General features: G+C 35.1%; 3 protein-coding genes and 1 non-coding gene across 7 annotated transcripts; all 4 read left to right on the top strand.

The window, feature by feature from the left end:
* Positions 1–29,435: 29,435 nt before the first annotated feature.
* On the top strand, positions 29,436–29,543 carry LOC112724318 (small nucleolar RNA R71). Its single transcript, XR_003163486.1, has one exon. It is a non-coding gene; the product is annotated as a small nucleolar RNA R71 (small nucleolar RNA).
* An 8,784-nt stretch (positions 29,544–38,327) lies between these two features.
* LOC112724048 (uncharacterized) lies at positions 38,328–41,443 on the top strand. Its single transcript, XM_025775347.3, has 4 exons — positions 38,328–38,905; positions 40,342–40,391; positions 40,472–40,739; positions 40,844–41,443. The coding sequence occupies exons 2-4, from the start codon at positions 40,350–40,352 to the stop codon at positions 41,035–41,037; spliced, it is 504 nt and encodes a 167-aa protein (XP_025631132.1). The 5' UTR covers positions 38,328–38,905; positions 40,342–40,349; the 3' UTR covers positions 41,038–41,443.
* A 1,297-nt stretch (positions 41,444–42,740) lies between these two features.
* LOC112722569 (uncharacterized) lies at positions 42,741–44,768 on the top strand. The gene has a single exon (XM_025773636.3). It carries the CDS (start codon positions 43,096–43,098, stop codon positions 44,581–44,583), a length of 1,488 nt encoding a protein of 495 aa, XP_025629421.1. The 5' UTR covers positions 42,741–43,095; the 3' UTR covers positions 44,584–44,768.
* A 16,740-nt stretch (positions 44,769–61,508) lies between these two features.
* LOC112722567 (uncharacterized) lies at positions 61,509–65,692 on the top strand. Of its 4 annotated transcripts, none has more exons than XM_025773635.3 (9): positions 61,509–61,695; positions 61,946–62,074; positions 62,331–62,390; positions 62,901–63,003; positions 63,329–63,926; positions 64,267–64,399; positions 64,548–64,711; positions 64,824–64,932; positions 65,156–65,692. In XM_025773635.3, the coding sequence occupies exons 2-7, from the start codon at positions 61,994–61,996 to the stop codon at positions 64,566–64,568; spliced, it is 996 nt and encodes a 331-aa protein (XP_025629420.1). In that variant the 5' UTR covers positions 61,509–61,695; positions 61,946–61,993; the 3' UTR covers positions 64,569–64,711; positions 64,824–64,932; positions 65,156–65,692. The 4 variants fall into 4 exon arrangements, with proteins under 4 accessions (XP_025629420.1, XP_025629417.1, XP_025629419.1 ...); XM_025773632.3 differs by having other exon boundaries at positions 61,559–61,695; positions 64,544–64,711; XM_025773634.3 differs by lacking the exon at positions 61,946–62,074 and having other exon boundaries at positions 61,562–61,695; positions 64,544–64,711.
* The last annotated feature ends 6,397 nt before the right edge of the window (positions 65,693–72,089 follow it).

Genomic DNA, 72,089 nt, shown 5'->3' with positions numbered 1-72,089 from the left:
AACTGATTCCATGTCGTTATCAAATTTGGTCTAAAATTCGAAAACCAAGTAAATGCATTCTTCATTAATGAAGAAGGAAAAAACTTCATTTTCAAATTCTCATCATTAGCCAAATTCCCAATCTCGACCAAATATCGAGTGACATGTTCAATGGTAGATTCTCTTTCCCTGCAAATTTTGTGATTATCTTTGGATTCTTCACCCTTCTTGGCACTTCGGCCATTTGAACTACTTGAGGGAAAGCAGATATAAAATGGGGTCAATTCATAAAACCAACATTCAACCCAACTCGATTGAGAACTTCTTCCATAATTCTTGTGACTTGATAACGTTCACCACCATGATTAGCACGTAATCTGGCTAGAACATCATCTGCATTTTGACCTCGGGAAACTATCTGAGGATTCTCTCTATTTAAAATATTGTTTTCATTTTGAAATATATTTTCAAACCCTTCATTGTTCCCTCTGGCATCATGCCTTTAACCTTCGTCATCATCAACGATTCGAGCAACTCGTTTGACTTGCCTCGCAAGACGCTCGAATTTCGATTCATGATCAGCCATCATGAGATTTAGAATTGTGGTCATTTGTTGAGTCAACAAGTTGACTAAATCATGATGACTTTCCTCTACATGCTGTCGAAATACCGCCATAGAATTAGAGGCATTCGATGTAGAGCTCACATTATAATCACGTGAGTATTCAGAATACTGTTGTGGATTTTGAGAATTATTTCCTCCATTCACACTCCCGAAACAAACAGAAGGAACAAAACTACTCACCGGTGGGGTATAACCGGGAGGAAAACCATAAGGAGGCCAACCAGTAGTTATTGGAGGCTAGATTGGTGGTAAGGTACCACGTGGACGAATATTACGTCCAGTATTTCCAGTTTGTACACTAGTAACCACTATACAACCACTATACTTTCACTTAGAACCACACCTTCTGAACGTGAAGTAACGTCCGAAGATTGCACAGTTACTGGTATGCTATCGTTGGTGGACGAACCACCATTCACATTTGATGCTTCATCAGCCATGTGAATAATCTTTCCACTTCTTAATTGCATACACTAAATGACACCATGAAATAAGTTTTTTCGACACACTTTAGTTTAAAAATGTCCCACCGGGCGTGCCAATTTATTTTGTTAATTTTTAGCAAATCAATGGTGGTTCGATTCTAATGGTCTGGGAGTGAAACCTACTCCTCTTTTGCAAGTACCAGTTCTATAAGTGCATCAAAGGTTTTCGAATTAGACGAGTTTTACAACAAGAAATAAATTCAAAAAATGCCAAAAAAGATAAAAGAAGTGTAAAAGAAAATATTCGAAAAGTAAATTAACTGAAATCGAAATATTTTGCATTGAATTGAAATAAAGCAGTAAAATGCCTTCGATTAAATCAAAGGGCTTTTGACATCAAAATTAAAGGTGCTGGAATGTAAATCTAACAAGGAAATTAAATGGTGCTTGAAAGATAAATTTTCAAGAAAAATAAAGTTTTGCAAAAAATGTAAATGGAATTTTAAAGACAATGGAAAGAACCCTACAGAAATTAAACTCGAATGCAGACTCAGGAATTTGCTGGGGATGTGAGTGTGCTTGAGTGTATTTCTGAAGAAAAGTTCCAATCCTTTTTTCCCTAAAACTTGCTAATATTTATAATCTGCTTCTATAACCGACCATTAACTGCCTGGTACTGCCTTCCATGCACACTTCCAGGTAACCATTCCCGCTCTTTTGCTGATAAACATTACTCATAAACTCCTCACTTAGAAACAGCCTTTGTAAGGTCCCACATTGATTGCGAAGGGGAATGAAGCATGCCTTATAAGGGTGTGGATACCTCTTCCTAACATGACGCATTTTGATGAGTGAGTGTGGGGGCTTCGGCTATCATCCCTATCGTCAAAGGCAAAACCGTGAGGCCTTGTGTGCCAAAGCGGACAACATCGTACTAACGGGTGGTTGATGCGTGAGCATCTTCCCTATCTTTTTCTAGTGAATTTGCATCTAATTTGTTGAGTTTAATAAAGAATTAATTATCTTTTAGCCAATATGGATGCTACTTTGAGTCTTTTGCAATTTTGTTTATTTTAGGTAGCATTTGGCTGGATTTGATGGAGTTTCTGCAGCACAAGAACCAAAGGAGATGGCAGCGAGGAGCGATGTGTGCACGTGACAGACGCGTGCGCATGATTTGGAGCTTTCCATGGCGACGCATGCGCGTGACTGACGCGTACGCGTGATTTGAAGATTTGCACAACGCCGCGTGTGCGTGACCGACGCGTCCGCGTGACTCGCGAAAAAGACCATCGACGTGAGCGACTGACGCATACGCGTGACATGCGCCACGTGCAGAAAATGCAGAAAATGCTGGAGGCAATTTCTGGGGTGTTTCGACTCAATTTTCAGCCCAGAAAACACAGATTAGAAGCTGCAGAATGGACAAAACAAGTGGTCCCCACCCATCAACTGAAGACTTGTTAATCAATTCAAATTTAAATTCAAATATTAGTTTTAGGAAAAGATATTATGTTAGTTTTAGAAATTAGATTTTAAATTAATTAGGATTAGATATAAAAAGGGATGCCAACGGGGTGGTTCCAAGACAACATTATTCCATTCCAATTTACAATCCTTATTTTTCTCTGAATCATGAGCAACTAAATCTCCACTGTTAAGGTTAGGAGCTCTGTCTATTTGTATGGATTGATTTTATTGCTTTTTCTATCTTAATTCATGTATGGATTTATAATTTAAGAATTATTTTCGCTCTTTATCTTATGAATTTGGGTGGAACGGAAGTATGACCCTCTTTCTATTTGAGTTCTTGTATAACTTGGAAAAGCTCTTTACTTGAACAATAGCTTGAAAATATATTCTCCTAAATTTTAATTATCTGGATTTAACGGGATACGTTACATATAATCCTTTTATTTTTTGGGTAATTAGAGTTTTTGTGGCATATAAACTGAAATTTGATCATCACCCTCTAATTGGAATTAATTGACCAAGGAATTGGCTGTTGATGAATTTTAGAGGAGACTAGAAAGGTCTAAGGAATTAGGGTCTAGTCACATATAGTTTGCCATAAATTAAATCCTACATGATTAGAATAGTTAGTGAGAAAAGTTAATCCGAAAAATTAGATAACTCTGAAACCTTAACTGTTTTCTCCATATTTTCTTCCCAACTCATTTACTTGCCTTGCTTCAATATTCTTTATATTGTTTAATGTCTTTTATATTGCCCAAACATTACTTTATGTTTGCCTGACTAAGCTTATCACTCAATTATTGTTGCTTGATCCATTAATCCTCGTGGGATCGTCCCTCACTCACCTGAGGTATTACTTGGTACGACCCGGTGCACTTGCCGTTAGTTTGTGGCTTATAAATACCGCACCAAGTTTTTGGCGCCGTTGCCGGGGATTGACTGTGACTAACAACTATCAGTTGTTTAATTGCTTAGATTAGGCGTTTTAATTTTAATTTTATTTAAATTTTGCCTTATTATTTTCGAAATTTTCTCTAATAATAGTATTAATATTTTACCTTAATTTCTGAAATTAAGTTTGGTGTCACCTAGTTAATTTTTATTTTTCCTATTTATTTTTCCTGTTAATTTTTGAAATTTTTTTTATTAAATTCAGTAATTAGTTTTGATTTTTTTTACTTATTCATTTAGTATTTTTATTTTATTATTTTACACATAATATCTCACTGGGACTTCTCTGCATTTTGACGTAGAGATTTCCATCTTTTCTTGTATTCTGTTTGTTTATGCACAGGAACAGAGACAAAGAACATCTCTTAGACTTTGATCCTGAACCTGAAAGAACTTTCAGGTGACGTTTACAACAAGCAAGACTTTGCAAGGCTATAGAATCCACTATGGATCATAATATTGCTGTTAATGCCAATGTGGCAAATCCGAATGGGGATGATCAACAAAGGAGAGTGCTTGGCTCTTACTCTGCCCCTACTGCGGATCTTTATGGAAAAAGTATTGTGGTACCCCCTATAGCTACAAACAACTTTGAGTTGAAGCCACAACTGGTCACCCTGGTGCAACAAAACTACCAGTATCATGGGCTTCCTCATGAAGATCTAAATCAGTTTATATTTGATTTTCTGCAGATTTGTGATACTGTGAAGACAAATGGAGTGAACCCAGAGGTGTACAGGCTCATGCTCTTCCCGTTTGCTCTGAGGGATAAAGCAAAGCTATGGCTAGATTCCCAACCAAAGGAGAGTTTGAATACTTGGGAAAAGGTTGTTACTGAGTTTCTCACTAAATTTTTCCCACCAAAGAAGCTGACTAAGCTTAGGTTGGAGGTTCAGACTTTCAGGCAAAAGGAGGGTGAAACTCTTTATGAAGCTTGGGAGAGATACAAGCTACTGACTAGGTCATGCCCTCCGGACATGTTCTCCAAATGGACCCAACTAGATATCTTTTATGAAAGCTTGGGTGAGATGTCCAAGATGAGCTTAGATACCTCTGTAGGGGGTTCACTACACAAGAAAAAGACACCATAGGAGACTATTGAGCTTATTGAATTGGTTGCTAGCAACCAATATTTATACTCATCTAACAGGAATCCTGTGAACTCTGAGACCTTTCAGAAGAGAGGCGTGTTAGAAGTAGAAGCTGTTAATGCTATTCTTGCTCAGAACAAGCTTATGTCTCAGCAAATAAATTTACTTACTCAACAGATGGGTGGCATGAAAGTCTCAGCTATCAACACCCAAAATCCACCACAGGAAGTCTCTTATGACATGGCAGGTAATTTTGTGCAAAATGATAATTATGATTATGCTCAACCCACTTCTGAACAGGTAAATTACATGGGGAGTGGTCCTAGGAATCCCAAAAATGATCCATATTCGAAGACATACAATTAGGGATGGAGAAATTATCCAAATTTTTGGTGGAGAGCCAACCTCAGAGACCTCAGAACTTCAACAATAATTCCCAGGGCGGCTTTCAACAGAACAATTACAATAACTGCCAATTTCAATATCAGCAACAACAACCACCTCAGCAGACAAACTCTAAACCCCAAGAAGATTCTAATTGGGAGATGATGAGGAGTTTTATGCAAGAAACCAGAGCCTCCATTAGAAACTTGGAAGTGCAAATGGGCCAACTGAGCAAGCAAATACCTGAGAGGTCTGCAAGTACATTTCCAAGTGATACAGTGGTGAACCCAAGAGAAAATTGCAAGGCTATTCAATTGAGAAGTGGTAAAGTAGCTGGCTCTGAGACCAAGGCCAATGAAGAGCTAGATGAAAAGGAAGCTCCAGAGGGGAAAAAGGGAGATGTGGAGCACGTCTCTCCTAAACGTGCAGACAACCCGTTTCCTGACTCCCTTGACACTTATCCCACCTTGCCAAAGGCTCCTGAATACAAGCCAAAAATGCCATATCCTCAGAGGCTTCAGAAGGCATCCAAAGAAAAGTAATTCTCTAAATTTTTAGATGTCTTCAAGAAGCTGCAGATTAACATTCCTTTTGCAGAGGCTCTAGAGCAAATGCCTCTCTATGCTAAATTTATGAAAGAATTATTGACCCACAAGAGGAATTGGAAGGAACAAGAGACAGTGGTGTTAACTAAGGAATGTAGTGCCATAATTTAACACAACCTTCATGAGAAGATGCCAGACCCAGGGAGTTTTGTTATTCCTTGCACCATTGGAGATGTCGGCATTCAGAGAGTTTTATGTGATCTTAGAGCTAGCATCAACCTCATGCCACTTTCAGTAATGAAAAAGCTTCAAATTGAGGAGGTAAAACCCACTTATATTTCTCTTCAACTTGCTGATCTTTCTATTAAATTACCTGTGGGTGTGGTTGAGGATTTACTTGTTAAAGTAGGACCATTTATTTTTCCTGTTGATTTTGTTATATTAGACATGGAAGAGGAGGTAAAACCCTCTATTAAACTTGGTAGACCCTTTTTAGCTACAGGTAGAGCTCTGATTGATGTGCAAAAGGGTGAATTAACCCTGAGGGTCAATGAAGAACAGGTGGTCTTAAATGTTTTTGATGCCCTCAAGCACCCTAATGATTCTGAGGGGTGTATGAAAATAGATGTTATTGAACCACTTGTTCAAGAAGTACTGGAAGCTGAGGTACTTGAAGATGTTCTAGATCCTATTTCTGAATATGAATTAGTTGAAGTTGATGATTCATCACCCCAAAAGGAGTTGATGAACACGCCAATAAAAGAGGAGGAAGTCCCCAAGCTTGAGCTCAAACCTTTACCTCCTTCTTTGAAATATGTGTTCTTGGGTGGAAATGATTTATATCCAGTGATTATTAGTTCTTCTCTGAAGCTTGAAGAAGAAGAGGCGCTTATTTCGGTGCTCAGGAGCCATAAAATAGCTCTTGGGTAGACCATTAGTGACTTGAAGGGGATTAGTCCAACCAAGTGCATGCACAAGATCCGTCTTGAAGATGATGCTAAACCAGTTGTGAAACCACAAAAGAGACTCAATCCAACTATGAAAGAGGTGGTCCAAAAAGAGGTAATGAAACTATGGGAAGCAGGTATTATTTACCCTATTTTTGACAGTCCTTGGGTAAGTCCTGTGCAGGTAGTTCCCAAGAAAGGAGGGATGACAGTGATCAAGAATGAAGAGAATGAGCTTATTCCTACAAGAACAATCACAGGATGGAGAATGTGTATAGACTACAGGAGGCTCAACACTGCTACAAGGAAGGATCACTTTCCCCTGCCTTTCATTGATCAGATGCTTGAGAGGTTAGCTGGTCATGCATTTTATTGCTTTCTAGATGGCTATTCTGAATATAACCAAATTGCAGTGGACCCTCAAGATCAAGAGAAGACAGAATAAACATGTCCCTTTGGAGTATTTGCCTATAGAAGAATGCCTTTTGGACTTTGCAATGCTCCAGCAACTTTTCAGAGGGATATGCTTTCAATTTTTTCTGATATGGTTGAAAATTTTATTGAGGTATTTATGGATGACTTTTCTGTCTTTGGTAATTCTTTCGAATCCTGCCTTAAGAATTTATCTCTTGTTCTAAAATGGTGTCAAGAATCAAACCTTGTTTTAAATTGGGAAAAATGCCATTTTATGGTTACAGAAGGTATTGTTCTTGGACACCGAATTTCAAGTTTGGGAATTGAAGTTGATAGATCAAAGGTGGAGGTAATTGAAAAATTACCACCACCAACTAATGTTAAGGCAGTCAGGAGTTTCTTGGGTCATGCAGGATTTTATAGAAGATTTATAAAGGATTTTTCTAAAATTGCTAAACCTTTAAGCAACCTGTTGGTTGCTGATGTTTCTTTTATCTTTGATTCTGATTGTCTGCATGCTTTTGAAACTCTGAAAGCAAACCTTACCTCTGCTCCCATTATAGCTCCCCCTGACTGGGATTTACCATTTGAATTAATGTGTGATGCTAGTGATTTTGCTATAGGAGCTGTTTTAGGACAGAGGCATGGTAAGCTTGTACATGTCATTTATTATGCCAGTCGTGTGCTAAATGATGCCCAAAAGAATTACACAACTACAGAAAAGGAATTATTAGCTGTTGTGGATGCTGTTGATAAGTTTAGGTTCTATTTACTTGGTTCTAAGGTTATTGTTTATACTGACCATGCTGCTTTAAAGTACCTTCTAACCAAACAGGATTCTAAACCAAGATTAATCAGATGGGTGTTGCTCCTTCAGGAGTTTGATATTGAGATAAAAGACAGAAAAGGGTCAGAGAATCAAGTAGCTGACCATCTCTCCAGAATTGAGCCTGAAGCTGGAGTACAACCACCCACAGCTGTGACTGAGACGTTTCCGAATGAGCAATTGTTCCTCATTCAGTAGGCTCCATGGTTTGCAGACATTGCAAATTATAAGGCCATGAATTTTATCCCAAGGGAGTACATCAGAAAACAAGTAAAGAAGCTATTGACTGATGCCAAGTACTACATTTGAGAGGAACCATACCTCTTTAAAAGGTGTTCAGATGGCATCATCCGAAGATGTATCCCAGATGAAGAAACACAACAGATTCTTTGGCACTGTCATGGTTCTGATTATGAAGGCCACTTTGGTAGTGAAAGGACAGCTACAAAGGTCCTTCAGAGCGGGATTTACTGGCCATCCCTCTTTAGAGATTCAAGAGAATTCGTGAAGTACTGTGATAGATGTGCAAAGGCCACGAATCTCCCTGCCAACCATGAAATGCCACAGCAGGGGATTCTTGAGGTTGAGTTGTTTGATGTGTGGGGTATTGATTTCATGGGACCTTTCCCACCCTCACATTCAAACAACTATATTCTAGTGGCGGTTGACTATGTGTCCAAGTGGGTGGAAGCGGTGGCTTTACCCACCAATGATGCCAAGGTGGTAATGAGCTTTCTTCAGAGGTATATCTTTAGCCGGTTTGGTGTCCCAAGGACACTCATTAGTGATGGAGGAAGTCACTTCTGTAACAGACAGCTGGATTCTCTTCTGTAAAGATATGGAGTCCATCATAAGGTGGAAACCCCCTATCACCCTCAGACAAGTGGACAGGTTGAAGTTTCCAACAGGGAACTTAAGAGGATTTTAGAGAAGACCATCAGTGTTTCAAGAAAGGACTGGTCTAGGAAGCTTGATTATGCTCTCTGGGCATATCGGACAGCTTACAAGACTCCCATTGGCATGTCCCCATATCAGTTGGTCTATGGCAAAGCCTGTCACTTGCCAGTTGAGCTGGAGCACAAGGCTTACTGGGCAATCAGGTACCTGAATCTTGATTCAGAAGCTGCAGGAATTAAGCGAATGTTTCAGTTGAATGAGCTTGATGAATTCAGATATTCAGCTTATGAGAATGCCAAGCTTTATAAGGAGAGAACCAAGCTACTGCATGACAAGAAGATTGCCATCAGAGTCTTTGAGCCAGGATAGAAAGTGCTTCTGTATAATTCAAGGCTCAAACTCTTTCCCGGGAAGCTGAAATCCTAGTGGTCATTACCGTTTGTAGTTACCAGAGCTTCACCATATGGTTAAGTAGAAATACAGGAAGAGAATTCTGACAGGAAATTTACAGTGAATAGCCAGAGGCTGAAGCACTATCTTGGAGGCAAGATCGATCGCCAGAGCTCCACTCATCTGCTGACCTAGCAGGACTGACCGTCAAGCCAGTGACGTTAAAGAAGCGCTTGTCGGGAGGCAAACCGATAAATTCGTATCCTTAGCTATTTTTCGTAGTAGTAGTTTTCTTCCTTATTTTATTTTTACTAAGTTTTTACTGTTTTTCAGATCATGCAGCTATTTAGAACAGGAACCGGATATTTAAAAAAAAAAAAGAGCATCTGACGCGCAAGCGTCGCTGACGCGTACGCGTCAAATGGGTGTGCGTGAAAAATAAATATGAACAGAGAGTTGCGCGGGAGTGGCACAGGAATGATGCCTTTCGCACAAACAAGCCCACGCGTATGCGTACCCCACGCGTGTGCGCCATTCGTGATTTTGGCACTCCACGCGTACGCGTCAACGCGTGACCTTAAAAATCGACGTAAATAAGTGTTTGGGCAGAGAGTTGTGCTGGCTTGGGGCTAGAAGTATGCTAGAAGCACAAAACTTGTTCACGCGTACGCGTCCCTGATGCGTACGCGTCATCTGCATAAATGTCCATCCACGCGTGCGCGTGCATGACGCGCACGCGTTGCATGAAATTATTGGTTCCCAAGCTACGTAAGCAGAGAGTTGTGCGTGCGCGCGGCTGGCTTCTCGCGAATCGTACAAATCATGGGCATGCGGATGCATGCCTGACGCTCACGCGTCATTATGGAAAATTCGCGACCCACGCGTACGCGTGCGGTACGCGTGCTGTACGCGTACACGTCGCCTTCGCTGCACAACTACACTAGTTCGCCGCCCAGTTTTAATTCTCTTTCTCTCTCTCCCAATCCTAATTCTCTCTTGTTCTTTTATCCTTTTATTCTTCTGTCATCATAATAGTTGTTTCTTTCTGTTTTCAGTTCTTCTTTGCTTGAGGACAAACAAACCTTTAAGTTTGGTGTTGACGCTTCGCTTAGAATTTTTCTGTTTATTCTTATGGCACCAAAGGGAGGGGAATCATCTTCACAGGAGGAGCACAACCTGAAGAATAAAATGACCGCTAGGATAACTAAGGTGGTTGAGTTCCTTTCATTCTATATTCCTTCCCGCTTTTTACTATATTATGTTCCGGTTTTCTGCTATTTTGCTTTGTTTGTTGCATGATCCTTTATTAGTTAGAATCCTAGGTCTAGTTTAGTTTTCTCTTAATTGCTTTAATTTCAAAAAGATGTCTCATGTATTACTCACTGAGCTTGAATTCAAATAAAAAAAAATACAGAAGTGATGTATTACATGAGAAAGTGAGTTTATGTTGAAGAATAGTCTTATTTACTTAGATGTAGTGGTATTCTCTGTGATTCTGAATGCATGATATGAACAATGCATATTTAAATTTGAATCAAAGAATGTTAATGTACAAGGAACAAGGATTTAGAGAATTATTATGATTTCTCTGAAATAAACAAAAATTTAATCCTTGAAGCAAAAGAAACAGCATTGAAAAAAAAACGGGGGGCAAGGTCCAAGGCTCTGAGCATCAATGACTAGGGAGGTCAGACATGATTAAAAACTCAAAGAGTTGTTTCCCTAGTTATATGCTTGTGGTGTTCTTGTGTTAAGTAATCCTTGAGACAAAATATTTAGAGTCAAGATCAATTGCAATTAGAAGAGTATGCCAAAGGCTTTGAGCACCACTGTCTGGGAGTAGCTGAAAGAAAAATCAAAACTTCCAAAAGAGTTCCCCAATTAAGTGCTTATGGTATTTCTGTGTCAAGTAAAGCTTGAGACAAAACATTTAAAGTCACGGCTAGGCTCATGGTGCAAAGCACCAAAGAAAAGAAAAAATTGTTGTGTTCAAGGGTTAAATTAAGTTACAAAAGATCAGAGGATTCATAATATTATCCAGATTCTAATTCCGAATGACACTGACATCCTTTTGATTCAAAGGAGAGTGAGATGCCAAAACTATTCAGGATTGCAGTTATAAACCCCACTATAAGAAGACACATGAGCTTAATTGAACACTCACTCTCATGCAAATTCACATCCTAAGGTTATATTATTTTGGTTGCTTGAGGACAAGTGATAAACCCCTATTTTATGATTCATCTTGTGCTCAATTGAGTGTTTTTATCAATTCTACACCCACTTATTCATAAGATTTGCATGGTTTTACAATTCCTTCCTTATTTTATGATATATGTGAAAACATGTTTCCTATGCCTTAAAAAATAATTATTTTAATTATCCTTTATTACCATTCGATGCCGTGATCTGTGTGTTAAGTAATTTCAGGCTTCATAGAGCAAGAATGTCTTAGAGGACAGAAAGGAAGCATAAAAAATGGAAGGAAAACACAAAAATGGAGTTTTGAAGAAAAAAGGCAGCGACGCACACGCATGGACGACGCAGACGCGTTCATAGCGCAGAGCACAAACGACGCGAACGCGTGACCCACGCGCACGCGTGACGGACGCCACGTGTAGAAAACTGAAGAAGTCACCCCCTGCAATTTCTGGACCCTTTTTCGGCCCAAATCCAAGTCCAGAAATATAGAATAGAAGCCAGAGAGTGGGAGAATCAATCCATTCATGGGAGACAATTCATACAACATTCATAATTCATAATTTTAGGTTTTAGATGTAGTTTTAGAGAGAGAGTTCTCTCCTCTCTCTTAGGTTTTAGGATTAGGATTTCTCTTAGTTTATGGTTATTTCTCCAATTCCATGTTCAATATTCCTTTAATCTATGTTTCTCTTTTACTTTTAGTTACTCTAATGCTTTTACTTGTTAATTACTTATGTTGCCAAATTGGCTTATGAATCTTTCCATGTTAGATTTGAATATTCTATTTAATATAATTTGAGATATTTCAGATTTATGATTGCTTTCTTTTATTTATGATATAAATAATTTGGATTTTTTCCTTTTTGGCTCTGGTTGAGTAATTGGTGACACTTGAGTTGTCAAACTCAGCTGTTGATTGAAAATTGGAATTTGATGATTAATTTGGATCCCTCTAAAGCTAGTCTTTCCATAGGAGTTGACTAGGACTTGAGGAATCAAATTGATTAGCCCACTTGACTTTCGTTTATTCAGTAAGGGTTAACTAAGTGGGAGCAATAAACAATTCTCATCACACCTGATAAGGATAACTAGGATGGAATTTCCAGTTCTCATACCTCACTAAGAGTCTTTATAATTACTAATTTATTTTTTCTTGCTATTTAAATTACTTGTTCCTTATTTCAAAAACCCAAAAATATACAATTTCATAACCAATAATAAATCATACCTCCCTACAATTCCTTGAGAAGACGACCAGAGGTTTCAATACTTCGGTTATCAATTTTATTGGGTTTGCTTAAGTGACAAACAAGTTTTTGTATGAAAGGATTATTGCTTGGTTTAGAAACTATACTTGCAACGAGAATTTATTGTGAATTCTAAACCATCAATCTTCAGTTCATCAAAATGGCGCCGTTGCCGGGGAATTGCAATTGTGTGCCTTATTATTGGTTATTGTAAATATTTTCTTTTACCTGTTTATTTATTTTTATTTTTGTTTTTTTAATTTCTTTTATTAGCTACCATGAGTTCTCACCCCTTTGGCTTTAAGTTTGGTTCCAATGTTGCTGTAAGGAATTGAAATTATAACAGGAACATGCATCAAGGTCAAAACAATAAAAGATGGAAGGAGTCACGAGGATCTGATCAACCCTTTCAGCAACAGCACCTTCCGAAGTACCATGGACAACGACCATCCTACAATGCATGCCCAGACAATAGATATGGTGGACCCCTTCGTGACAACCAACACCCACCAAATTACTATGGTCAAGAGCCATTTCGAGGTACGTACCAAGATAATAGATATGGTGGACCCCCTTGTAGTTACCAACAAGCCCCATCATATACCTATGAACCACCTCCTCAACATAGCTATGAACCACCACACTCACAAGTCACCCACCACCATTCACCTCCATATGACCCTAACCCTTACCCACCCCAACTCCAATCTAATTATCCCCAAGAACCACCATTTCCATATGCACCATGTCCATATCCATCAACCCGAGAATCACAGGAACGTCTCAAGGATACAGTGAATAAATTTCATGCAACCCTTCACCAATTAGATCAAGCAATCAATCGATTAGCTTCCCGACGTTCGGACACTCAAGGAACCCCCATGGCTTCATGTGGACAATCTAATGAAGAACGTATCATGAAGGAGATACTAGAAACTCCAATGGACAGTACGGAGCATGACTTTGTACTGGAACAAGTGGAGGAAGCCGTAATTATCAAAGAAGAAGAATTGGTTGAAGACTTAGGAGATGCTGAACCTCCATGGAAATCAAGAATTGTGGAGAATTCCGCCGAGCAGTTTTTAATTGATGCTAAGGAGGATAGTGCACAACCCCAGAAGCATGTATCTTATGAAGAACTGGATGGAAAAGCTCAAGAAGCAAGTTTCCTTGGTAATGATCATCATGAATTAAGCTCTCCTAGTAATGAACTTGCATCCGCAAGTGAATTCCTTGAGATTGAAGAATCTTCCCCAAGTGAATACGAAGATGATGCGGAGGTAGACTTTTCTTAACCCCCAATTTATGACTTGAGTGATGAGGAAGATATCGAAGACTTTGATCAAGACGTGGTTGCAGTTGAAGAAGTTTACAAAGAAGTGGAGGAATTCACAGAAGAATACAAGGGAGTAGAGCTTGCAAAACCACTGGAAACACCTATCCCAAGGCCATTACCACCCAATACAAACTTCAAGTGGGTAAAATCCTTAGCCTTTATCTTTACTTTTCCACTTGAATATGGTTTGTTTGAAACAGATGGCCAGCTTAGAGCTCTTTGCGGCTTTAAGAGTAAGAGAGAAATGGCTCGCACTCAGAGCTGGTATGCAAGATTCAATAAAGCTCCACGCTTCAATTTGAGGTACAAGGATTGGTTTTGATTTCGATTGAATGGGTCTCGGAAGATGTTTGGTCATCTTAGTAAGAGTTCAAATTCCATACTACCCGACTGGAAAAATGTAGATCAAGACAAGGATGGGTACAGAAGCAAGGTTTGGGATCCTGGAATTTATCCTGATAGTCAATACTCCTGGAGTCTGAAAACCTGCTTTAACTTGCTCAAAGGCTTTACTTGCCTAGTATGGAACCCCGGAGGCTATTGGAATGGCAAACGTTGCTGGAGATTTTTGGATGAGTTTAAGCACAAGCCACCATAGCAGGAAACTCATCAAATGTCCAACTTAAAGACTTTAACTAAAAGTGCTAGGTGGGTGATAACCCACCATGGTATGATCGTTCCTTTTTCAATTTTAATTTTATTTCGTTTTGTTTGTTTTTCGTTTTATTTTATTGTACCTGGATTTATTCATAACATCCGCATCTGCATTTTACATTCTGCATACTGCATAAAAAAACCCACGCGTGCACATGGACAACACGTGGGCGTCAACTCAAAATCAACGTCACAATCCAACGCCCAGAAAGTTGGGCTGGAATCGTGCGGCTGTTATGCGTTAGGCACAATTTGGGCCACGCGTTCGCGTCACTTTCACTTCATACACACCACGCGAAAGCGTGGGCGACGCGTACGCGTCGCGTGGAAATTCTTGCCCCCTCAATTGAAACAGAGATTTGCGCCAAAACGACGCTGGAATTGTGCGTTTAGCACAATTCTGAGCGACGCGTACGCGTGCCCCACGCGTACGCGTCACTTTCATTATCCCTCACTCGCGCGATCGCGTCAATGACGCGACCGCGCCACTGCGGTTCTGCTTCATCCACGCGAAACCCTAACCACCCCCCCCGTGTCAACATTTCCCCCCTTCCCCTCTCCACTCTCTCTTCCCCTTTTCAACCACCACCGCCCTTGCCGACCACCCACACCGCCCCACCGCGCCGCGCCCCCGCCACCGCGTCGCCCTCGCCGAACCACCCCCTCCCTTCTCTTCTTCTCTTCCTTTTCTTCCCCTCCCACCCTTCTCCCTCCACTGCTCCCACCCCATCACCGAGCCACCACCACGCCGCCTCACCCAGAACTGTCGACCCCCACAACCCTCACCCTCCTCGCCCCCTTCTTCTCTTCTCCCCTCCATAACCCTCTTTCTTCCCCAACCACCGAACCGCCGCCCTACCTCCACCAAGGACCGTTGCCGTGACGCCTTTCAGCACCGCCGCGTCACCACCACCACTACCACACCACCACCATCTCTCTGAGTCCAATTTCTGTTCCTCTGCCCATCAGGTTCCGCCGAACACCGATTCCTTTCCCAGTTAGTTAGTTATTTGCATATTTTTTCAAATTTATTCAAATTAGGATAGTTAGAGATGCATGATCGTAGTGGATTTTAGGCGGTTAGGTAGCTAGGATGTGGTTAGTGGATTTAGGTCTGATAATTGCGCCGTTCTTGCTGCTTGTTTTATCTGTTTCGCAATTTTGAATTTGCTGTGATGATGATGCTGTTCATATGCTGTTCTTTAATGCTTAATGCTGTTGTTACACTATTCAACCTGAATCGCATTCTTTACTCCAGATTGAGTTTGTTTATTCATGTGACTTGCTATTTGTTACTCTTTTCTGCACTACTTTATTAACATATGCACTGTTTCTGCTGCTGTTTATTACCCGGGAGCGTTCAATTTTTAGCCAAAATGCTGCCCATGTTTTTTCAACAAATTGTTTCACTCAACTCCCATTTATGAATTGGTTTTGGCAATTTCAAGTTTTTCTCTAATTGGTTTCAACCAAGCCAATTCATGGATGAATGGGCTAGCATTCTTCTTCTTTCTGGTTCCCTTATTCATTAAATCGCATTATTGATGATTTCACTTTCATTTTGCAATTCTTTTATATGATTTATCATCATTAATCTACAATATCTACTTGAATGTGAGTTGCTTATTATTCGAGTTTGTGCAATTTTAGTTAATTAGGAACCACAATACCATGACACTTACTTTGACTTCACTTTTTAACTCTTAACTGCATTAACTTTCTAACTTTTCTTTTAGTTTTCAACTAGCCACTTTAAAACCATTTCAAGGCATGATTACTGTTGTTCCTGATAAACAAAAATTCCGCATATCATAGATTTTGGATTGTGATTTTTATTCTCTGCCTTTTAACTTGCATACAGTCCAATATTTTACATATATTTAACTCACTTCATGCTTTTATTGCTCTTTTATTACTCTTTTGCCCCGCTATGCTGATATTGATAAATTCTTATTTGCTTACCTGTTTTCCTGCTTTAGTTTCTTAAACTGTATCTTGGAACTTCTGCTTTTCAGGATGTCTGACCCCAAAAGTAAAAGAAAGGGCAAGGCAACCATAGGCAAAAGGAAAAGAGGAGAATCCTCTACCTCTATCTTAGATATCCTCCATGATGATTCCTGGCGGGAAAAGAATTTTACCCCGCAGGAAAAGGCTGATCAGTTGGTGCCTGCCACAGACCCAGTCAAGTTTGCCAACAGATACCGTGAACTCAAGTATCCGATCTTCGCAACTTCAAGGAACCTATACCTGGAAAAGACCCTCAAAATTCCAGAAGAACTACAACAATACACTACATAACAGATAAAACAGAGAGGCTGGTTCTTTCTGGAGAGGAACTTGACTGAGGTCAATTCATCTTGGGTCAGAGAATTCTACTGTAACTATTTCAAAATGACCCTGGATGCAGTACAGCTCAGAGGGAAGCAGATTCTGGTTATTGAGGAAGCAATAGAAGATATCCTCCAGCTCCTACCTAAATCAGATAAACTGGATGGTTATCAGCAGGCTGAGGAGGATATGAGATTTATGAGGTTTGATTGGGATGCCATAAAGCGAACCATAGCTCTTGATCCTACTGTCCCATGGGTCATGGGCAAGTCCACAGTGGCCCCAAAGGGAATCAAGCTTATCTATTTGAATGATAAAGCTCGGCTTTGGCAGCAGATTCTGAGTAACTATGTGATACCGAGCACTCATGAGACTGAGGTGCCAGCTGCCATGATTACCCTCATTTGGTGTGTGATGGAGGGAAAAGACCTATATCTTCCCCGCTTTATCCGATACTACATGTCCAGGGTCCATGTCCGAGGCACTCTGCCCCTTCCATATTTGATTACTCAGATGGGACGCCGAACTGAGGTGTCCTGGGAGCTTGCGGATGAGAAGCCACCTGCCGTCGAATGCAAGAAGATTATCCCACACAGCAGGAAGTTCCAGGCTTTGGGCTACAGACCACCCTCTCTCACTGCTTCCGCTGAGGCAGCTACATCTTCTGCTGCTCCTTCAGCCCCTGTTGCACCAGCCACCACCACAGCACCTCCACCTACTTCAGAGCCCATCTACCACCTCGTGCACCGCCTATTTGACCGGTTGGATCAGATGGAGCGTCGCAACCAGCGGCGATATGAGAGGACTGAGCGTCGCAGCAAGCGACACTATGAGCATTTCAAGTTGATGATCCGATCGGGCCACCATGACATCCCCTCTGAGCCTGACACACCATCAGAGCCATCTGAGGAGGAGGCGGATGACCAGGAGGAGTAGGCACGAGCCGAGGCTGAGCAGGCAGCATCCTAGCAGGCAGAGCCCCAGCATGAGGAGCCTCCGCAGACACAGCCATCAGACTCACGGGCACTGATACAGGCAGAGCCTCAGGCACTATCACTATCAGAGCCCACAGAGACACCAGCAGCACATCCTTCCGGAGATGCCACTTCTTCACACCCAGCTGATTAAGCATCGGGGACAATGCTATTATTTAAGTGTGGGGAGGTCGCCATCTCCGGCAAACTTTATTTTTGGTGAACTACTTTCAGACCCTTTTTATCCTATTTTGTTTATTTTCTGTATTTTTATTTTATTTTATTTTATCTTATCTGTCTTTCAGTACTTGTGCATTTTCTTTTGCTGTATTTCTATTTATTTCTACTTTATTTCTACATTTTGCACTTTAGTTTATATATATATCCTAGATATTTAGTTTAATTTTCACTTTTAGCTTATTAGTTGTGATATAAAAAATATGGATTAATTAGTTTAGTTTACCCTTTTAGCATTTAATAATATGGTTTAATTAAAAATGAAAAGAGTAAACTAAAAATTTTTAGTTTTTCAGAATCACAACAATCCATATACTATGTATATATATAGCAATAAATGTTGGTTAATTGACAATATTTTTCAAGAAAAATACTTATTTTTATAAGAGCCATTCAAAGATTCACATCGAGTTGAATGGAAACTCTTAATTTCTATTTGCATGATATACATAACTGATATATGGTTTTTGAACAAAAAAATACACAACCCGTGAGTTTTTGAGCTTAATTGCATGGTTACTGATGAGCGGATAATTTATACGCTTTTTGGCATTATTTTTACATAGTTTTTAGTATGATTTAGTTAGTTTTTAGTATATTTTTATTAGTTTTTAAATAAAAATCACATTTCTGGACTTTACTATGAGTTTGTGTGTTTTTATGTGATTTCAGGTAATTTTTTGCTGAAATTGAGGGACTTGAGCAAAAATCAGATTCAGAGGTTGAAGAAGGACTGCAGATGCTGTTGGATTCTGACCTCCCTGCACTCAAATTAGATTTTCTGGAGCTAAAGAAGTCCGAATGGCACTCTCTCAATTGCGTTGGAATGTAGACATCCAGAGCTTTCCAGAAATATATAATAGTTCATACTTTGCCCGAGTTTAGACGACGCAAACTGGCGTTCAACACCAGCTCTCTGTCCTATTCTGGAGTTAAACGCCAGAAACAGGTTGCAAAGCAGAGTTAAACGCCAGAAACAGGTTACAAACTGGCGTTTAACTCCAAGGAAGACCTCTACACGTAAAAGCTTCAATGCTCAGCCCAAGCACACACCAAGTGGGCCCGAAAGTAGATTTCTGCATCATTTACTTATCTCTGTAAACCCTAGTAACTAGTTTAGTATAAATAAGATTTTTTACTATTGTATTTACATCATCTTTTTGTTCATCTTTGGATCATTTTTAGATCTTTGGAACGTTTTTCCTTAGACTTGGGGGCTGGCCATTCGGCCATGCCTGGACCTTGTTCTTATGTATTTTCAACGGTAGAGTTTCTACACACCATAGATTAAGGTGTGGAGCTTTGCTGTTCCTCATGAATTAATGCAAAGTACTATTATTTTTCTATTCAACTCAAGCCTATTTCTTCTCTAAGATATTCATTCGCACACAAAAACATGATGAATGTGATGATTATGTGACGCTCATCATCATTCTCACCTATGAACGCGTGCCTGACAAACACTTCCATTCTACATGCAAACAAGCTTGAATGTGTATCTCTTAGCCTTCTGATCGTGAGATCAGAGTCTTCGTGGTATAGGCTAGAACTATTGGCGGCCATTCTTGAGATCCGGAAAGTCTAAACCTTGTCTGTGGTATTCCGAGTAGGATCTGGGAAGGGATGGCTGTGACGAGCTTCAAACTCGCGAGTGCTGGGCATAGTGACAGACGCAAAAGGATTACTGAATCCTATTCCAGTACGATCGAGAACCGATAGATGAATAGCCGTGCGGTGACAGCACATCTTGGACCATTTTCACTGAGAGGATGGGAAGTAGCCATTGACAACGGTGATGCCCTACACAAAGCTTGCCATAGAAAGGAGTGGGAATGATTGGATGAAGACAGCAGGAAAGCAGAGGTTCAGGAGGAACGAAAGCATCTCTATACGCTTATCTGAAATTCTCACCAATGACTTACATAAGTATCTCTATCCCATTTTACGTTTTATTTATCTTTTAATTATTAAAACTCTATAACCATTTGAATCCGCCTGACTGAGATTTACAAGGTGACCATAGCTTGCTTCAAACCGACAATCTCCGTGGGATCGACCCTTACTCACGTAAGGTTTATTACTTGGACGACCCAGTGCACTTGCTGGTTAGTTGTGCGAAGTTGTGACAAAGTGTGTGAATTACGTTCTGAGCACCAAGTTTTTGGCGCCGTTGTTAAAAATCACAATTTCGTGCACCAGTTACATTTAACCATAATTTTCATTCCTGTGTGTTTCGCCCTTCTTTTCTATGCTTGCAATCTTTACTTTGTTTCAGTATATATGTCCAATATAGAATGTATTTACATACTTGCATGTGATTGAGGCCATTACTTGTTTTTGCTCACTCATCCCAAATAAGCCTACCCTTTTATGTCACCCTTGTTAGCCCCCTTGAGCCTTTTAATCCCCTTCTGTTCTATAACCACATTACTAGCTTTAAGCAAAAAAATAATTTAAAAATTCCAAATTGAATCTTTGGTTAGCTTAAGGTAGAGATTGTGAATCAAACTAAGTGTGGGGAAACTGTGGGAACTTGGGTTGATAGGAAGGTATTAACTCTATAAATCATTTGAAATTTGGGAGCATGCTCATGTGAAACCAAAATAATTAAAATACCATGTGCATTGATATGTTGAGTTTATTTAAAAAAAAATTCCCTTTTTAATTAAATAAATAAGGGGACAAAATTACCCCCATTATTAAGTTTAATAAAGAAATCAATGCACATGGGATAAAAATCGAAAAATAAGTTTGGTGCATGAGTATGTGATACAAAAGTGGGAAAATTATGGGAAGCTAGGCATAATTTCAAAAATTGTATAGAGTATGTATATGTTAGGTGAGATCTTAGACTAATTAAAGATTCAATTTATAGCTCACTTAGCCTTATATATACCCTCACCTTTACCTTAGTCCCATTACAACCTTGAAAAAGACCCCATGATGTTTGCATGTATACATTATATATTTGTTGATTGGTTAGATGAAGAACAAAGTTTTAGAAATCATGACTAGAAAAGAATAGAGTGATTAACCCCAAACACTGAGTGATTAGAGAGTAAACACAAATCCAGTGAGGGTTCAATAGCTCATTTCCATATATCCATGTTTAATTATTAATTGTCTTGCAAGTTTGTAAATTCTTTTAACTCAACTCAATTGTGAATGTGTTTTAATATGGTTTGGCCTTAGTTGTACATATATGATTCCTTGAAAATATGAATCAATTTAACCACATGTAAACTTTATATATATAAGTGAATAGTAGGTAGAAATTGCATGATTCATTTAGGTAGCCTGCATTTAGAATAGATTACATTGCATAAGATTCCACCATTCTACCTTCATTATTTTCTCTTTGATTTAGCATGAGGACATGTTAATGTTTAAGTGTGGGGAGGTTGATAAACCTCTATTTTATGATTCATCTTGTGCTCAATTGAATGTTTTTATCAATTCTACACCCACTTATTCATAAGATTTGCATGGTTTTACAATTCCTTCCTTATTTTATGATATATGTGAAAACATGTTTCATATGCCTTAAAAAATAATTATTTTAATTATCCTTTATTACCATTCGATGTCGTGATCTGTGTGTCAAGTAATTTCAGGCTTCATAGGGCAGGAATGGCTTAGAGGACAGAAAGGAAACATACAAAAATAGAAGGAAAGCACAAAAATGGAGTTCTGAAGAAAAAAGGCAGCGACGCGCACGCATGGACGACGCGGACGCGTTCCTAGCGCAGAGCACAAACAACGCGAATGCGTGACTGACGCGTACGCGTGACAAGAAAAAACTCCAAATGACGCGAACGCGTGACCCACGCACACGCGTGACGGACGCCACGTGCAGAAAACTGCAGAAGTCGCCCCCAGCGATTTCTGGACCCTTTTTCGGCCCAAATCCAAGTCCAGAAACACAAAATAGAAGCCAGAGAATGGGGGAATCAATCCATTCATCGGAGACAATTCATACAACATTCATAATTCATAATTTTAGGTTTTATATGTAGTTTTAGAGAGAGAGAGTTGTTCTCTCCTCTCTCTTAGGTTTTAGGATTAGGATTTCTCTTAGTTTATGGTTATTTCTCCAATTCCAGGTTCAATATTCCTTTAATCTATGTTTCTCTTTTACTTTTAGTTACTTTAATGCTTTTACTTGTCAATTACTTATGTTGTCAAATTGGCTTATGAAACTTTTCATGTTAGATTTGAATATTCTATTTAATATAATTTGAGGTATTTCAGATTTATGATTGCTTTCTTTTATTTATGATATAAATAATTTAGATTTTTTCCTTTTTGGCTCTGGTTGAGTAATTGGTGACACTTGAGTTGTCAAACTCAACTGTTGATTGAAAATTGGAATTTGCTGATTAATTTGGATCCCTCTAAAGCTAGTTTTTCCATAGGAGTTGACTAGGACTTGAGGAATCAAATTGATTAGTCCACTTGACTTTCCTTTATTTAGTAAGGGTTAACTAAGTGGGAGCAATAAACAATTCTCATCACACCTGATAAGGATAACTAGGATGGGATTTTCAGTTCTCATACCTCACCAAGAGTCTTTATAATTACTAATTTATTTTTGTTTCTATTTAAATTACTTGTTCCTTATTTCAAAAACCAAAAAATATACAATTTCATAACCAATAATAAATCATACCTCCCTGCAATTCCTTGAGAAGACGACCCGAGGTTTCAATACTTCGGTTATCAATTTTATTGGGTTTGCTTAAGTGACAAACAAGTTTTTGTATGAAAGGATTATTACTTGGTTTAGAAACTATACTTGCAACGAGAATTTATTGTGAATTCTAAACCATCAATCTTCAGTTCATCAACAAGCAACAATTCAAGTTTGGTGTTGTGATGCGTGAGCATCTTCCCTATCTTTTCCTAGCGAATTTGCATCTAATTTGTTGAGTGGTGCACGAAATTGTGATCTCTGGTAATGGCTCCAAAAACTTGGTGCTCTAATCTCAATTCATAATTTGTCACAACTTCGGTACAACTAACCAGCAAGTGCACTGGGTCGTCCAAGTAATAAACCTTACGTGAGTAAGGGTCGATCCCACGGAGATTGTTGGTATGAAGCAAGCTATGGTCACCTTGTAAATCTCAGTCAGGCGGATATAGAATAGTTATGGAGTTTTCGAAAATAAATAATAAACTAAGGATAGAAACACTTATGTAATTCATTGGTGAGAATTTCAGATAAGCGTGTAGAGATGCTTCCGTTCCTCTGAATCTCTGCTTTCCTGCTGTCTTCATCCAATCAGTCTTACTCCTTTCCATGGCTGGCTTTATGCAAGGGCATCACTGTTGTCAATGGTTACATCCCCTCCTCTTGTGAAAATGGTCCAAATGCTCTGTCATAGCACGGCTAATCATCTGAGGTTCCCGATCATGCTGGAATAGGATTCACCCTCCTTTTGCGTCTGTCACTACGCCCAGCACTCGCGAGTTTGAAGCTCATCACAGTCATTCAATCCCTGAATCCTACTCGGAATACCACAGACAAGGTTTAGACTTTCCGGATTCTCATGAATGCCGCCATCAATCTAGCTTACACCACGAAGATTCTAATTAAGAGATCTAAGAGATACTCATTCAATCTAAGGTAGAACGGAAGTGGTTGTCAGGCACGCGTTCATAAGGAATGATGATGATTGTCACGTTCATCACATTCAGGTTGAAGTGCGAATGAATATCTTAGAAGCGGAACAAGTTGAATTGAATAGAAAAACAGTAGTACTTTGCATTAATCTTTGAGGAACAGCAGAGCTCCACACCTTAATCTACGGAGTGTAGAAACTCTACCGTTGAAAATACATAAGTGATAATGGAGTTCATTGGTCTCGGCCCCAGAGGGGAACCGGAGTAACCAAGACTTCTATGATCCGAAGATAAAACTCAGGATGTCTAATACAATAGTAAAAAGTCCTATTTATACTAAACTAGTCACTAGGGTTTACAGAAGTAAGTAATTGATGCATAAATCCACTTCCGGGGCCCACTTGGTGTGTGCTTGGGCTGAGCTTGAAGTCTACACGTGGAGAGGTCATTCTTGGAGTTGAACGCCAGCTTTTGTGCCATTTTGGGCGTTGAACTCCACTTTGCAACTTGTTTCTGGCGCTGGACGCCAGAATTGGGCAGAGAGCTGGCGTTGAACGCCAGTTTGCGTCGTCTAAAATTGGGCAAAGTATAGACTATTATATATTGATGGAAAGCCCTGGATGTCTAATTTCCAACGCAATTGGAAGTGCGCCATTTTGAGTTCTGTAGCTCCAGAAAATCCATTTTGAGTGCAGGAAGGTCAGAATCCAACAACACCAGCAGTCCTTCTTCAACCTCTGAATCTGATTTTTGCTCAAGTCCCTCAATTTCAGCCAGAAAATACCTGAAATCATAGAAAAACACACAAACTCATAGTAAAGTCCAGAAATGTGAATTTAACATAAAAACTAATGAAAACATCCCTAAAAGTAACCAGATTCTATTAAAAACATACTAAAAACAATGCCAAAAAGCGTATAAATTATCCGCTCATCACAACACCAAACTTAAATTGTTGCTTGTCCCCAAGCAACTGAAAATCAAATAGGATAAAAAGAAGAGAATATACTATAAATTCCAAACTATCAATGAAACATAGCTCCAATCAGATGAGCGGGACTTGTAGCTTTTTGCCTCTTGAATAGTTTTGGCATCTCACTTTATCCATTGAGGTTCAGAATGATTGGCATCTATAGGAACTCAGAGTTTAGATAGTGTTATTGATTCTCCTAGTTTAGTATGATGATTCTTGAACACAGCTATTTTATGAGTCTTGGCCGTGGCCCTAAGCACTTTGTTTTCCAGTATTACCACCGGATACATAAATGCCACAGACACATAACTGGGTGAACCTTTTTAGATTATGACTCAGCTTTGCTAAAGTCCCCAATTAGAGGTGTTCAGGGTTCTTAAGCACACTCCTTTTTTTTTTGCTTTGGACCTTGACTTTAACCGCTCAGTCTCAAGTTTTCACTTGACACCTACACGCCACAAGCACATGGTTAGGGACATCTTGGTTTAGCCGCTTAGACCAGGATTTTATTCCTTTAGGCCCTCCTATCCACTGATGCTCAAAGCCTTGGGATCCTTTTTATTTGCCCTTGCCTTTTGGTTTTAAGGGTTATTGGCTTTTTGCTCTTGCCTCTTAGTTTTAAGAGCTTTTGGCTTTTTCTGCTTGCTTTTTCTTTTTTTCTTTCTATTTTTTTTTTCTGCAAGCTTTGTTCTTTGCTGCTTTTTCTTGCTTTAAGAATCATTTTTATGATTTTTCAGATTATCAAATAACATGTCTCCTTATCATCATTCTTTCAAGAGCCAACATATTTAACATTCATAAACAACAACTTCAAAAGACATATGCACTGTTCAAGCATACATTTAGAAAACAAGAAGCATTGTCACCACATCAATATAATTAAACTAAGTTCAAGGATAAATTCGAAACTCATGTACTTCTTGTTCTTTTGAATTAAAACATTTTTCATTTAAGAGAGGTGATGGATTCATAGGACATTCATAACTTTAAGACATAGTTACTAACTACTAATGATCATGCAATAAGACACAAACATAGATAAGCACTTAACATAGAGAAAACGAAAAACAGAGAATTTAAGAACAAGGAATGAGTCCACCTTAGTGATGGTGGCGTTTTCTTCTTGAGGAACCAATGATGTCCTTGAGCTCTTCTATGTCTCTTCCTTGTCTTTGTTGCTCCTCCCTCATTTCTTTTTGATCTTCTCTTATTTCATGAAGGATGATGGAGTGCTCTTGATGTTCCACCCTTAATTGTCCTATGTTGGAACTTAATTCTCCTAGGGAGGTGTTGATTTGCTCCCAATAGTTTTGTGGAGGAAAATGCATTTGAGGCATCTCTGGGATCTCATGGTGATGAGCTTCCTGCGCCTCTTGAGCTCCATGAATGGGCTCTCTTGCTTGCTCCATCTTTTTCTTAGTGATGGGCTTCTCTTCCTCAATGTGAATGTCTCCTTCTATGAAAGCTCCAGCTGAGTAACATAGATGGCAAATAAGATGAGAAAAAGCTAGCCTTGCCCCAGGGGAGGGCTTTTCGGCTATTTTGTAGAGTTCAAGGGAGATGACTTCATGAACTTCTACTTCCTCTCCAATCATGATGCTATGAATCATGATGGCCCGATCCACAGTAACTTCAGATCGGTTGCTAGTGGGGATGATGGAGCGTTGGATGAACTCCAACCATCCTCTAGCCACAGGCTTGAGGTCCAGTCTTCTTAGTTGAACCGGCTTGCCTTTGGAGTCAATCTTCCATTGAGCTCCTTCTACACATATGTCCATGAGGACTTGGTCCAACCTTTGATTAAAGTTGACCCTTCTAGTGTAGGGGCGCTCATCTCCTTGCATCATAGGCAAGTTAAACGCCAACCTCACATTCTCCGGACTAAAATCTAAGTATTTCCCCCGAACCATTGTAACATAATTCTTTGGATTCGGGTTCTTACTTTGATCATGGTTCCTGGTGATCCATGCATTGGCATAGAACTCTTGAACCATTAGGATGCCGACTTGTTGGATGGGGTTTGTTAGAACTTCCCAACCTCTTCTTTGGATTTCATGTCGGATCTCCGGATACTCATTTTTCTTGAGTTTGAAAGGGACCTCGGGGATCACCTTCTTCTTGGCCACAACATCATAGAAGTGGTCTTGATGAGCTTTGGAGATGAACCTTTCCATCTCCCATGACTCGGAGGTGGAAGCTTTTGTCTTCCCTTTCCCTTTTTCTAGAGGATTCTCCGGTCTTGGGTGCCATCAATGGTAATGGAAAAACAAAAAAGCTTATGCTTTTACCACACCAAACTTAGAATGTTGCTCGCCCTCGAGCAAGAGAAGAAAGAATAGATGAAGAAGAAGAAGAAAATATGGAAAGGAGGGGGGAGGTGTGTTTCGGCCAAGAAGAGAAAAGAGGGTTGTGTTGTGTGAAAATGAGGAAGAATGGAGGGTTATATATAGGGAAGGGAGGGGGGGTAAGTTCGGCCATTTAGGGTGGGTTTGGGTGGGAAATTGATTTTGAATTTTGAAGGTAGGTGGAGTTTATGAGGTAGGTTTATGGGGAAGAGTGGATGGATGTGAGTGGTGAAGAGGTGATGGGGAAGAGAGATTGAGGTGATTGGTGAAGGGTTTTGGGGAAGAGTGTTTATGGGATTGTGTGAAAGAGGGGTGAGAATAAGTAAGTGGAGGTAGGTGGGGATCCTGTGGGGTCCACAGATCTTGAGGTGATCCTGTGGGATCCACAGATCTTGAGGTGCTTAAGGATTTACAACCTTGCACCAAATTAGGCATGTAAAATGCCTTTGCACACAACTCTGGGTGTTCAGCGCCAGATTGGTGCTTGTTCTGGGCGTTGAACGCCAGAACCATGCTTGTTCTGGGCGTTCAGCGCCAGCTCTTCTCCAGGGTGCATTTCTGGCGTTCAAACGCCCAGATGCTGCCCATTTCTGGTGTTCAGCGCCAGAACCATGCTCTGTTCTGGCGTTGAACGCCCAAAACATGCTTCTTACTGGCGTTTAAACGCCAGTAAGGTCTTCCTCCAGGGTGTGATTTTTCTTCTGCTGTTTTTTTTTTATTCCGTTTTCAATTTTTATATTTATTTTGTGATTCCACATGATCATGAACCTAATAAAACATGAAAAACAATGAAAATTAGATAAATAAACATTGGGTTGCCTCCCAACAAGCGTTTCTTTAATGTCAATAGCTTGACAGTGGGCTCTCATGGAGCCTCACAGATGTGCAGAGCTTTGTTGAGACCTCCCAACACCAAACTTAGAGTTTGGATATGGGGGTTTGACACCAAAGTTAGAGTTTGGTTATGGCCTCCCAACATCAAACTTAGAGTTTGACTGTGGGGGCTTTGTTTGACCCTGCTTTGAGAGAAGCTTACTGTGCTTCCTCTTCATGGGTACAGAGAAAAATCCTTGAGTTTTAAACACAAGGTTGTCCTCATTTAATTGAAGGATCAATTCTCCTCTGTCCACATCAATCACAGCTCTTGCTGTGGCTAGGAAGGGTTTTCCAAGGATGATTAATTCATCCTCATCCTTCCCAGTGTCTAGGACTATGAAATCAGTAGGGATGTAAAGGCCTTCAACCATTACTAACACGTCCTCTACTTGTCCATAAGCCTGTTTTCTTGAATTGTCTGCCATCTCTAATGAGATTTTAGTGGCTTGCACCCCAAAGATTCCCAGTTTCTCTATTACAGAGAGGGGCATGAGGTTTATCCCTGAACCAAGGTCACACAGAGCCTTTTCAAAGATCATGTTGCCTATGGTACAAGGTATTACGAACTTTCCAGGATCCTGTTTCTTCTGAGGCAATGTCAGTTGATCCAGATCACTTAGTTCATTGGTGAACAAGGGAGGTTCATCTTCCCAAGTCTCAATACTAAATAACTTGGCATTCAGCTTCATGATTGCACCAAGAAACTTGGCAGCTTGCTCTTCAGTAACATCCTCATTCTCTTCAGAAGAGGAATACTCATCAGAGCTCATGAATGGCATAAGGAGGTTTAATGGAATCTCTATGGTCTCTAGATGATTCTCAGATTCCTTTGGTTCCTCAGAGGGAAGCTCCTTATTGATCACTGGACGTCCCAGGAGGTCTTCCCCCTTGGGATTCACGTCCTCTCCTTCCTTTACAGGTTCGGCCATGGTGATCAATTCAATGGCCTTGCACTCTCCTTTTGGATTTTCTTCTGTATTGCTTGGGAGAGTACTAGGAGGGATTTCAGTGATCCTTTTACTCAGCTGGCCCACTTGTGCCTCTAAATTTCTAATGGATGACCTTGTTTCATTCATAAAACTTACAGTGGCCTTAGATAGATCAGAGACTAAGTTTGCTAAATTAGAGGTATTTTGTTCAGAGTTCTCTGTCTGTTGCTGAGTGGATGATGGAAAAGGTTTACTATTGTTAAACCTATTTCTTCCACCATTATTAAAGCCTTGTTGAGGCTTTTGTTGATCCTTCCATGAGAAATTTGGATGATTTCTCCATGATGAATTATAGGTGTTTCCATAAGGTTCACCTAAGTAATTTACCTCTGCTATTGCAGGGTTTTCAGGATCATAAGCTTCTTCTTCAAAAGATGCCTCTTGAGTACTGTTGGATGCAGCTTGCATTCTATTCAGACTCTGAGAAATCATATTGACTTGCTGAGTCAATATTTTGTTCTGAGCCAATATGGCATTCAGAGTATCAATTTCAAGAACTCCCTTCTTCATAGGCGTCCCATTACTCACAGGATTCCTCTCAGAAGTGTACATGAACTGGTTATTAGCAACCATGTCAATGAGTTCTTGAGCTTCTGCAGGCGTTTTCTTTAGGTGAATGGATCCACCTGCAGAAGTATCCAATGACATCTTAGCTAATTCAGACAGACCATCATAGAATATATCCAGGATGGTCCATTCTGAAAGCATGTCAGAAGGACACTTTTTGGTCAGTCCTTTGTATCTCTCCCAAGCTTCATAAAGGAATTCATCTTCTTTTTGTCTGAAGGTCTGAACATCCACTCTAAGCTTACTCAGCTTTTGAGGAGGAAAGAACTTAGCTAAGAAAGCCTTGACCAGCTTATCCCAAGAGTTCAGGCTATCCTTAGGTTGAGAGTCCAACCATATTCTAGCTCTGTCTCTCACAGAAAAAGGGAAAAGCATGAGCCTGTAGACTTCAGGATCTACTCCATTAGTCTTAACAGTATCACATATCTGCAAGAATTCAGTTAAGAACTGAAAAGGATCTTCAGATGGAAGTCCATGAAACTTGCAGTTCTGCTGCATCAGAGAAACTAATTGAGGTTTCAGCTCAAAATTATTTGCTCCAATGGCAGGGATGGAGATGCTTCTTCCATGTAAATTGGAATTAGGTGCAGTAAAGTCACCAAGCATCCTCCTTGCATTATTATTATTTTCGACTGCCATCTCCTCTTCCAGTTCGAAAATTTCTGAAAGGTGCTTGCTGGATTGTTGTAATTTAGCTTCTCTTAGTTTCCTCTTCAGAGTACTTTCAGGTTCTGGATCTGCTTCAACAAGAATGTTCTTGTCTTTGCTCCTGCTCATATGAAAAAGAGAGAATAGAAAAATAATAATAATAGGGGTCCTTTTTACCACAGTATAGAGGTCCTAGTGTGAGTAGAAGAAAAGAAGAAGAAGAAATCCGAACACAGATGGAAGAGGGGGTTCGAATTTGGGTGAGATGAAGTGTTAGTAGATGAATAAATTAATAGAAGGAGATAAGAGAGAGAGAGAATTTTCGAAAACAATTTTTGAAAAAGAGTTAGTGATTTTCGAAAATGGTTTTTGAAAAAGGTTAGTAATTTTCGAAAATCAAAAATTAAAATAATTAGTTAATTAAAAAGAAGTTTTGAAAAAGAGGAAAGATATTTTCGAAAATTAGAGAGAGAGAGAGAGAGTTAGTTAGGTAGTTTTGAAAAAGATAAGAAACAAACAAAATGTTAGTTAGTTAGTTGACACAAATTTGAAAATCAATTTTGAAAAGATAAGAAGATAAGAGGTTAGAAAATATATTTTAAAATCAAATTTTGAAAAAGATAAGATAAAGAGATATTTTTGAAAAGATATGATTGAAATTAGTTTTGAAAAAGATTTGATTTTTAAAATCACAATTAATGACTTGATTCACAAGAAATCACAAGATATGATTTTAGAACTCAAAGTTTGAATCTTTCTTAACAAGTAAGTAACAAACTTGAAATTTTTGAATCAAAACATTAATTGTTATTGTTATTTTCGAAAATTTGATATAAAAATAAGAAAAAGATTTTTGAAAAGTATTTTTAAAATTTTCGAAAATAACTAAGAAAAATGAAAAAGATTTGATTTTTGAAAAAGATTTTGAAAAAGATAAGATTTTTAAATTGAAAATTTGATTTGACTCATAAAAATAACTAGATTTTAAAAAGTTTTGAAAAAGTCAAATCTAATTTTCGAAATTATGAGAGAAAAGAGGGAAAGATATTTTTTTATTTTTGAATTTTTAATGATGAGAGAGAAAAACACTAAAAATGCTCAATGCATGGAAATTTTAGATCAAAACAATGAATGCATGCAAGAATGCTATGAATGTCAAGATGAACACCAAGAATACTTTAAATGTCATGATGAACATCAAGACTTATTTTTTTGAAAAATTTTTATATGTAAAGAAAACATGCAAGACACCAAACTTAGAAATCTTTAATGTTTAGGCACTAAGAATTCAAGAATGCATATGAAAAACACCATACAACACAAAACAAGAAAACATCAAGATCAAACAAGAAGACTTACCAAGAACAACTTGAAGATCATGAAGAACACTATGAATGCATGAATTTTCGAAAAATGCAAGATGAATATGCAATTGACACCAAACTTTAAATTTGACTCAAGACTCAAACAAGAAACACAAAATATTTTTTATTTTTATGATTTTCTAATTTCTTTTTGGATTTTTCGAAAATTATTTGAAAAAGATAAATAAGGATTTCAAAATTTTTAATATGAATTCCAGGAATCTTCAATTCTTAGTCTAAAGCTCCAATCTGAGGGTTAGACATGGCTTAATAGCCAGTCAAGCTTTAGCATAAATATGGGAGTAATTCATTCAATTTTAAGCCAAAACCTCTGTCCAAAAGAATTTAGACATGGTTTTATAGCCAGCACACTTCAACATGCTTCATGAAACTCTAGAATTCATTCTTAAAAATTCTGAAGAACAAATATATTTTTGAAAACATTTTTTTTTTAAATTTTTTTTCGAAAACAAAGGAGAAATTTTTTTTTTTGAAAGATTTTTGTGAAAAATTTTTGAAAATAAACAAAAAGAAAATTACCTAATCTGAGCAACAAGATGAACCGTCAGTTGTCCAAACTCGAATAATCCCTGGCAACGGCGCCAAAAACTTGGTGCACGAAATTGTGATCTCTCGTAATGGCTCCAAAAACTTGGTGCTCTAATCTCAATTCATAATTTGTCACAACTTCGATACAACTAACCAGCAAGTGCACTGGGTCGTCCAAGTAATAAACCTTACGTGAGTAAGGGTCGATCCCACGGAGATTGTTGGTATGAAGCAAGCTATGGTCACCTTGTAAATCTCAGTCAGGCGGATATAGAATAGTTATGGAGTTTTCGAAAATAAATAATAAACTAAGGATAGAAACACTTATGTAATTCATTGGTGAGAATTTCAGATAAGCGTGTAGAGATGCTTCCGTTCCTCTGAATCTCTGCTTTCCTGCTGTCTTCATCCAATCAGTCTTACTCCTTTCCATGGCTGGCTTTATGCAAGGGCATCACCGTTGTCAATGGTTACATCCCCTCCTCTTGTGAAAATGGTCCAAATGCTCTGTCACAGCACGGCTAATCATCTGAGGTTCCCGATCATGCTGGAATAGGATTCACCTTCCTTTTGCATCTGTCACTACGCCCAGCACTCGCGAGTTTGAAGCTCGTCACAGTCATTCAATCCCTGAATCCTACTCGGAATACCACAGACAAGGTTTAGACTTTCCGGATTCTCATGAATGCCGCCATCAATCTAGCTTACACCACGAAGATTCTGATTAAGAGATCTAAGAGATACTCATTCAATCTAAGGTAGAACGGAAGTGGTTGTCAGGCACGCATTCATAAGGAATGATGATGATTGTCACGTTCATCACATTTAGGTTGAAGTGTGAATGAATATCTTAGAAGCGGAACAAGTTGAATTGAATAGAAAAACAGTAGTACTTTGCATTAATCTTTGAGGAACAGCAGAGCTCCACACCTTAATCTATGGAGTGTAGAAACTCTACCGTTGAAAATACATAAGTGATAATGGAGTTTATTGGTCTCGGCCCCAGAGGGGAACCGGAGTAACCAAGACTTCTATGATCCGAAGATAAAACTCAGGATGTCTAATACAATAGTAAAAAGTCCTATTTATACTAAACTAGTCACTAGGGTTTACAGAAGTAAGTAATTGATGCATAAATTCACTTCCGGGGCCCACTTGGTGTGTGCTTGGGCTGATCTTGAAGTCTACACGTGGAGAGGTCATTCTTGGAGTTGAACGCCAGCTTTTGTGCCATTTTGGGCGTTGAACTCCACTTTGCAACTTGTTTCTGGCGCTGGACGCCAGAATTGGGCAGAGAGCTGGCGTTGAACGCCAGTTTGCGTCATCTAAACTTGGGCAAAGTATGGACTATTATATATTTCTGGAAATCCCTGGATGTCTACTTTCCAACGCAATTGAAAGCGTGCCATTTTGAGTTCTGTAACTCCAGAAAATCCATTTTGAGTGCAGGGAGGTCAGAATCCAACAGCATCAGCAGTCCTTCTTCAACCTCTGAATCTGATTTTTGCTCAAGTCCCTCAATTTCAGCCAGAAAATACCTGAAATCACAGAAAAACACACAAACTCATAGTAAAGTCCAGAAATGTAAATTTAACATAAAAACTAATGAAAACATCCCTAAAAGTAACTAGATTCTATTAAAAACATACTAAAAACAATGCCAAAAAGCGTATAAATTATCTGCTCATCATTGAGTTTAATAAACAATTAATTATATTTTAGCCAATATGGATGCTACTTTGAGTCTTTTGCAATTTTGTTTATTTTAGCTAGCATTCGACTGGATTTGATGAAGTTTCTGCAGCACAAGAACCAAAGGAGATGGCAGCGAGGAGCGACGCGTACGCGTGATAGACGCGTGCGCGTGATTTGGAGCTTTCCATGACGACGCGTACGCGTGACTGACACGTACGCATGATTTGAATATTTGCACAGCGACGCGTGTGCGTGACCGACGCGTCCGCGTGACTCGCGAAAAAGACCATCGACGTGCGTGACTGACGCGTACGTTTGACATGCGCCACGTGCAGAAAATGCAAAAAATGCTGGAGGCGATTTCTAGGGTGTTTTGACTCAATTTTCAGCCCAGAAAACACAGATTAGAAGCTACAGAATGGACAAAACAAGTGGTCCCCACCCATCAACTGAAGACTTGTTAATCAATTCAAATTTAAATTCAAATATTAGTTTTAGGAAAAGATATTATGTTAGTTTTAGAAATTAGATTTTAAATTAATTAGGATTAGATATAAAAAGGGATGCCAACAGGGTGGTTCCAAGACAACATTATTCCATTTCAATTTACAATCCTTATTTTTCTTTGAACCATGAGCAACTAAACCTCCACTGTTAAGGTTAGGAGCTCTGTCTATTTGTATGGATTAATTTTATTGCTTTTTCTATCTTAATTCATGTATGGATTTATAATTTAAGAATTATTTTCGCTCTTTATCTTATGAATTTGGGTGGAACGGAAGTATGACCCTCTTTCTATTTGAGTTCTTGTATAACTTCGAAAAGCTCTTTACTTGAACAATAGCTTGAAAACATATTCTCCTAAATTTTAAGTATCTGGATTTAACGGGATACGTGACATATAATCCTTTTATTTTTTGGGTAATTAGAATTTTGTGGCATATAAACTGGAATTTGATCATCACCCTCTAATTGGAATTAATTGACCAAGGAATTGGCTGTTGATGAATTTTAGAGGAGACTAGAAAGGTCTAAGGAATTAGGGTCTAGTCACATATAGTTTGCCATAAATTAAATCCTACATGATTAGAATAGTTAGTGAGAAAAGTTAATCCAGAAAATTAGATAACTCTGAAACCTTAACTGTTTTCTCCATATTTTCTTCCCAACTCATTTACTTGTCTTGCTTCAATATTCTTTATATTGTTTAATGTCTTTTATATTGCCCAAACATTACTTTCTGTTTGCCTGACTAAGCTTATCACTTAATTATTGTTGCTTGATCCATCAATCCTCGTGGGATCGACCCTCACTCACCTGAGGTATTACTTGGTACGACCCGGTGCACTTGACGGTTAGTTTGTGGCTTATAAATACCGCACCAGTGGTCTGGGCTGTTACAGATGGTATCAGAGCCGGAGCCCGGATCGATGTGCCAGCAAGGGCGCTGGGCTCCCTTAGGGTGGTGGATTGTAAAGTCCCACATCGATTGGGGAGGGGAACGAAGCATGCCTTATAAGGGTGTGGATACCTCTCCCTAGCATGACACATTTTGACGAGTGAGTGTGTGGTCTTCGGCTATCATCCCTATCGTTAAAGGTAAAATCGTGAGGCCTTGTGTGCCAAAGCGGACAATATCGTGCTAGCGGGTGGTCTGGGCTGTTACAGCCTTCAACTTCTCTACTTAGTATAACCGTCCGATTCTTTAGTCAAACACCCGTTCGATTCTTCAATCGAATACTTGTTCGATTTCCAAAGATGTATAAATCGAGTCCATGTAGAATAACTTCCAATAAATACCTCCACGTGCGTCATTTCGACCTTCGCTTCCATCCTAACACCTCTTCAATATTTCAAATTAGCTTATCCTAATTGAAAATATTTTTCGACTAACAACTACTTTAATCATTTTAAAACACTAAATGACTGATTTATCAACCATATTGATAAGAAATAAAACAATTAACAAAAGATATAAAGGAAACAACAAAAAAATAAGGGTTATTAGACCTCCTAAAAAATATGTTGTTAACAACTTACATTATTGAAAGGATTTTTTTAACAAACCTTTAAAGAATTTATCTTTTACAAGCTACATCAAATAAATGAAATTAAAAAAAAAACACTAAAAATGATCTTAGACGGTATAACTGTATCATTCAATTTTTTTATGCAACAAGTAAAATAAATCACTCATTTCACTAGTATATACATAAAAAAACATGCATAAAGTAAATTCAAAATTTTCAATAATAGTGTTCCAATTATTTTACAAAAAGTATTTAAATAAGCTTTTAATAAATCAATCTTAATGTGGATCAAATTTTTCTAAAATAAAACTATAAAATCTGAAATTAAATGAAAGATATGACTCCAAAATTAATTCTACTAATTTGATCTTTTTATATCAAATCATATTTGATTTAAATTCAAACTACTAAAGATATAATAACTAATTTAAATCAAATTTGATTTTATTAGATCAGATCATATTTGATTTAAATTTTAAACTCCTAAAAATACTACTAACAAATCAAAACTAAATCAAATCTTTTGACAAATCTAACAATAAATCAAATTAAAATATAGACCAAATAAATTCGAAATTAATGCTAGGCTTGTGCTCCCAATGAACTTGAAAGATTTTTTTGGGCTTTTTGTTGTCCTAATTTAACCCAATGCACATTTCTTTTCTTTCTTGACTAACAATTGATGTATTTCTTCATATATGAGTATTGTCAAGTTTTCAAAACTCTTCTTAAACTTCTTTATACGTACTCTAGTGATAAGACCTTCAAAAAGTATAAACTCTTCATTTTGTCCCTTTGTGTTTGGATGTCCAAATTGTCTTCTTAAACATGTATCATTCTCTCATTACTAAAAAAAATTCATCCTGAAATTTGTATCTATATCAAAAAAGAGAAATATCAAAAACATTGAAAGTAGTTGAAATATTATAGTCGCCTGGCAGATCTAAGTTTGTAGGTAATATCATTAATTTTTTCTGGCACTTGGAATGGACCATCTCTTCTAACATCAAGTTAAATTTTTTTTTTAGTAGAAAACCTCTCATTTCTCAAATGAACCCAAATCCAATCTCCTGGTTCAAAGATTATATGCTTTTGACCCTTGTTTACCCTTTCAGTCGTAGACTAGTTCCTCCTTTCAATCATGTCACAAGCCTTCTCATATATTGTTTTAACCTTTTCAGCCTTTTTTTTTTCATTTAAGTAATAAGATCGCTTAAAAGTAGATGCATTAAATCTAAAATAGTCAAAGGGTTAAAATCATAGACAATTTCAAAAGGAGAATAACCATTAGAAGAATGAATATAACTATTATAAGTAAACTCAATAAATAGCATACAGTTCTTGTAAGTCTTTAAATTCTTACCTACCACAACATGCAAAATATTCTTAATGTCCTATTAACCACCTCAATTTGTCCATCAATTTCTAAATGATAAATAATAAAATACAATAGCTTAGTTCTTAACTTATCCCATAGGATCCTTTAAAACTTACTAAGAAACTTAGCATCACAGTCAAATATAATGGACCTAGGAACACCATGCAAACGAACAACTTCTTAAAAGAATAATTAACAATGTGTGTAGCATCATTAGTTTTATGACATGCAATAAAATATATCATTTTTGCTAAACCTATCCACAACAACAAAGATGCTATCTCTACTTCTCATGTCTTAAGTAATTTCAGCACAAAATTCATAAAAATATCAATTCAACAACGAGTAAAAACAGAGAAAAGAGTATATAACTCATGTGGTAAGGATTTAGATTTAGTTTACTTATATGTAACACATCTAGAATACATTCTTTCAACATTTTTATGCATATGAGGCAAAAAAAAAATGCTCAGTTAAAATATTTAATATCTTTTGAATTCTAAAGTGACTTATTAGATCATCACTATGTAATTTATTAACAACCAATTCTCTGATGAGCACGTAAGCACACAAATTTTATGACCTCTAAAAGAAACATCATGTTTATAGAATTTGTTATTTACACAATTCTCACAAGCATCATATATAGAAACAAAATCAGAATCAGTTGCATACAAATCATTCATATACTTAAACCTAACAACTTAAAAGTAAGGATAGTGATTAAGGAATATCTCCTGGAAAATATATATTAGCAACTACATTCTCATTACCTTACTTATATGTATAGGTGGGTGTACGGATATCTCGGTCTATTTAACCAAGACTACAATGGGCTAAATAATATTAACGGACCATGTTGGACTAGCTCGCAATATATATGGGCTGCTTTGAGAGAGATCTGTATTTGCACTATGTTAGTCTACTGTTTCACAAGTCATCCCAAACCGAATTTTTTTCTGTCTCTTTTTTTTTTTAATTGCTATTATCAAATTCATGAGTTATAACTAAAAAATGATGGTAATGGCATGAAGAAAAAAAGTTTACATTCTAAATTAGTAAATCTAAGAGAAAGAAAAACTTCAATAAAAACCCTAATGACAATTATTAATTATATATCAATAACTTCTAGGTCTAAATCAATATAACGAAAAATTCCAATAACAATTACATATCAAAGCCTATAATATGCATAAATAAAAACAAAAAAGAAAGTACTTCAACTTCAATTTTAATTTTTTAAGAATATAAATAAATTAAGAAATATAAATGCTTTCAAAATCTACTACTCCTCCATAGGCATAGTTAAAGAATTTTTACTATGTTCAATCTTTTTGTCTTTTAATGACGAAGTTAAATTTTCATCCTGTTTTATAACATAACCAAAATTATAAATTAAAAACACAATTAATTATACAATTTTGCTGAAGAATTAAGAGGGGTTCAGCCAACTTCTGCTAACTCCTATTAGGCTGGTCCCAAAACCCATTTCACCATATAAGCAACATCCAAAATTAACCCCAGGTGAACAAAATTAACCCTAACCAAACTCCCCTTTTCACCGTTTCACTTCAACAGCATTCAAAAACTATCCACGGTAGAGCCTCACAACCGGGTTTGCCATCAACCGCCGCAGCGCCTCCGTCCGTCCATGTGCGGGCAACAACCGGCCTTGGAAGCTCACCCCCAAAATGTCGCAACACCTCCATCCCATCCACATGCAACCAGCCACGTTCGTCAGAGGTTCGGTCCAGACTGCCGCAGCGCCGTCGTGCCGCCCACGTGTGAGCAATCGGGGGGTCTGATTCTCACCCACAGTGCGCCGCTGCTGCTGCATGTCGTTGTCGCAGCGCCATTGAAGCTTCCCTGCTCTGCTCTGAAGAACGCATCATCGGACTTCACCTGATCGCGCCTTGAAGCCTCGCCTAAAAGTACTAATCGGTTAGTATTTGATCATTGGTGTTGTTTGATTTTGGTATGAAGCTAATGGATGTTACTTGATTTTGTATCAGACCATGTAGTAACACACCCATATAGTGTATACTAAACGAATTATTGGATGTTGCTTTTGAATTGGGTTTTCTCTAATATTAAGTGTTTCTTAGTTAATTTATTGGCAGGGAAGTAGCAGTAACAACAACGTAGTATGAAAGTGCCATGTTGTTGTAGGTTTTTTTCTTAATGGAAAGGGTTGATTATAGTAGATTTTTAGGAGTATAATTTACATATTTTTTTAGCGAAATAATGAATCACTTTGATAATGAAGTGGAATAAATTTTTATAGTAGATTTCAAATATATGATTACACATATAATGACCCATTCATATGGTGTATACCTAACATTTTATAGGATGTTGCCTCTAATTACAACTAGAGGTTTGATTTAGGATTTAAATTGGGTTTTCACAAATATTATTTGTTATTTTTTTTTTTGAATTGGCCAAAAATGCGTGAAAACAGAGTTTTAAGTGTTTTGGTTTTTTTCCTGGAATAAAATTGGGTTCGATTGTGGTGAATATAGACGTATATTGCTTTTAGTATGCATGTGGATGATTCTTGACCGATTTTTGTGTATTTACTTGTCCAAATATGTGTGTTGTAGAGTTGTTTGAATTTATCTGAATTGCTGTATTTTGTTCTCTAGTTTGAATGTGATTATATCGCAATTTCAACTACGCATGCGCAATATGTTAATTTAACTAGACACTGTGAAACATGGCCCTTTTTTCTATAGATTTTTATGTATATGTTTCCGATCATGATAAATGTATATTGTTTTTAGTATGTATGTGGATGATTCTTGATCGATTATCAACAAAGATAATTAGTTAAGTGTAGGTTTAGAACGCCTGAAAAACTTTATTATAACATAATCAACATTGGTAAGATACTAAAACAATTTCAACACTAAACTTCAACATTAGTAGCATGTACTATATTAAACTGATGTTTAATAATAAATATAGTTCTTGCCTTTGTCCCTTTTTTATGAGGAAATTTAAAACTATTTACTAGCCGAAAAGTTTAGATTCACATTCGATTTAGTGAAGTGTGTGGGTTTTGAAAAAGGCATTATTTTTTGGTTTTGAACGGTCTACTTGTATATAGTTTATTTAATTTAGTGATATATATATATATATATATATATATATATATATATATATATATATATATTATGTTATACACAATGCAATTATTTATTGAACGGACTAAAAGAGAAAGATTAAAAAAACAATAAGAATTTACATGTCCAAATAGATGTGTTGTAGAGGTGTTTGAATTTATCTGAATTATTGTATGTTGTTATCTAGTTTGAATGTGATTATGTCGCAATTTTAGCTTGTGTGAATACTTATCCAAAAATGGTTATTTACAGATTATAAAATGTTTGTGTTGCTGAAAAGCCAATCGAGAAAGGAAAAAAAGGTAAAATGGTATTTACTGTTATCAACGTGTATTTTCACATGATCATATTTGTGACTTACAGCTACTATTGCTATTGACAGAAATTATTAGAGTCGCGATGCTCGTCCAGCTACATTCATGACATGATGAGCCAGCTCACTAAAAACAATGCAGTTGAGATGCTTGCAGAGATAGATGTAATTGGGTTCGGATTCTTGATGCTTGTTTTGGATTGGGCTATGAAGCAGGCCATCATAGTTCATCTGGCTGAATTGTACGATGTTGAGACAAGAGCCTTGATAGTCGACGTTGGCAACATCCGCCTTAATGCCGAGGTAATCGGGCGGGTTTTCGGCATTTCGTCTCGTGGTAAGTTCCTCTTTTCGAATTAATTAGTGTGCCATGGGCATATTCGTACAAATATTATTATGTATATATAGTTTATTTTGGACTGACACACGGACATGTTGTAGGCGATCCATTCCCATCCTTGGACGTCGAAAATCCGGCTCACGTGGCTATCAAAAAGAGGTTCCATAGATGGACAACAACTGAACTCCAGAATTTGATATACAGCTGTCCTATAGCAACGAAATCAGACAGGATGGAGTTTAGGAGATATTTTATACTAGTGGTGCTAAAAAAGTTCATGTGCCCTACAACATAGTAGGTTATTTCGCCATGGCACATTTACCCCATCTTGTATGTTTCTGATCCCAAAAGATTCAATTAGCCGTTGCAAACTCTAAAATGGTTGGACACAGCAGTCGAGAAGTATAAGCTCAAAGGGAACAAAACGTGCAAGGGCTACATGTTCGTCATGCTGGTAAGATGCATTCAATGACTATTAGTAAAATGAGCATGTCATTTATGTTGTAGAGCATAACTTGTCCTCTTTTTCTGTCTAGATACTGTATTTTTAGCGGTTGAAATACGGTCAGCTTCATAACTGTCATGAGCCGGAGCCATGGCTCGCTGTGTGGACCGCAAAAGATCTAGAAAACAAGGCGAAATATATCATTTCCGAAGTACTCATTATATTTGATGTCTCTATATGTTCAAGTATGAAAATCTCCGCCGTCCACTATAAATGATTCTCATGTTTAACTCGGTTTACCATATGTATCTTATGAATGGTGTTTATGCCGTCATAAGATAACTTTATAAAAAATTATAATTTAAAAATGTAAAATTTTAAAATACAAATGACAAAATAACTTTATAATAATTTAGTTATTTTTATTATTTTATGTAAAAAAATTTTGTTTATTAAGATCTAAAAAATAATATTAAAATTAGTACTATTAAAAAATATTTTAAATTTAATATTATGAAAAAAATAAAAAATTTTATATAAAGACTAATTTGATTAATTTTTAAAATTTTACAGATGAAAATGACTTACATCTGAACTTTTAGGGACTATTTCGATTATAAATAAATTTTTTACATGTCAAGTGATACGTGGCGTGTTAGGTGTCACTAAACTGACACATCAATCAATTATCTTGTGACATATGACATCAACCTATCACGTGACACTTAATATAATACGTCATTATCTAACTAACGAAATGATCAATTTAATTTATGTTTTATCTTTTAAAGATTAATTGACTAAAAAATCATTTAAAAACTAATTTAAAAAATAAGTGATCTTTAACTATTAAGTATTAATCCATTAATCTATTCATGTTATTTGATTTAGTTGATGTATAATCTCCGTTTTTTTAATAGTTATTACCACGCAACGCGAGGCCAATTGGACTAGTTCAAGAAACATTTGGGCATAGCAAGAGGCTCTGATTGGGCTATGAAGCAAGCAAATGGAATAGAGAGCAATGACCCACTTGGATTTTTTTTTTTTTTTCATTTCTTATTTTTGTAGTCCCACACTGACAGAAAGTACATGAGAATAACGGCCAGATTGTGGAACTCTTTCACAGTTTTACTTCACTTGGAACTTGGAAGTGAGTGTGTGTGTGTGTGTAAGACATGGGCAATTTGGCATTGGCATTTCCTTCCTTGATAACAAGACAAAGCAGGAATAGTTTGAACTTCGAAAGAAAAAATAGGAGAGTTAGTTTTATTAGCTTCTAGGAACATGCTGACGTGTACAAACCTGATGCCGTTGGATCAAGAGTCATCAGTAGAGGGTACACGTGGTGTCATCTCCCTTTTAACCTTTGCTTCCATGCATGGTTTTCTTTTCTCATCCAAAAATATAAGGCAAGTTGGCCTCGTTCATCTCCAACTCATCATTAATATCAAATCAAAGGTAGTAAGTTAGTAACAAAAAAATATGAAAAAAGGGTTGGTAACAAACTCTTCTCTCACTCCACTCCACTCCACTCCAAGTTCTAATCTTTTTATATATTTTTCTTTATTTAATTATTATTATTATTATTAATTGTTTTTCTTATCTTAGAAACTCAACAACTACTACCAAAGAAAGAAGCTTAGCTTATAGTAACATAGTAATAGGAAATTTGCTTAATACTACTTATTACTCTCTCTTATTTTCTTTTCCCACTTTTTGGGCCTTAAATCTCTCTCTCTATCTTTTTCTTTAATTTGCAGTGAGATGTGATCTGAAGCACATTATTGGGTCCATAAATTCACCGTTCTTTCACATTCTCTGATTCACTCTCCAACAACTTAACACACCCTTTTTGTCTTTTACCTTCCCTGATCCGCAAGTTTCTGTCTTTAAGCATCTTCAAGAATGGAAGAAGAAGATCATCATCATCAAGAACAAGAACAAGAACTGATGAGGCACGTGTGCAAGTTCTGCAACAAGAGCTTCCCTAGTGGAAGATCCTTAGGGGGTCACATGAGGTCTCACGTGACCAACAACACCCATGAAGCCGAAGAGAAAGAGAAGCTTTCATCATCTGAAGCTGGAACAATCACTAACAACAGCAGTGGCTATGGTTTGAGGGAGAATCCCAAGAAGACATGGAGGATCATTGCGGATTCATCAACTAATAGTGAAGACAACAACAACAACAACAACAACAACAATTCTTCTTCTTTTTCTTCTTTGTTGATGTGTGACAAGCTTTGCAAAGAGTGTGGAAAAGGGTTCAGTTCTTGGAAGGCCTTGTTTGGCCACATGAAACGCCATTCCCACTCTTCTTCTGCTTCTGCCTCTGATCAAGATTCTTGTTGGACAACGAAGAAGCTTCTTGTAATGGATTCACAATCTGATAATGAAGCCACTACTGCTGCTCCTCCAAGAAGGAGAACAAGGTCAAAGAGGAAAACAACAAGAAGGTATAACAATGCTTCTGCTTCGACGACTAGTTTTGCTGCGAAAACTTCTTGTTCTGTTTACTCTGAGGCTGAGGCTGAGGTTGAGATTGAGCAGGAGCAAGAAGAGGTTGCTATGAGCTTGATGATGCTTAGTAGAGATGTTGGTAATTGGTGGAGTGCTGGTGATGGTGGTGTTCATTCTCTTGCCGAGTCTTCTTCGGTTTTTAGGACTAGAATTCAGGACAAGAAGATGATGAAGATCAATGCTTGTTCTGAGGTTGGAAGAGTAGGAAGAAGCGCAGAACTTTTGGATTTGGATTTGGAGGATGATGGATTTGAACATGGCAAGAAGTACAGTTCAATCAAGGAGAAGATTTCGGATTATTCGAATTCGAATTCGGCTAATAAGAGGGGAAAGTTTGAGTGTACTACTTGCAAGAGGATCTTCCATTCTTATCAAGCACTTGGAGGGCATAGAGCAAGTCACAAGAAGATTAAGGGTTGCTTTGGTTCAAACAATGATAACAGCATTCAGATTGAGATTGAGATTGAGACTGAACTCTCTCCTAACAACAAAATTGAGAGTTTAGAGAATGAACAACTTGGTTTTGATGATTATGATGATGAAGATGATGATGATGAGGCTGAAGAAGAAGATAACAAGACAGCAAAGAAGGTAAACAAAGTTCATGAGTGTCCAATTTGCCTGAAAGTTTTTGCTTCTGGACAAGCATTGGGTGGACACAAGAGATCTCACACTGCCAAAATTGAGGAACAGGAAGAAGAACAAGTTCAAGAAATTAGGGTTAGGGATTTGCTTGATCTGAATGTTCCAGCAGCAGCAGCTACTACTACTGAAGAGGATGAAGCTAACAACAGTTTCAATGCTGATTCTAATAATAATAAGAGGCATTGGTGGGAAGAGGCACCACTGCTAGGACTTATCTCTCTTAACTAAATCTCTTAGTTACATTCAAAATTGTATAGACATATATGCTTTCAATTTTCCATTGATTGATTCTTTTCATGTCTTCTTAGACAGTTTAAGAGGTGTTTCTGATATCTTTAGAATTTTCAGCTACTTTTTTTTTGTACACTTTTATGGGACAATTAATTGGATGGTGTGATAGAGTTTAAGTTCAATTTTATGCATAGTTTTTCTGATATCATATTTCATATTTGCCCCTTTTTTTAGTGGTTGTGCACTTGAATGAAGAGTTGAAAATTTTTGGGATAGATTTTTATTTTATAATACTGTAATACATATAAAGAAAAGGGCATGTGAACTCAAAGGTGGTTGTTTAGTCACCTACCATAAAAACCTGACTACCCATCCATCCATCCATCCATCCATCTATCTATCTATCTCCCTTACTTTTGTTATTTAATAAAAATCTTTATGACTAATTACTGTGTGTACTCCCTCAATACCAAATATCATTAATTATTCATGGGCCATGAGACTTATAGGTAGTGTTTGGATGATATCTATGTCTCATTGAGACATGGACACGGTGACACATGTCTGCTGTTTGGTTTGATGAGACACAGATTTTTGATGGACACAGGAGGACACAGATGGACACGGAGACACTAAATTTGTGTACCTCCAATTTGATGAGACACTGAGACACAACTTGTGAGACACTAATTTTTTACTCTTTTATCCTTATTCAATTTTTAAATTTTCAAAATTTGTCCTCTTATCTCTTCAAATATTGGTTTTTACTTTCTCTTTTAGATTTTACAACCAAATTTGTTCTCCCGTTTTTTTCAAAAAAAAAATATACATTTAATTTTTTATTTATTTAAATTTTAATTAATCTTTGATAAATTTTAGACTTTGGTTTTCTATTTTTTTTTCAAAAAATCTGTATATTTAATATTTGAATGATAATTTGAGATGATATTAAAAGAAAAAAATACGAAATGGAATAAAAATTTAATGGTAATGACATGTAGCGTTTGAGGTGATGGGTATGCAATGGTGTTAATAAAAATTGTAGTTAAATGAAGGATAATTCAATCTTTTTTAAATATTTGTGTTTTATTCATTATTTTTACCAAACACAATACATAGATACAAATATTTTATGTCTATGTCTTTAATGTTTGTATTTTTGTGTCTATGTCTCGTCCTATACATCAACCAAACAGAGCCATGGGGACATATGCCTATGTAACTATGTGAACTTTTGCAGCTTGCTATTAATTCAGCAAAAAGTGTAAGTGTTAAAGATCACCCTTTTTAATTTTTATTGCATAAGAGTTTTTTGTTTACAAGTCTCCATAGATTGGCAAAGGACAGTGACCATTCTCAACATTTTGCCTAACATCATCATCATCACCATCACCATCATATATATTTTATATATATTAGCCTAACATCATGCCTTATAATGGTTAATGGTTTATGGTTTATAAAGAAGTAATATAACAAGATTAGTTTTAAACTTTTAATACTATAAAGTTTTTGGGGATCAAAGCAAAGATAAATGGCTAAAATACTTGGCTTGGCACCTTAGTCGATTTACTCTCTGTTTGTTTTCGATTGTATTGGGATTGGATATTGTATTTAATGATTAATGATAAAAATTAAAATTTTAGTTTTGAGATATGAAATTTTAATCCTTTTAATACTTTTAAAAAATGAAGACATAGAAAAAATTTATATGGGTGGAGACTAAAATTTTATAATTTTTTTTAAATATATTTTTATTTAACTTTTTAAATTCTAAATTTATCTTTCAATCTTCATATTTAATTTAAACCAAATATGTTCAGTCTAATATATTTTCTACTAAATATAATACAAAAAATTTATTTATTCTTTATTTTTTAATTTTTATCCTATAATTTCAATCTTTTAGTTTTAATCTCTTTTCTAAATACAGCTATAATATTTAAGAGTCAATGCAATTAGTTTGAAAGTTTTATTCCTAAAATTGTTATGGCAGTGCGATCTTTACTGTAATTCGTCTTTTTAAATCCATAATAATGTTAAAGATCAAATGCTCTCTGTAATTTGGACATGTGGCAGTGTGCTTGATGTTACATGCTTGGTCGTTGTTTTGATTCTTAACATTTTAGTTAAAAATTAAATAATACGGTTTAAAAATATTTTTAATGTGTTCGAAACAATTCAATATGGCTAGGGCTGGAAGTGAGCCGAGCTGAGTCGAGCTAGACCAAGCTCAAGCTCGGCTCACGGCTCGACTCATTAACAATCGAGCTTATTTCTTAAGCTCAAGCTCGGCTCACTAAAAACTCACGAGCTGGCTCGAGCTCACGAGCTGGCTCAAATAAGAGAAACATAAATACATAATCTATAATTCTATATCAATAAATTATAACTTATATATTTTAAAAATATTTGAAAAGATCAATTTTATATATTGTTTATCTATCAATAAATTATAAATTTTTTATTTATGTTCTATATTAAAATTATATGTAAAAAATAAATATAAATAGTAAATAATTAAGATTGTTATATATATATATATATAATTGAGCCAGCTCACGAGCTAATGAGCTGAGCTTATCCAAGCTCAAGCTCGGCTCATTTAATTTATGAGCTCAATTCCAGGCTCAAGCTTGGCTCACCAGCTCACGAGCTTAGCTTATCAAGCTGTTAATGAGTCGAGCTCAAGCTGGCTCATGAGCTGGCTTGACTCACTTCCAGCCCTAAATATGGCCCTTCGTTTAAAATGACCCCTTTGTCTTTTAATTTTTTAAATAAAATAAAGACATTTTTTTTAAAAAAAAGTTAAAGATGATTTTAATTTTCAGTTTGAATATTAGTGACAAAAAATTTATTTTTAAACTTTTTTACTATATAAAAAATATTGTACTCTTTGTTAATTAAATAACTTTTAATTTTTTATTTATTATATTTTATATTAATAGTTTAAATTTAAAATTGAGAATATTTTATTTTTATTTTTTTTCCTTTTTTTAATACAAAATAACAAGTTAACTTTAAGAAGGTTTGCACTTTTTGCATTTTCGCATTAGTGTTTGCTGTGACCAAACAATATTTTATCCTAAAATAAACAGCAAATGATTGATTCAACCTTTTTATTAGATCTCAAGTTCTCCCTTTCTAATAAATTTCAATTTAATAAGAGACATATGTTCATGAGGGATGGAGAATTGGAGATTATTACTTAGAAAAAACAAACACTAGTGAGCTTGCTTGCATTGTTTATACTTGTTTGACTGAATAATGCTGTTTCATCACGTTAAGATTAAGAATGTCATCATTCTTTTCTTAAAAATGTTTTATCTTATGAACGATTCTATATGAAATGTGTTAGAAAAATGTAATGTTTCTTTCATTGAGGATTAATGGTTAAAATAGGGAGAAATAATTTTATAAAATAATTCTATAAAAGTAGAATTATACAAAATTAACGTGAAATTTTAAAATTGATAGAAATTACAATTATTATCTAAAAACAACTAGAAAATAGCATTACGTATAACATGGATTTTTCATTTTTCTTTCAAACATTTCAAACACCGATCATAATGATTATTAGGGTTGACTATAATAAAAGACTAAACAACACAAACCACCCATCATCTAAGATTGGTTGCCAATAAATAAATGGGAGAGTCTTCATGAGCTTATCAATTTTGAAGCAAATATGTGTGACCAATTTTGCAGTTCTTTTACTTCTCCATCTTAGCGTCATTGCTTTTGTTTTCACTCTTCATATTATTATGATTGCATGATCAAAGAATGTGATATTATATAAGAGAGAATGAGAGATTCTACCTTTCTTCAAAGAGTACAAAATTCTTGTTTTAAATTATTTAATGTTACTTATGTATCTTTTTTATATATGTATATTTTTTTTATCTTTCCTTTAACTATGTTGTTCAATAATGTGAAAGAAAAATCTTTTTTTTTTTTATATATAACCCTTTATTAATTAATTCCACATTCTACTATAAAATTTAAAAATATTATATAGATATTAAAATTAACTATTAAAATCGGTTATTATGTATAAATTATATTTAATATAAATATATATGTAATTTAATTTATTTTTAATATATATTTTATATTTTAATATGTATTTTATATTAATAAATAATTTTATTGTATAGCTAATGTAACTGATAGCCAATAAGTTATAGCTCAAATGGCATAGTCTCCTCATACTCAATTAAGAGGTTGCGGGTTCGAGTCTCCTATCTTTAGTAAAAAAAAAATGTAACTGATAAAATTTAGGACGCTTATTTAATATCTTTCTTTTCGCCGCTTAAATTTACTAAATAAAGAATTATTTAATTGCATAAATTTAATTAAATAAAAATATAAAATTTTACTACTACTACATCAAAATTAATTTTTAAAAATATATGTTTTCTATTTTCTTTAAGTTATTTATATCATTTTTAAAGTTAATATTCAAACACGTCTACAATAAGAAAGAGATAGTAATTAAATTGATTCTTTAATTTGATTTTTATATATAAAATTACTTTTTAAAATTAAATCGATTCAAATTAAATTATTCATTCAATCTCATTCAAATCGAAAACGATTAAAATTGAATTAATTTGGATTTGATTGGACTTTATCTTTTACAAATTGTATGAATTGAATTAAATTTTAGATCTATTTTTCAAAACTCATCTAATCCAAACGCAAAATCTGCTATAATATTACTATTTTATTTTTATATTTATTATTTTACTTATAATATGTTCAATTTGTTATATATTTTAGTCTCAAAAAAAATTTTATTATATATTTTTATATTATTCATGTGTTATTATTATTATTTAATAAATATTTTATGTTTAAAATGATATTTATTTATTTATTTATTTTAATTAACCTATAATTTTATTTCTATTATTATATTATGGTTGGTTATTTAAAATTTGATGTTGAGATTTGTTAGTATATTTAATTTTTTTTAATTGACAAAACTACAAATTCAATCTAATCAAAATGGTTTGAAATTGGATCAGATTTAAAAAAAAAAATCATTCAATCTAAATTGCACTACAAATAAAATTAGTATTCGAATCACATGAGTCTTTTATTCAAAATTTATGATGCACGGACACTGATACGGACACGGGACACGACACGATACGAGATACGTCGACACGCAAATTTTAAAATCTTACATGATATGGGGACAAGCATACTGTTGAGTTAAGAAATAAATTAATAAAATTGATGATGACAAACATTTTATTAGTGGGCTAATCACCCAATTAGCTTTTGATTATCTTTGATTAGTGATGCAGGCTAAAAACAAGTGTTGCAGCAGCCCAACATCAAACAAATGAAATATGCTAATGGGCTGAATGGTAAGTGAAAATAAAGACAAGCCCAAATCATTCATCTCAAGCAAAAATTCTTCAAAGAAGCAAGGCAAGGCACCAACGGGTTGAACTTGAGAAGAACCTGACCCAAGCTCGAATTAATTTTTATTTCCCACCATTTTGCCTTACCAAAAGCAACGTTCATCTCCTTTCTAATCAAGTCAAATCAAGGCTTCAGAAAAGTAAAAAAGAGAAAGAGAGAAAAAGCTTCCTCCATAAGCTAGTAACCAAAGAAGCAAGAGAGAGAAAGTGTAAGCTTGAAGCACAGTAGCCAAAACAGAAAATCTAATCCAATTCAAGCTTAGGTTAAAGGTAATCCATCTCATCTTGCTTGCATCAAATCTTCTTCTCTTCTTCCCTACCCTCTGCTGTATCCGAAAATGACATTCAAGAAAAAGTTGCTCTCTGCCTTATTCTGTTTCACATCTACGGTCACAAGTGATACTTGGGGACCAAGTAGTTTTTCGATGGCTAAGATCAAGTTGACCATGAGAGATTTCCATGGCTAGTGCCTTATGGCTTTCGGTCAAGATGAAGAAGTCAGAAGCAAAGTTTCCACTCTAAGGATTAAGGTGAAAAAGTGAATCTGTGGGTTGGTGGAGCTCAAGGCTCAAGGTGTTGACCTTGGAAGAAGAACCAAGTAACATGCAAGGAGATAAAAGAAGCTTGCTGTTCATTCAGAGGCAAGGAAAGAAAACCAGAGTGGATGAACAGTGTTCTGTAAAGAAGTTCCTTTACTTGGATAATGCTTACTTTCAAAGAAGCATTCGGCCAATACTGAAGAACTGCATCTGAGGTTTGTGAATCTGGTTTTGCACATAGCAAAGAGGCTGCTGATGAAGTCAATCTCCTTCATGTTTTACTGATTGTAATGTACTTTTCTAAGTTTATCTTTCTGTAATTTCTTGTGAGAAAAGGCATTGTGAGAAAGCTTAAGAAAAAGCCATGAGTGGAAAAAGGTTGAGAGATACACTTGAGAGAAAAGCCTAGAGTTATTCTCTGATTTCTTTAGGTATGTTTGTGTCTTATATCTTGTACCTGTAAGGTATCCCTTTCTTAGTTGGATTAGCACTAAGAGGTATAGTTAGGTATTATCATAGCCAAGGTCAAGTTAGGTTAGAACTTGTGAGTGAAAGGATTGGGTCAATCCTGAGTTATTGGTGTATGTAATACTGTTAACTATAGTGAAATTCTTCCATAGTTGTGGAGGAGACTGGATGTAGGTTGCATAGCACAAGGCAACCGAACTAGGATACATGCTGGTGTTAGCTTTTCTCTTCTCTGCTATGTTCTGTTTTTTGATATTCATGAGACAAAAATAAATTGTCTCATAAATTTTTGCTGCTGAGTTCAAACAGAATCAGAATTGCAAATTTGTTTTAAAAGGGTAATAACAGCAACTTAAAAGAAGGCATAGATTCAACCCCCCTTCTCTAAGCCTACCACAACCTTCAATTGGTATCAAGAGCTAAGGTCTCAAGTATCAAGCTTAACCGCTTGGAGCAAAGATCCAATGGCGAACAATCTGGGCACAACCACAGTTGCCTACACCCTCACTGAAGGCCAGTCAAACAACCGGCCACCTTTCTTCAACGGAAAGAACTATTCCTACTGGAAAGAAAGGATAAGGATCTTCATCCAATCCATTGACTACAACTTATGGAAGATCGTTGTGAGTGGTCCCAAGATCCCAACAAAAACAAGTGCTGTTGGAGTGGTGACTCCGAAAGAAGAAGCTGAATGGAATGAAGATGATAAGAAAAAGATAGAGCTGAATGCTAAAACAATCAACCTTCTTCACTGTGCTATCAGCTTTGAAGAGTACCGGAAGGTGTCTAGATGCAAGACAGCCAAAGAAATCTGGGAAAAACTCCAGGTTACACATGAAGGCACTAAACAAGTCAAAGAAACAAGGATTGATATGCTGCAAAAAGAGTACGAGATGTTTAGCATGAAGGATGGAGAAAGCATTGATGAAGCATTTGAGAGATTCTCAATCATAATCAACAACCTTGATGCTATAGGTACAAACTATGCAGAACAAACCTTGGTGAGAAAACTCCTTAGAAGCCTCACAAAAGAGTGGGAAAACACTGCCACTGTCCTAAACGAGAGTAACAACATAAGTCCCATAACCTATGATGAGCTGAGAGAAAAACTCCTTGCCTATGAAGCCACACACACAAACACAGACTCAAAAAAAAGGGAATAGCCCTCAAGTCACAAATAGAACCGAAAGAGAGTGAGTCTAGTGATGGTATTTCAGATGACGAGCTTTTGTTTTTTGCTAGGAGATTTAGAAGGATGATGAAGAGCAAGGGCAAATACAAGGGTTCAAGTTCAAAGGAGCAAAAGATAGACTTGAGCAAGGTGACGTGTCATCATTGCAAGGAGACTGGACACTTCAAGTAAAACTGTCCAAAGCTCAAAAAGGAGGACAAAGGAAAGAAAGAAAGGAAGAGAGTACTCATGGCAGCTTGGGAGGATCTTGAGAATGACTCAAATGAAGAAGAAGAATCTGAAGGAGATGACAAAGACTGCTTCATGGCTGGAAATAACAATCTTGATGAGGTAAATTATTATGATTTGACCATTGAAGACTTGCATGCTATTATTGATGATCTTACCTTAAACACCTCAAAACTGCTTGACAAATACAATGAATGCAGATCTGAAAGAGATATGTTAAGAGCTGAAAATAATTTTTTAAAAGAAAAAGTGAAGGAAACTGAATGTGCTTTGGACATCATTGAAGAAAATAGATTTCTAAAATCTGAACTTGAAAAATTAAAAGGAAAGCACATTGTGGATTCTTCACATGAGTTAATTGCTGAAAATGAAAGATTAAATGATATGATTAAAAGGATGAATGGTGACTTAGCAAAATTTGCTCAAGGTTCTAGCAACTTGGACAAATTACTTGCAAGTCAAAGACCATTGTTTGAAAAATCTGGTTTAGGCTACATAGCCAAGGAAGATGCTGTTTCTAATATTTCCTCTATAAAATTTGTGGCTTCTTCATCAAATACCAAATCCATACCAAACAAATCAGGTATCGGATATGGTTCAACTTGTGAAGAAAAATCTGATGAAGAATACACAAGTGAAGCTGAGCCTTCACCAAGAACTGGTCCGAGTTCAAACGGGCCAGGTTTGGGTTACATTTCGAAAAATGAGGTTGCTCTCAAGAAACCACCATTTTACAACAAAACCTCATTTTTGAAAGGTAAAAATGTTCAAAATAATTCTGGTGAAAATGCCTTTGCAAAGAGGAATAACTTTAATAAAAACCATTTTGTCAAAAGAAATGCATCTCCTCCAAAAACCAGAAAATTTCAAAACTTTAATCATTTCAAGCAATATAACTTACCTCAGTTTCAGCAACACACACTGAAAAATTATTGTGTTAATTACAAGAAATTTGGTCACTCATATGCACAATGCTTCATTGAAAAGAGAGTTGTAGGAAACAAAGTCTACAATGTTGTTTGTGATTTCAATGCACTTGGGCAACCAAGATGGATTAACTTCAAAGGATCCAAATTAATTTGGATACCTAAGGCCACTTGAAACTCATCATGCAGATTTGCCTAGCATCCAAGAACAAAAAGGACATGTGGTACATGGATAGTGGATATTCAAGGCACATGACTGGAAGGTCAACCTACTTCATCAAACTAAATAAGTATGATGGAGGTTTTGTGACCTTTGGAGATGATGGTAAAGGTAAAATCATTGCTGTTGGAAAAGTAGGTAATGAGCAATCTACTTTCATTGATGATGTACTTTTGGTTTGTGGTTTAAAGCACAATCTTTTGAGTATAAGTCAGCTATGTGATTTAGGATATTTAGTTATTTTCAAAAGGCTTGAATGTTGTGTTGTTAATGAAAAGACAAATGAAGTGATGTTTGTTGCCAAGCGTTTCAATAATATGTATGGACTTACTCTTGATGAACTAAAGGATCAAAATGTAGCTTGTCTTCACTCTAAAGAATCTGAAAAGTGGTTGTGGCACAAGAGATTGGGCCATGCAAGTATGTTTCAAATAAACAAACTTGTAAAGAAAGAATTAGTAAGAGGTCTTCCTTTGATAAAGTTTGACAAATACATCACTTGTGATGCTTGCCAAATGGGAAAACAAACAAAAAGTTCTTTTAAACCAAAGGAAGACATCTCTACTAAAATACCACTTGAGTTACTACACATTGATTTATTTGGTCCAAAAAGAACTCAAAGCCTAGGTGGTAAACATTATGGTTTAGTAATTGTGGATGACTACACTAGGTTTGGTTGGGTTTTATTTCTTGCACACAAAAATGAAGCCTTTTCGGCCTTTGAACCTTTTTGCAAGAAAATTCAAAATGAAAAGGATTTGAAAATCTCTTCTATAAGAAGCGATCATGGAACTGAATTTGAAAATAATTTGTTTGAATTCTTTTGTGAGGAATTTGGAATATCTCACAACTTCTCTTGTCCAAGAACACCACAACAAAATGGTGTTGTGGAAAGAAGAAATAGAAGCATACAAGAGATGACAAGAGCTATGCTTTGTGAGAGTAATGTTCCAAAGTTCCTTTGGGCTGAAGCGGTTAACACAGCTTGCCACATTTTAAATAGAACAATCATAAGGAAATTCTTGAAGAAAACCCCTTATGAACTTTGGAAAGGCTACCCACCAAACTTAGATTACTTGCACATCTTTGGATGCAAATGTTTTGTTTTAAATAACAAAGAAAATTTGGAAAATTTTGATCCAAAGGCTTATGAGTGTTTGTTTGTAGGATACTCCACAACTAGTAAAGCATATAGGGTTTATCATCAAGATGCTAGAATTATTGAAGAGTCCATACATGTTATATTTTGTGATACTAACTTGGTGCAAAGCATTTTGGAAGATTGTGATGCAGGAAATCAAGCTCAAAAGGAGGATGAAACTGCTCAAAATCATGGAAAAGAAAATTCTGGACAAGCTGAACCAGAAACAGCAAATGCTGAAAATTCAAGAGACAATTCCATTTTGTCTCATAAATCTAAAGAAAATTCTGCAGCCAGCAGCGCCTAGAATCCCTTGGTGACTGAATCTGCTTCCAAGTCCACCAGACCTCGTGAATGGAGATTCTTGAAGAATTATCCTGAGGAATTTGTCATTGGGGACGTCTCTCATGGAGTGCAAACAAGGTCTTCCACTAGAAAGGCAAATGAAGGTTCAAACATTGCCCTTCTCTCACAAATAGAGCCTCAAAACGTCAAGAAAGCCCTTAGTGACCCCTCTTGGATTAAAGCTATGAAGGATGAGCTTCTTGAGTTTGAAAAGAACCAAGTGTGGACGTTGGTTCCAAGGCCAAGTGGAAAGAAAGTGACCGGCACCAAGTGGATATTCCGGAACAAGTTGGGAGAAGATGGTAGCATTGCAAGAAACAAGGCAAGGCTAGTGGCACAAGGATATGACCAAGAAGAAGGAATAGACTTTGATGAATCCTTTGCCCCTGTTGCCCGAATGGAAGCCATAAGACTTCTCTTAGCTTATGCTACATTTTGTGGTTTTAAATTATACCAAATGGATGTGAAATGTGCATTTTTGAATGGTGTGATAGATAGAGAAGTATATGTGGAGCAGCCTCTTGGTTTTGAAAATAAAGAGCATTCTAATCATGTTTTCAAATTATCTAAAGCTCTCTATGGTTTAAGACAAGCTCCTAGAGCTTGGTATGAGAGACTTAGCTCTTTTCTTTTGAAAAATGGTTTTCAAAGAGGCACCACTGATACAACTCTATTTATCAAGAATTCTAATGATTCTTTTATTCTAGTCCAAATATATGTTGATGACATTATTTTTGGATCAGCAAATGAATCCCTTTGTTCTGATTTTGGAAAGCTCATGACAAGTGAATTTGACATGAGTATGATGGGTGAACTTAATTTTTTCCTTAGGCTACAAATTAAACAAACTGAAAATGGTATTTTCATTCATCAAGAAAAGTATGCCAAGGAATTAGTTAAGAAATTTGGTATGGAAAACGCTAAACCCATGGGAACTCCCATGCATCCTAGTTCTAAATTAGATAAGGGAGAAACTGAGAAAGATGTTGATGAGACTAGGTATAGAGGAATAATTGGTTCTCTTATGTACTTAACTTCCTCTAGACCCGATATAGTGCAAAGTGTTGGATTGTGTTCTAGGTTCCAAACCAAACCTAAAGAATCACATCTTTCTGCAGTTAAAAAGATCATTAGATATGTTCATGGCACATCCAATTTCGGTCTTTGGTATCCTAAGATTGATGATTTTTCTGCATTTGGTTATTGTAATGCAGATTTTGCTGGTGATAGAGTTGATAGAAGAAGTACTTCAAGTCTATGCTGCTTCCTTAGAAAGTCCTTAAATGTATGGTCAAGTAAGAAGCAACCAACAGTGGCCTTATCCACTGCAGAGGCTGAGTATATTGCTGCCTCTTTTTGCTGTTCTCAGCTTTTATGGTTAAAAACACAGCTTGCTGATTACAAATTAAAGGCTGAAAATATTCCCTTGATGTGTGACAATATGAGTGCCATTAATATTTCTAAAAATCCAGTTTTGCACTCTATGACTAAGCATATTGAAGTGAAATTTCACTCAATAAGAGAACATGTCCAAAAGGGGGATATTTGCATTCAATTTGTTAAATCAGAGGAGCAATTAGCAGATATTTTTACAAAACCATTAGCTGAGGATAGATTCTGCATGCTTAGGACTCGTTTAGGGATTTTGAGTTATGATTCTTTATTTGAAAAGTGCTGATGTACTTGCTGGAGCTTTTTGTCTCATAAACAGGCATGAGACAATTCTGGGCAGGTGATGAACGTTTCCCTCAAGTCAGCGTGTTCTGGGCTTGTTTCAAGTGAAACTCAATCTGGGCCAACTTCAAAATTCAGATCAAGAGTGGTCCAAATGTGTTTCATTAAATCCATATCACCTCAGGGCCCAAATGTGAATGCTACAATTCTTTGCAAAATTTTTTTTGGTCGGCCTGTGTGCTTTATTTTTTGAAAGAATTTTCATTTGATGTTGTTGTCCAAAAAGGATTTTCAGTTTGATTTTTTAAGGATTTCGAAATTTTTTTTAAAATCAAATAAAATCTTTCTTGAATGAGGTCATGTCTTTTCAAGTCTTTTTAAAAGATGATGCAGTTGCATGGTTTTAGAAATCCACTTTTGGGTACGGTTACCAACACTCCCTCTCTTCCCTCCATAACTTCTCCTCAAACTTTTCAGTTTCTTCACACTCTCTTTACTGCTTGTCTTCCATCAAAAGCCTAAATATTACCAAATGAGGACGAAAACCCTGGCTAAAAGACCTCCTCGTGAGAAAATATTCAAGCGCTCCACCAAACCTGCAACTCGCTCCCAAGACCGAACCTTCACACCTTCACCCTCTCCTCCTACCTCTCCTCCTCGCACTAGTCCCATGGCCCGAACCAAGACCACGCCAAGGTTCCCTGCCTCAGCCAAGCCGACGCCACCACCAAAGGCCACACCTTCCAAGCCTGGCTCCTCAAAACCTGGTTCTGCAAAGCCTAGCTCTTCCAAGGGCAAACGTCCGGCGACTGAGGAACCCATTCCCGAACCAACACAACCCAAATCCAGGTCGGTTCCAGTGCGCTCACAACGAGGTAACACTCGAGTCTCTCTAAAAAATGTTAAAGAACCAGACATTGGACCTTTTGATCACAAAGCTCACTTTTTGACCTCTCATTCAAACTATAATCCCTATAGATTCAAATCTGCCATGAATAATGATTTTTATGAAGGAGTTATCAAGTATCGTACCCTATGTCCCTCTTTTCTCGCTGATCTGCCCGCTTTGAAAAGAAAAGGTTTTCCTTTTGTAGATAACTTAATTTTTCTGGACTGGAATCACCTTTTTGACATCAAAAAACCTGTTTATCCCATGTTGGTCAAAGAGTTTTATGCAAACATGACTTATCATGAAGGCACTGCTCATTTGTATGTCAAGGGCCGAGATATAGTTTTAAACAATGAGACCATCAGTGATGCTTTGAAGTATACTGATGTTGGGCCTTGTGCTTACACGTCAGTTAAGTGGGATGAAGGAGTTGGTGTTTCTTACAATGATGCTCTGGCTAGTATTTGTGAGCATGTCTCCTTAATAGATGGCATTACACCCACACACAAAGCCCTAGGATATGAACGTGCTCAGTTGCACCGAATGGTCAACCACATTATACTTCCTCAAAGTGGTTCATATCAAAGGGTTTCATACACTGACACTCTTGTTTTATATGCCCTTCTCACCAAAACTGAAATTTCATTTGCATATTTGATGGTTAGATACATGTTTGATTCTGTTAGAAGTGAAAAGGACAAAGCTCTTCCTTATGGCATGTTTCTAACTTGTATTTTTGAGTATTTTGGTGTTGACTTGACCAATGAGAAATATGAAAATAGACATTCATATCTAAAGGGAGGTGGTGCAGTAAAATAGCAAAAAGGACCCACTCGATTTGAAAGAGTGATTTTGGATGATGATGATGAAGAGTACAATCCAGAGGACTCTCCTCCTCCTTCCACCGAGGGTACCTCAGTCTCTACTGGAAAGAAATCCATTCTGCTGAATGTTGTCAAGGACGCTGTTCAGGAGTTTGTCTCCCAATCCAACCACCTGATTGCTATGAGCAAGGAGGAACGAAAGCTAGCAAGCAAATATGAAAATTTCCTAAGGAAATCAAGGGATAGAGTGGCGATTTTCATGACATACATTGATAACCTTCAACAGGATGAAGATCCAGCCACTGATGTTGAAGAAGAAGCTAACTCGGAGGGAAATGAGTCTGATGCCTAGAATTTGTCTCATGAAAACTATTGATGCAGCTTTATTTGTTTGTCTGATAAACTCTGTTCTATTTTGCTACTGCTTGATTTTTTGTTGTGTCTTGGATGACTGTAATAACTTTGAATACTGATGCACTTATGGTTGTTTAAATAGTTATTTTGACTATGCACTAACCTTTCTTGCAGGTTTTAGAGTGCCGTTTTTTTTGTTGTTGATGCTTGTTGTCCACCCTTGATGACAAAAGGGGGAGTAAAAGCAATAGTGTTTGCAATAGTGTTTTAGTTTTTGGGTTTGCAATAATGTTTCAGTTTTTAGTTTTTTTTTTGGTATGATTTCAATTGCTAATGATATTAGCTTAATGTATGTTGGATTGACTATACAGTGCTGTTTGCTTGATATCCCTTAGCCAAGAAAATTGTGTACAACTCTCTATTGTGTTATCTTTAGGTACAATGTAAAACAGGAATAAAGAAGAAAGCATAAATCCAGGGGAAGCTAATCTTGAGAAGGAAAGGGGGAGCAACACTAAAGCAAGAAACATCAAAGGGAAGTTCTCTAATTTTTTCAAAATTTAATTCCTTTGATCATTGCTTGATTATGTTTGTCATCAAGGGGGAGATTGTTGAGTTAAGAATTAAAATTGATGATGACAAACATTTGATTAGTGGGCTAATCATCCAATTAGCTTTTGATTATCTTTGATTAGTGATGCAGGCTAAAAACAAGTGTTGCAGCAGCCCAACATCAAACAAATGAAATATGCTAATGGGCTGAATGGTAAGTGAAAATAAAGACAAGCCCAAATCATTCATCTCAAGCGAAAATTCTTCAAAGAAGCAAGTCAAGGCACCAACGGGCTGAACTTGAGAAGAACCTGACCCAAGCCCGAATTAATTTTTATTTCCCACCATTTTGCCTTACCAAAAGCAATGTTCCTCTCCTTTCTAATCAAGTCAAATCAAGGCTTCAGAAAAGTAAGAAAGAGAAAGAGAGAAAAAGCTTCCTCCATAAGCTAGTAACCAAAGAAGCAAGAGAGAGAAAGTGTAAGCTTGAAGCACAGTAGCCAAAACAGAAAATCTAATCCAATTCAAGCTTAGGTTAAAGGTAATCCATCTCATCTTTCTTGCATCAAATCTTCTTCTCTTCTTCCCTACCCTCTGCTGTATCCGAAAATGGCATTCAAGAGAAAGTTGCTCTCTGCCTTATTCTATTTCACATCTACGGTCACAAGTGATACTTGGGGACCAAGTAGTTTTTCGATGGCTAAGATCAAGTTGACCATGAGAGATTTCCATGGCTACTGCCTTATGGCTTTCGGTCAAGATGAAGAAGTCAGAAGCAAAGTTTCCACTCTAAGGATTAAGGTGAAAAAGTGAATCTGTGGGTTAGTGAAGCTCAAGGCTCAAGGTGTTGACCTTGGAAGAAGAACCAAGCAACATGCAAGGAGATAAAAGAAGCTTGCTATTCATTCAGAGGCAAGGAGAGAAAACCAGAGTGGGTGAACAGTGTTCTGTAAAGAAGTTCCTCTACTTGGATAATGCTTACTTTCAAAGAAGCATTCGACCAATACTGAAGAACTGCATCTGAGGTTTGTGAATCTAGTTTTGCACATAGTAAATAGGCTGCTGATGAAGTCAATCTCCTTCATGTTTTACTGATTGTAATGTACTTTTCTAAGTTTATCTTTCTGTAATTTCTTGTGAGAAAAGGCATTGTGAGAAAGCTTAAGAAAAAGCCATGAGTGGAAAAGGCTGAGAGATACACTTGAGAGAAAAGCCTAGAGTTATTCTCTGATTTCTTTAGGTATGTTTGTGTCTTGTATCTTGTACCTGTAAGGTATCCCTTTCTTAGTTGGGTTAGCACTAAGAGGTATAGTTAGGTATTATCATAGCCAAGGTCAAGTTAGGTTAGAACTTGTAAGTGAAAGGATTGGGTCACTCCTGAGTTATTGGTGTATGTAATACTGTTAACTATAGTGAAATTCTTCCATAGTTGTGGAGGAGACTGGATGTTGGTTGCATAGCACAAGGCAACCGAACCAGGATACATGCTGGTGTTAGCTTTTCTCTTCTCTGCTATGTTCTGTTTTCTGATATTCATGAGACAAAAATAAATTGTCTTATAAATTTCCGCTGCTGAGTTCAAACAGAATCAGAATTGCAAATTTGTTTTAAAAGGGTAATAACAACAACTTAAAAGAAGGCATAGATTCAACCTCCCTTCTCTAAGCCTACCACAACTTTCACGTACATATAAAATATAAAGTATTTTTTAGATAAATCGTAATGATATTTTAATATTTTATTGATATTAAAATATAAATTAAAATTTTAAATTATTTTTAATGTTTTATTTTAATTATATCAAGTATTTAAAATATTTATTTGTTTTAAATAATAATAATATATATTATATCTAAATTTATTTTAAAAATAAGACTGAACACGTTGGCACGTAATGATATTTAGGTGTGTACAAACATATTCAGAGATAAATTTTTATTTTTTATTAAGACACAGTTAAATACAGCAAACACACATGTCGAACGAGTGTCAATGAGTGTCATGCGTGGAGACGACAACTCAACAAAATGTTCATGCTTGGTACTTCAAAACCAATCCAAATTGCTCAGCAAACACTCCTTACAAGAAAGAATAGAGTAAAAGGACAAGAATGTCCTCGTGGGGAAGAAATCCAAGTTCTGTTTTGTTTGTTGTACGGTTAAAAACAAAAAAATCACTGTGCCTGTGGCCTTTCTCTAGTCTAAACCCCGCTCCCAGCCACCTCAATCCTCAAAGGTCTTATTTTTGAATTTTCAGAGAAAACAGAATCCCCAAAGTTCTGGTGCTCGTTGAATTAGAGTTTCTCCCTCTCTACACAAGGTATCAATTTCAGGTTAATCTATGATTTTCTTTTCGTGTCTTTTCACTCCTTATTACGGTTTTCATTGGTCTTTTCAGTTTCGATCGTTTTTTTAGTTGCAGAAGCCTTGTTATTAATTCCTCTTTCAAATTTTTGTTTTGCAATTAGAAAATGTAGACTTGTATTACGTGGTGCTTGTAGGGTGATAAAATTTTGACTCTCTATTTTTAAAATTTTTTAATTTTTAATCTGCGTAAGAACATGAATCAGGTGTTTTTGCTGTTCTTCCTATGCACTTGTGTGGATTCGCTTACATAAATGTCGAATAGCACCGAAAGAATTAGTGATACTCCCTTAAATGTGGAGGAACTTGTTCAACTTGGAACAACATATAGAGAGGTGATGATCTATTCTACCTTTTCAACTCGTTACTTTGTGCACTTTAGTTGTTTTTTTTTTCGGTAGTGAAATTTCTATCTTTGTCTTTGGTTTAGAATGAACGAATGAATAAATAAATTGGTTAGTTCGGTTCTTGACTTTGAAAAGAAACTTCTTGTAGGCTTTTGATTTTGTTGGATTTGCAATGCTTTTTTATGAGTGTAATTTGCGCATATCTTTCCTGTTATTCATTTCTTCTTTTCTCTGTGATATGCAGCTTAGAAAAGAGAAGGATGTGTTGGAAAGATCCCAAACCCAAGGCTTTCAACTAATCCGGGTACATTACATGCTAGGTTGCTTTCAAGAAACCAGACATAGAACTGAAAGAAGTTATATTATTCTCTTCTATTGGATGTCCCACTCGGGCCTATATGACATGATGGATCAATAAAAATACTCTAATATCTATGTCTCAGTTACCTGGTTGTTGTGGCTAATTTTAACTTAGTAAGATGAGATTGTACTGCTTGTTGATTTCGTAGGGTGCTGCTGATGCTCTGATGTTAAATTTTTATTCTCAACTCCTGTTGCTAAACTTAGGATTCAGAATAAATCTATGCTTTAATATTTTCATTAGTAAGATGGGATTTTGTTAAGTGTATATTCACCTGTACTGCCAACACATGGTAAAGAGTTTAAAAGAACGCAGATTTGAACCTTGGACAGACTTCTTCTGTTTTTGTTTATAAATAATGCTCCTTTTAGTATTGTAAGCATCAACATGATGTTCTGAAAGTGTTTCTGATTAACTACTTAATACCAATGTTCTTTTATAACATTGATGTAGATAATGGAACAACATGGGAAATCATTGTTAGAAGCTCATAAAGAAGACAAGAAGACCATCGAGAGGTTGGACAAAGAGCTGCTTAATTGTTCTCAAGAAATTGGTTGGTTTCCTTGCTTCAGCTCCTTCCATGTGAAAGTGATAAAACCTTTTTTCATAAATCAACAATGTCTTTTTTCCCTCTCAAGAGAAGCTTCTCATCCAGCAGTGTGGATAATCATATATTGCGCACACAAACTTCATCTTTTTATCAGAGATGATTGCCATTGAATATTAGTGTTTTCTTCCTTAGATGTCTCTTTTACTGGAAAATTAATTTACAATAGTTGTTGAATTCCGATGGAAAGCATTTATTAGTTGAATTGTGACTCATGAACTAAAGATTTGATGTTGCTCTTGTTGCCTTTATTTGTCAATACTTTATACAGATTTTCTCCAGGATCACCTCAGTTCAAGGAACACAGAGGTGAACGACCTAGAAGCTCGTGTTCTCGCCCTTGAAATGAAATTGGAGGAGATGGAATATTTACAAGAAGAGGTTTTCAGCTTAAGGGAGGAGCTGCAAAATTCCAATTCAAAGCAAGCATCACTGGTACACGAATTAGAGACTAAAGAACTGGAATTAGAGAAGTCAGCTTTGTTCATAGAGAAACTGGAGGAATCGATTTCATCTCTGGCATTAGAGTCTCAACTTGAAATAGAGAGTATGAAACTAGATATGATGGCCTTGGAACAGGGTCTTTTTGAGGCCAAGAAAATCCAAGACGAAACCTTAGAAGAAAAGAATAGCATGGGTAGATTGGTTGATGAACTCCAGTTTGCATTTGAGGATGCACAAAAATACATCATCTCTCTAGATGAGGAAAACAAGGATCTTAGAAAGAAGCTCGATACTGCCACCATGAACACTCGAATGTTTTCCCAAAGGGTTGAAGAGTGGCTGGAAAACAAGGAAATTTCACAAATAAAGAAACAGTCATCCTTGAGTTCATTACCTTGTAATTCAACCATATCAGAGGATGTAAGGTACATATTTGAAGTTTTGTTTAGATGCTTGATTAATAAAAGTTGACATGTGAGTATGTGACCAGTTACAAATTTTTTGTTTGATTACATAATACTAATAATTGATGAAAGGAAGTAGACACTTCTAATTGGATACTTATGCTAAAGGAAAAGATTTGATTATGTGATCCTTCTTTCACTAATCACTGTGGATAGTATAGAATAGGTGCCTTATTGTCTCATTTTTAGTTGTGTTTGTAATACTGTAATCTTTTTCTTTCTTTCTTTTTTCAATTATAAAAAAACCTTTATAATTTAAATTGTTCGTTCACTAAATAATGTTCCCCCAATATTTCCTCAGCACTTATGGAGGAGTATTGGGTCCACTCCTTGGAAGATTGACAACGATCGTAAATCCAGCTGCAGATTTAAAAGGGAAGATGGAGATGTCACGTCAAATCCAGGAATATGAATTTCTTGTGAATAAACTTAAGGTATATGATAAAGTCCAATCAATGAAGCAATCTATGTAAATTTGATCATACAAAGGCAAGAAACAACACTTGTCCCGATGTGCGACATATCACCTTTTGAATTTTGAGATTGGGAATTTATGTGGTATCTTGACTGTTTGCTAGGAAGAATTGCGAGTGGAAAAGTTGAAGGCCAAAGAGGAAGCAGAGGACTTAACTCAGGAAATGGCTGAGCTGCGGTACCAACTTACAAATTTGCTTGAAGAAGAATGTAAGCGCCGTGCTTGCATTGAACAGGCATCTCTGCAAAGAATTGCTGAGTTAGAAGCACAGGTATGAACTTGAAAGCTAAATTACTCACTCTTCCACCCTTCATTTTCCCCTTTTCACTTATCGGGTATCACTCAAGGATGTAACTTTTTCCTTTTCTTTTTGCTTATTCAAGCTTCAAAGGCAGCTCAAAATCCATTAATTGCTGTCAGACATCTCCTTAAACGATGGATGGCATTTTTCAAAGTCTATTCAGGTTCAACGATGGATAATGTACTTAAACGGTTCGTGTCGATTAATATCAAAAGTTGCCTATTATGTTTCATATCTAAGAATAATAAAGGAACATTGTGAAGTATGATCTGAACAGAATATAATGAGAATGCAGATGAGTTTCGTTTCAATTGTTAAAAATGAAATTCGCCACATTTTTTTGACAAAATTTGTATACTATTTATCAGTCTTCCTCTTTCCTATCTGACTCTTTAAATTGCTATTCTTTCTCAGGGCAAGAAAATTGTTACATTGTGGAGACTGCTTTTTCTCCAATGGCAGAATAAAATCTAGGATGATTCTTAGGCCTGGTCTCAAATATTCGTTTGAAGCCAAAACAATGAATGTTGATCTCATAGAAGAGAACAGATCAACTTTAACTGAAGTGTAAGTGTTGGATTGGGTAGTAATTGTACATGGTCAATCAATGAAATGTTGTTAGCATATTTGAGTTCATGTTTTCTGTTGAATAATTATTAGAATAATGTTATATATTTAAGTATTTTTGTTAACCAAGTCCAATCAAGTTGGTCTAACATGAACAAAAATCAATTATGGATAATATTACTCTAAGTCTTATTGTTTAACTTGGTTCATAAAAATACTTAGATGTGTAGCATTACTATAATTATTAACCCACATATAGTTAAATGAGTTTTAGTGGGTTATAAATATGATCAATTTTATTAATTTATGTAAACATATGTTTGTTTATTTATGAATTCTAGGGACCAATATTGAATTTCACTTGGTAGAAAAATATTTATGGTTGATTTTTTCTTGCACATGCTATTACCATAGAAATATGAAAAAAAAGATTTTCTAAAACAAGAAAATTACAAAACGAAACAGTAAAAGTTTAATCACCATTGAATATGTATGAGTGGATCTTGCCATCTTAATTCAAGGGTAATTAAGTTCTCACTCTCTTACTTGAGTTAAGTATCATTTTTGTTCCCAACGTTTGGGATAAGTTTTAAAGTTGTTTCTAACGTTTAAATCGTCTTATTTAAGTTCTTACCATTTTAAAATTGTCTCAATGTTGTCTTGTCGTTGGGATCTGTTAATAAAATTGACAACGGGACAAAATTGAGACGATTTTAAAACATTAGAAACTTAAATAGGACGAAAACGTTGGAGACAAAAATGATACATTACTCTAAAAAGAATTACCAAATCAAGTAACGGAATACTTCTAGCATGAATTGCACTACGAATTCGATATTTTTACTCATCATATAATATTTCTAGAATGATTAGTAGATAAACTTTCGGAAAAAAAAATGAGTATGATACATATATAATAAAGTATAAATTATATATTTTTGTCTCTAATGTATTGAACTTGTTTAATGTTTAATTTAAATAGAATGTTTGAAATGATAGTGATCAAATTAGTATTCGTCCCAAACATTGAGGACCAAAATAATATTTTATCTTTAGTTTTTACTTAGAAATAAATTTTAATTTTATCCTTCAATAATATCATTTTTTTATAGTACATGGTTGTTCAATTATTTTTTAATCACATTATTTTTATTCTAAATATATATTTTTTTTAATTCTAAATATATATATATATATATATATATATATATATATTTTAAATTTTACTCTTAAAGATTTTTACTCATCATCAAATGTTTGTAAAATGATTAGTACACATTATTTTCATTCTAAATATATATATATATATATATATATATATATATATATATATTTTTTTTTTTTTAATTTTACACTTAAAAATTTTTACTCATCATAAAATATTCGTAAAATGACTAATACATAAACTGACGGAAAAGAAAAAAAGAATAACATAGTACATATACAATAAAGCAGAAATTATTTAATGTTTAATTTAGTTAAATTTTATTTTTAATTTTAAAATAAATGTTAATTTTATCCTTTAATAATATTAATTTTTTACGGTAGAAATTATTCAATTATTTTTTTAATTGCATTTTAATAAATTACTCTTAATCATATTAATTTCATTCTAAATAAATTTATTTTTTAATTTTATTCTTAATCACGTTACTTTTATTCTAAGAAAATTTATTTTTTATTAAGATCAAAATTAAAAAATAAATTAAATAATTATTTATTGTAAAAAAATTAAAATCATTGAAGAAAAATTAAAATTTATTAAAAAGTTAAAAACAAAGTTTAATTAAATTAAATATTAAAGAAGTTCGATATATTGGAGATAAAAAGATATAATTTATACTTTATTATATATGTACATGCTTTTTTTTATCTTTTCCAAAAGTTTATATACTAGTAATTCTACAAGTATGAGTAAAAATCTTGAATTCGTAATATAATTTATTTCGTTAAAATTCATTATCATTTTACGTGATTTAGTAATTCTTTTAAGATTAATGTATCATTTTTGTCCACAACGTTTTTGTCATATTTAAGACGCTAACGTTTTAAAATCGTCTCAATTTTGTCCCACCGTCAATTTTGTTAACAAATCACTAATGACGGGATAACATTGAGACAATTTTGAGACATTAGAGATTTAAATAAGATAACTTTAAAACTTATCTTAAACGTTGAAGACAAAAATATTATTTTACTTTTTTATTTTTATCAACTTTTTTATTTTAAAAGAATTTCACCCTAAAAATATAGTGGCTCTTAAATATGGTCGTGTCGTAAAAATTTTCTTCCAAATAGAAGGTTCGAGAGAGTAGATTTTGAAAATTTTAAACAAGTAACTTAAAATAATTTTAAACAATGGTGATTAATAAGGCCTCATTTTTTTATTTTATCAACTTCTCTACTATACAGAGGAGCTTCATCCTAAAAGTATAATGACTCTTGAATGTGGTCATGTCTTAAAAATTGTCTTCAAAAAATTTTAGACAAGTATCTTCAAATAATTTTCAAAACAAAAATTAATTAAAAATTAAAATTTGAGCCAAATTACTTTCTCTTGGCTACTATTGAAATTACATGTAAATTTATTTATCAAACTTATTCTTTTTCGTTATAACAATTGCTGAAAATTATTTACACACACATATATATATATATATATATATATATATATATATATATTACTAAAATTAATCACTATATATTTAGATATTTATACAAATTAATCTAAATATTTTTCTAACTAATAATTTACTACTAAAATAATCAGACCTATAACAAATAAATAATTAAATTTGTTTATAGTAGTATAATATTTTTTTTATGAAATCTGAAATATATATTTTTAGAGTTTAATTTTGATCTGTTAATAACATAAAATATTTTATATAATTATTTAATGATATTGGTTTTTTTAAATGACTATATACGATCAATATAAAAATTACTTATTTTTATTGATGTGATGTTAAAGAATTAGATACACGTATAAAATGAATTAAAATTAAATTTATATTTTAAAATAGAATGATGGATTAATGTTTAATTTTTTTGTATATATGTAGTATTTATTATATATACTATATAGGTTCTGCAACACATTCATATGTTTTGTCAACTATTTTTAACTACATTGACTCAAATTTAACAAAAATTACTCACACAACGTGCATGTGAATCATGTATTTCTTCTTCGTGTATTTCTTTCTCATTGTTGTTCTTTTATTGCTGTTGTTATTGCTATTTTTTTAATTATTTCTTCTTCTCCTCTTCCTGCTTCTCCTCTTCCTTGTGGTTTTTATAGCATTTTTATTTCTTTTTTTGTTATTTTTTTTATATTTTTATTCTTATTAAAAAGGTGAAGCAAAAAGAATTATAAGAAGATGATAAAAAAGGAGAGAAGATGAAGAAGAAAAAGAAAAATATGATGATGATGATGACAACAAAAGAGGAGGAGGAGGAAGAGTTTTGAATTGTGCAAAATTTATCAGAAAAATAATATCGAAAATTTTTAATCACGATATATGAAGTTTCTTAATTTTTGACACCAAAATTTCTTTTTATTCCTTCTTCTTTGTTTAATTTTCTTCTTTTTATTTTTTATTTTTATTCTTCGTAGAGGGTTAAACAAGAAGAATTATAAGAGATTTAAATAAGAAAAACTATAAAAACGAGGATAAAAAAGAATTGTTTAAAAAAAATATAAAATAGAAAAATAACTACAAAAATTTATTAACCGCAACACAAAAATTTTTTAACTTTGATATCGAAATTTCTTAATCAATGATAGATAAAATAAAATGCTGTATTTTTTTTCACTTATTCTTTTTCTTTCTTGTACACAATTTTTATATTTTTATTTATAAAGTTATCTATTTTTTTTTAAAAAAAATTGTATTTGTTGTCAAACAAATAAACCAAAAAATAAAATAAAAATGACATAATTTTTTATTTTTTTTATTTGATTTTTTTATTTTTATTCTTGGTAGAAGGTGAAACAAAAAAAATAATGAAAGTATTAAAACAAAAAAACTATGAAAATAAGAGAAAGAAAAAGGAAAGAGTTGTTTGAAAAATATATAAAACAGAAAAATAGTATAAAAATTTTTTAACCATAACACATGAATTTTTAAATTTTGATACTGAAATCTTTTAATTATGACACATGAAATAGAATGCTGCATTTTTTTAGCTTCTTATTTTTTTTTTGTGTAAAATTTTGTATTTTTATTTTTTGTAAAGTTATACATTTTTTCTTCAAAATTTTTTGTACTTTTTGTAAAATAGAAAAATCAAAAAATGAAAAAAAGTTATATAATTCTTTTTTTAATTTTTTTATTTGATTTTTTTATTCTTTAAAACAAGAAGAATTATGAAAGTGTAAAATATAAAAAAAAAATACTATGAAAACAAGAGAAATAAAAAGGAAGAGTTGTTTGAAAAAAAATAAAATAAAAAAATAACACTGAAATTTTTAAGTGTAACACATAAACTTCCTCACTGTAACATAGAACATTTTTAATTTTGACACGGCAATTTTTTCATTGTGACATAAATTTTTTAAACAAAAATTTTTAAAGTTTTGGACTTGATGCAATAATTTTTTAACAAGATTTTTTTTGTTGTTCTCACTTCTTTGTTTTGGTTATGTATTTTTTTGTTTCTTATTGTTTTATTCTTTTTTGAGAGAAAGAAAAATAAAAAAAGAAAAACAGAATAAAGAAAAAAAGAAAGAAAAAAGCGTAAAAGAAAAAAAAGAATAAAAAAAAATGTAACATATGTACGTAAAGTTCAATTATATACACGCTTTTGTTTTTGTTCAAATAAAAGCGGAATATGAGTTTAAGATGTATTATTTTAATTTAGTTACGTAAAAAATTTGAATATATATATTAGAGTAAATTAATAAAATGGTATTCGAAAGTTTGCATTACTAACAAAACAAATTTTAAAAGACACTAACGACAAATAAGTTTTTGAAAGACTTAAAAATACGATAAAAAAAAACTAGATATTAAATATATATTATAAAACGATTTTAAAGATTACGTTGATGCAAATTTTTTGTAATTATTATTAAAAAAAGATCTTTTCATCTTTAAAATTTGATAATTTTTTGTCAAGTAATTTTTTTAAAAAAAATTATTGTGAATATTACAGTTGTTTGAAAAATAAAAAAAATCTAGAGATTACATTTTGTTCCGAATTTTTGTGTGTATCTTTTAAATATTTATTCAAATATTGCCATAAAAATTTAGAACTAATAAATAAACCGTTTGTTAAATATAAAAGTTTTATTTGTTACGTATAAAAACTATAATATTTATTGTTCTTTTTATCATATTTTAAAATTATTTAAAAATTACTTTATCGATAGTATTTTTTTTAAAAAAATTTATCCACAACTGAATCTTTTTGAATACCGAATTAATAATTAACTCTTCTTTTTATCTTAATGCAATTAAATTGTTACAATATGAATGACCACTAACCATTCCTCCAATTAAAATTATTTGGATGGTATAAAATTTTAATGATAAACAGTGTCATCTTTTCAAAGTTTGAAAAAAAAAAAAACTTGTACAAGTATAAATAGAGATAGAGTCTGAGACATATGACATATACTCACACACCATTAATAATAATTCTCTCTCTCTCTTTATATTGTCAATATATGAAACATTTTTTCCTCTCTCTTTTATATATGTTACTACATATATTAGTAATATATAGGGTTAAGTATTTTTTTTTTGTCTTTAAGGTCTTGGGTCAAAATCAAAATCGTCTCCGATCTTTTTTTCTTATTAAAATCATCCATTGGTCACTAAATTTGTAGAGATTGGTGTAAAAGAATTGAAATACGCACTTGGTGTAGCCAAAAGAGGGTTGAGAACAATTTTTATTTTAAAAGGTTTACACCAGTGAAAAGCACCAATTATTACAAACATAAGAATCTCAATTAAAAGGGGATAAGTTCAAGTCAAATGGCAAAATTACAGAAATAGCTTCATTGGTTAAAGAAGGTAGAAATTGAACTTGAACCAAGATAGAAAAGGTTTTGATTTAAACTTGAAAGATTGAAAACTCAAAGAAGGTTCGCATTGACTTGGTTAATCAAGGTTCTATTTGACACAGAAATCCGTCAAATAGTTCCTTGATTCAGTTAATCACAAATACACATGAAAGGGAACCAAAAGAAATGCGAAAATGCGAGCCAATCAACCCATGAACTGAATTTGGAAAAAGTTGAATGAGTTTCAAAACAAAAGGTACCAAGTTCAATTCATAAGTTGTAAGTTAAAGACAGGACAATTTTCAGAAAATTTTGGCAGCATTCCGGCAGTAAATTGGACGTTTTCGGATTAAAACAGCAACAAAACAACAACTCATATGAATTTCAAAATGATTCAGATAAAATCAGCAACCATAATTTCATATGAACCAAGGTGCATATTCAAACAGGAGCAACAATTTCAATCAGCAGTAGCAGTTTCAAACTCATATGAATTCACATTATTAAGCAGAACAGCATCAAACAGATACAGTTGGAAGCAATAAACAAACATGCAAAACCCTAAAAAGCGTCTACTATCAAGAAAAAACCAAGAGGCATACATCACAGCAACAATCAAGCATGACGATACAAAAAGGTTTAAGCTTTCCAACATGAAATCAAGCAAGATCAAAATTAGCTACAAAATAAAAATGCAGGCATGAAAAAGAACAACAAAAAGAAGAACCAACCTGCAAGAAGGAGAAAATGCGGAAGACAAAAAGCAAA

This window comes from Arachis hypogaea, chromosome 11 (genome assembly GCF_003086295.3).
Source record: "Arachis hypogaea cultivar Tifrunner chromosome 11, arahy.Tifrunner.gnm2.J5K5, whole genome shotgun sequence".
Classification (NCBI taxonomy): domain Eukaryota; kingdom Viridiplantae; phylum Streptophyta; class Magnoliopsida; order Fabales; family Fabaceae; genus Arachis; species Arachis hypogaea.
This window is presented reverse-complemented; position numbering and strand designations above follow the sequence as displayed.

Excerpts from the sequence above, each read along its gene's own strand:
- LOC112724048 (XM_025775347.3), top strand. The coding sequence starts at position 40,350 with ATGTTTGTGTTGCTGAAAAGCCAATCGAGAAAGGAAAAAAAG. Across the intron at positions 40,392-40,471 it reads AATCGAGAAAGGAAAAAAAG|AAATTATTAGAGTCGCGATG; the intron begins GTAAAATGGTAT and ends TGCTATTGACAG. Across the intron at positions 40,740-40,843 it reads TTTCGGCATTTCGTCTCGTG|GCGATCCATTCCCATCCTTG; the intron begins GTAAGTTCCTCT and ends GACATGTTGTAG.
- LOC112722569 (XM_025773636.3), top strand. The coding sequence starts at position 43,096 with ATGGAAGAAGAAGATCATCATCATCAAGAACAAGAACAAGAACTGATG.
- LOC112722567 (XM_025773632.3), top strand. The coding sequence starts at position 61,994 with ATGTCGAATAGCACCGAAAGAATTAGTGATACTCCCTTAAATGTGGAG. Across the intron at positions 62,391-62,900 it reads AAGGCTTTCAACTAATCCGG|ATAATGGAACAACATGGGAA; the intron begins GTACATTACATG and ends ACATTGATGTAG. Across the intron at positions 64,400-64,543 it reads TTCTTGTGAATAAACTTAAG|GAAGAATTGCGAGTGGAAAA; the intron begins GTATATGATAAA and ends ACTGTTTGCTAG.